The sequence below is a fragment of the Diadema antillarum genome, unplaced genomic scaffold, assembly GCF_040938485.1.
Source record: "Diadema antillarum isolate AM-2024a unplaced genomic scaffold, OU_Dant_1.0 scf00000099, whole genome shotgun sequence".
Classification (NCBI taxonomy): Eukaryota; Metazoa; Echinodermata; class Echinoidea; order Diadematoida; family Diadematidae; genus Diadema; species Diadema antillarum.
The window spans coordinates 5,232,562-5,304,650 of record NW_027270988.1 but is presented as its reverse complement, the minus strand read 5'-3'; the positions used below and the strand labels follow the sequence as shown (position 1 = coordinate 5,304,650).

Sequence of the window (72,089 nt, the reverse complement as noted above, 5' to 3'; positions counted from 1 at the left end):
TGGATACACTGAAAATGTCAACTGCTCTGTGGTACCAAAGGTCTTGATATTCTGTAACAATTAACACTGATGGACAGATGAATATACAAGATGACAATGAAAACTGAGTACAAGAACTTATTGTGACAGCAAAGAGGTTCAAAATAGAATAGCATAAAGATATTCCCTCTTTAGCACAAGCCATAAAAATATCTTACAAATATGAAATAAGGATTCTGAATTCACTACAAATAGCACTCATAAACTGTGCATCTTTCAAAACCATCATTTACATTTTTCCTTGACTACGTATATAGCTGCACTATTATGCTATTGACACATGAAAATATACTTTAATAGGCACAAAGATTTCAGATTTATGAAAAAGAAAAGTTAGTTGACAATAAAAGGGAATTGAGAAGAGCTTAGCTAACGAAATTTCATGAAAAACATAGCCAAGTTTTCCCCTGTAATCTATCCAAGAGTATTTGTAGACTCTATAGCTGCACTTCACTTTCAAACACAATAGCAAAATGCCTTAAAATCATTCAGCACCAATTCACAAATAGACATACTTTATGACTAATGAGGGAGCATTGTGCCAACACTAAAAACAAGCCCTCCCTCTTTGCCTCAATCTTGAGACAGAGGTAAAAAGATAATAAAAGCTTGCATACAACCCTTTTTGAACTGGCAGAAACTTGTCATCGAATCATCAGATTACTGACATTATCAAAATACCCCTTGTGAGTATCTATCCTCTCTAGGATTTAGAGATTTCTGGCCACTTATGATCCATCAGATCACTTCATGTTGAACTTACAGACATCCTTAAGGGAAAACACTGAACAAAACGGCAGTGATACAATTTTAGGTTATAAAATAAATGAGCTCACTCTACTATCGCCAACAAAAGTCATGCAAATCATTAAACTAATGCTCATCTGTCATCTTTACAAGAAAAACAGCACAGACTAAATGGGCCTTTGTATCTCGATGTATTTGTTTGCTAAAAAGTGTATATATTATTCTGTTCATTCAGACACAATTTATAAATGTGACAGAATGACAATTGGGAAAGAAACCGAACAATTATTTTACCCCATCCATCTTAAAGAAACAAGACATTCCATTGGTGATAAGTTGTTAATGATCTTGATCTTGAGGTAGTCACTTTTAAATCTGTGTAAGAAAATGATCACACTCCAAGGATTTAACTACCCATATGAGGAAATCTGCATTATTTCATAGCTATTTTTCTTTTCCATCCCCACATACATACAAGCTCAAGCTCTCTCTCTCTCTCTCTCTCTCTCTTTCTCTCTCTCTCTCTCACTCACTCTCTATTTTTCTTTGTCTTACTAACTGAAACATGTCGCGATGATGGGGAATCCTGAAAACCATGACTGCTGGCATGTAAACTTTCTTGAGGAAACTTGCAGCACATAATGTTTTGTTTTATTTTTCCAGTTGCTATCGTCAAAGCACCAACAACATGTACTACTCCTATTTCTTTCAGACATTTGGGCTATTTTGAAAAGTTATTTGTAAGAAAAGGGTCAATAACTCCAGTCGATAAAAGAAACATGAAATCATTAAATCATTAAAGTAAAAATTACAAGTGTGGAGTAGTCAAGCCACTAGTCCAACCAGAACTATACAGGTCTGGGAGTATTACAAGAAAACACAGTGACTATGTCTGTATTACAAGTTTTCTTTAAAAAAACACTAAATGAAATTAATACTGTAGAACTGAATAAGATACAGGCATGGACCCTATGTGGTAGGGTCCATCTTTACTTTCACTTCACTGGAGAAAAGTAATGACATGATAGCTAGCCGATAAACAGTATTTGATCATGACACAATTTCATGCATATGAATTAGTCTAGCCCTATTCCATGATATGTGTGACAGAGTTCCTGCATGTAAAAGGTAACAAATGACATAAAGTGTATTACATTTTCCTGCATTTAATATAACCCTGTAGAGACCAATAATGTTCACTCTCAGTCACTGGCAATTCATACACCAATGGAGTCTTTCAGTACTTGTATTATTACCTGTACAGAAGCATAAAACTGGCTTATTCCAATTCTGCCTAAAACAGGGAAAGGAATTTTGAGCTCCTGGACGAGCATCTGGAAAAAAAAAAATGTTTAGAAAGTTTCATTTCATCAGCAATGATATCTTAAAGGAGATACGAAGAGAATGGTACTAACTACTGTCTGTCTGAAGTTAGCTACCAAATAATTCCAGCTTTCAAGAGGTAAGTGATCTACATACAGTGATCAGTTTTTATGAATTTCTACAGGCAATTTCAAGTAATGTAGGCAGTAATATAAATTCACTTTTCTAACCATATATTCTCTTTATGCTACACTATATACTCATCTTAAGTACTTCTGTGCTAATTGTTTGAGTTAGTAGAAAATTGAGCAAAGAAAATGGGATTCCATAGGGAATGTTTGAGTTGTGACATAAAATTATGTAATGATCATCTCCCATGTTCTGCAAAATATGACATAACTGCAATTTTGTTCTGCATTTCATGCACTGAGTCATAAATGCCTCACACTGTCAATCATTTCATGGTTGATGGCCAGTCCAACGCTGGTAATGTGTAATAGTTGGTTTGACTGTAGTCCTGGATGGTTTTCTTTAACTTGTTTGTCCTTTACACAGATTTTGAGAAGCAGGATGCATCAAGACGACTCAGAACACTGTCTCATGCTAATATCCATAATATCACCAGTCACTTTAGCTAGCATGTGTTTTTGTACGATGGCTGTTAAACCTGCCCAAGTACATTTAGAAGGAAGGTGGTGGCATTGTAGAATATTAAATGGGTTAGTCAAATACCGGTAAGTGATTGGCTAAACACAGTCACGTGATGGAGGCACATTCGTTATGTTCGCCCATGGTCAGAACATTTTTGTAATGTTCTCCCATGGAAAAACATTTTAACGTAACAAATGACAAACAATACCAAACGATTGAATGATCATATTTTTCACGCAATCGATCAGATAAGTTTGCCTATGATGATATTTGACTAACCCATATAATATAACAGATGATGACTTTTGTTGTCGGGAACATGTACCAAACGTTCCACCCTCAGGGTTTGAAATGCTATTTCAGGAGGCTATAACCTCCCTAATAGCATTTCAAACCCTTTGGGTGGAACATTTGGTACGCTCCCTTCCCTGCCAGTCATCATCTATATAATGCGTTTCATATACCCCCAATATATTCAAATCTGGATGCCATTCCAAGTATCAGCTTTGTTGTGAAAATACTGGTAAAAAAAGTACTGAAAGATAACTTTCTTACAGAGATTTGATAATGTAATGTTACACAGAAGAAACAAATGACAAGTATACACTATATACATGTCATTCACTTCCTACTAAATGCAGCAAAGGGACTATGGCACATGCTTGGGTTTTATTGCTTCTGCTTATTGTCACACCATAGCAGGAGAGCATGCAAGGAGCTGTTAGTCTTATTGCAAGGCTTCAAGCTTTTACAGTCACATCCCCATAAACCTTTCCCTTGTTCTGGACAGCAGCGTAACGGACCCCTGCAGTGGTCTTTGGTGTAACTTGCCTTTGTCGGTAGATGTAGAAGGCAACAAGAGCACCAATGATGACAAGAACCAGGAGAATGGGGACGACAATGGCAGCAGGATCTATACACAGCAAGACAAGGATAACATCAACACTGCATCAGTCAACAAATATACAAACTGAGGAGAGATTATAATTATACCCTTGTTTAGTCTTTCAAGCAGCTTGCTAGTTAGCTAATGTGCTATTGGTATACTATGAGTAACTTAAGACAAAGCTCCGTACTAATAGATATATCAATATCAAAAAAGTTTTCCTTTCCTTTATTTACAATGGTGAAGATAAAAAAGGAGATATAAACAGCCAACATCTCTTTCTACCACTTTTATTCTACAGATGTTATTACCCACATTAATATGGCAAAGTGCACAGCAAAATGCAACCATCAATACCGGTACTACAAATATCACAGTTCAAAGGAAGAAAATATATCAAGTGTGGCATCAATTAATAGCTGAGTCTTTCAAAAGGATAGACATAACCTTTATATAGAATCTCACTACATTTCCCAGAAAACAAAGGAGGACTAAAAGAGAAAAGAACTGTGTATATTTAATATTTCAGATGAAAAGAAACTAATGACACAGGATATAAGTTAAAAGGTGTTTACAGTTCTAGTTGAGATGAGGATTAAACTTTTAACGTTTTGCGAGATATTCAGAAAGCAGAGATGTCATTGTCAAAGAGCAATTCTAAGGGGTATCAAAAGTTTAATTGATGAAAGTAGGTTCTGAAATGGCTGAGATATCAAAAAACAAGGTGAAATAAAGAAATCCTTATAAAAGGCATGGCCTGTCACCTTTTTTTATTATTATTATCACTTTTGTGGATATCTCAGCCATTTGAAAACCAATTTTCATCAAATAAATGTTGAATCCTTCTTAAAGATAGATGCTCTTTCATATTTCAGAAGAGGTATGTCATCATCTCACTTAGGAATGTTAAAAACATGAATCCCCACCTCAACCAATACTGAACAGTCCCTTTAAGATGAGAAGGAGACATTTGAGATTACAGATTGTGGTATTTCATCTTCAAGCAGGGACCAATCTTGATATACCAGTAAGTTAAAGGCTAAGGACAAAATTACAAATGTTAGATTTCATATTCTGAGTCTGGGATTTGAGTGGTGTTTGTCTCCTACCAAAAAGCCAATAAATAATTCTGCATCTTTCTAGTGCATTTGCATTTGGACATTTTTGGCCTAGCAGAAGTTACAAAGCTGTGCATTACATAAATCAATGAAATATGTGGTCCTATACACTTGAGATACACACAAGTGTCGCAATTCCATGAGCATATCTAAACACTTTGCTTCACCAGATATCTGGCTGATGTTGACTCACGACTGGCAGAGTCTCCCCACAAGTCTCATGACAAAGTTTAGATGACCATGGTCACTGCTAGTGGACAGTTGAATATTGCTACAGTGTAAGTCAATGCACTTATAATTACCGCCCTGGAAGACTCATTACTGTGTGTGTACTTACTGACTCCAGCGCTGATTGACTTGGCTGTGCCTTGAGGCTTGGTCGTCATGGGTGTGGTCATGGAAGGTGTTGATGTTGGCTCAGGTTTGATGGGTGTAGTTTGTGGTTTGGGTGTGGTCATTGGTTTGGGTGTGGCATCATCTACAAAAGATAGCATCTTTCATCATTGTGCTGCTCTGCATCTGCTACATACATCAGATATTATTGCAATGCTACAGTGAAAAGTTCAATGATTTTTTTCCCCTGATGATGTATCAATGCAAAAGATTTTATGTATCCAAAAACAGGCAGGCTACCTCTGAAATAATCTTCACAACAAACTATCATGCCTTTGATTTAAATTTAGCTCATCATTTGAAAGCCAGTCAAACTATGTTTCAGGTTTGTAAGCTTTTGCAGTTTGAGTTCACAAGGTACCATTATAGTACACATAAGCAACAGAACGGGAGCTGAACTCTGGTCTTTGTAATATTTTCTGAATTCTTTTGATGGTTTACAATTCCTTTGGCATAACTACAGACAAAGAGTTGTGTTGGGGGAAAAAATCGTGTCATGTGCAGCAAGCTTTCTACAAGCATTGGTGAATTCTGGAGAATACAAAAGTTTCCCAGAGGTATACTGGATCGGATTTGAAAATCAAAGATTTTCAAATTGCCAAAATGGTCCAGTCAAATTATAAACAATAGACTTGGCAAATAAAAAGCATACATTTTGCAACCTATAAAACATGCATGATTTTCAAAGTTAGATTTTTCATGTTGTAACAACTTGTTTCCAGTAGAGAATAGAGAAAAAATAACTTACTATCTAAGATTGTGACAGTCGCTGAGCTCAAGGTACCCACAACAGCTTGGTTTCCTTCGCCTCTTTGTGTGATGCTTAGGGAAACGGTCAATGTCTCATCTGCTTCTATGTCATTGTCATCGATTTGCTGGATTTCAACAGTCGCGCGTGTTTGTCCCTCTAAGAGGAGCTGGGATGAGGCTGGAGGTATGAAGTCTACGTTGGCAACAGCACTGCCGTCAGACGATGTCAGATCTATTTCAGTCCCACCCCCCAAAAAAAGAAGAAATGTTTACTGTTCATGAAATATCTGTCTGTACTCTGAAAAACTTTTGTTTCACTCTTGGTCTGACATTTCAAGTACTGCACAGCTTTTGAGACCGTTTTGAAGCCACTCCGTTTTGAAAAAAAATTTGTCGATCGAGAAATCGCTCAAAAACATGATTTTGTGTACAAATCCAATGAAAATTGTGTTTTTGCAATTAATTCATATGAAAATATATATTTTCACTTTCAATGGCTGATAATGATTTATTTTTATCTGATTATGCTTTAAAAAGTTTCTACGACAAATTTTGACGAAAAACAACAAAAATAAAAAGTAAAAAACAAAGAAATACAGAAGAAATTCAATAAACAATAAAATACATAAGAAATAATTATGAAGCCGAATTTTTGCTTCAATATTACTGGTGAGGATATTGAAAAGAATATGTTCACCAAAAATTAGAAGTCTTGGAGCTTTATTTTTTAATTTAAAGAAAAACTAGAAATGTCGCTGTGGCGACTATGATATGCCTCCGCCATAATGCATGGTTCTCCGAATAGGTCTATAGCACAATGTCTTGACAATGTTTGATGACAGCTTCACATAACTGGCAAAATATTAAAATGACAGGTGTGTCACGAATGGATTGAGTGTTCACTATCCTTGAACTAGGTTTATTTGGATGAATGGCTATATAGAGTGTAGGTATTTGGGGATTTGAGGATTTGTACCCAACTTTTGACCCTTCTATAAGTTTAAAGAAGAAGTGAAATTTAGCACTTTCACTTGACCTTTGACCTTTAGGCAAGAAACTTCCGAGAGAATTTGAATTGTATTGGGTAATATATGCATACACTAAGGTTCAAGAAAAAATCCTGCGGGAATTGCATAGATAAGAGGGAAATAATGACATTTTGATGAGTTGACCTTGACCTTTCACCCAAACCTTTAACCCATGACCCCTAAATTCCCTATATGGTCACTGCCAGTCAGTACATACATATTCTAAGTTCCATGAAGATACCTTGAAATATTTGTGAGATAATGGAGAAAAAAATGAAATTTTAACATTTTCACTTGACCTTTGACCCTTGATCTTTGACCTCATGACCCAAATCTCTCTCTGGGGAATCTTTATTTGGTAGTTCATGTATACACCAAGTTTCAAGAAAATACCTTCAGGCATTGTATAGATATAGGGGAAATAGTGAAATTTTGAGCATTTGACCTTGACCTTTTGACCTTTGACCTTGAGCATGTGTGCTCAAAAGTTGATAGGTATAACTTCGCCCACTCATACATATACATGCCAAGTTTCATTAGGATAACTCTAATAGTTTTTTAGATACGCTGTCAACAAAATTGTAATTTTGTTGACAGCATATCTAAAAAACTTACGGACGGAAGGACGGACGGACGAACAACCCGCAAACATAATGCCTCCGGTGACACTTTGTGGCAGAGGCATAAAAGATTTAGCATAAATTAGCATAAATTAATTAATATAAAATACATGAATTAAAATTTGATAAATCTAACTATAACAGTCTTGTAGATTACATTGGCCTCTACCTCAGTGCAAATCTTCGCGAGGATCGCACGATCCACGACCGAGATCTGAAGGGAGGGGGGGGGGCCATAAAAGCCCCCCCCCCCCCAACCTCCAATGGTTTCAAGTTCTTCAAAAACCCGGTGGGATTAGGGGTAAAGGCAAAACAGCATTAAAGCCATGTCTTAGAGGCAAAACAGCATTACAGCCATGCCTTAGAGGCTTGATAGCATTACATTGCCACCTGACTTTGCACATTATCAAGACTTCTTGGATGGACAAGGGAGCAGATATTTATGACTACAATGATCTATTGATGATAACATTGCTTATGGTGACAAAACACACAGTAATCATTGGCATGTTTCCAGCTGACACACACTCTCTCTCTTCTCAAAGGGTCATCAAGCCACAGAAATGATGTTTCTGGATGTGTACCTACCTGACAAACTTAAATCACAACAAACGGAAATTACAGAGTGTAAGAACTTTGCTAATAACCTCCACCAAGGAAGGAGGAGGTTAAGTGATCATCGGCGTTGGTTTGTCTGTTTGCAAAACTACTTAAAAAGTTGTAAACAGCTTTGAAAAAAAGAACTTGCAGGGAAAGTTGATAATGACACAAGAAAGAGATGATTCAATTTTGGTAGTGGTCCAGGAATTCCCATGGATTTTTGAAGGATTTTTTATGGTTTTGCAGACAGGGACAATGAATTTAATTAGGAGTTCAAGCTGTACATATTTGAGGTTTGCATACGCGCTCTAAAGCGCATGCTCTGCTCAGGTGAGGCGCCATGTAATTGGAAGGTGACGACATACACAAAGGGTTTCTATATTGGGAAACTAGGGTAATTTTCAGCACTTATGTACAATAGAAAATCATGTGTGTACAATAATGGGTGGAAATGAGCTGCATACATGGCAGAGGTCTGTGTTCTACAAGTGCTATTCTAATTATGGTATACCAGATGTTTGATCTGAAGAACTCCTCAATAAGCAGAGCTCTAACCTTCTTTCCTTGAAAGATAGGAATATAACTGGAATACAGTCAGACAGATGGCAGGTACATGATTATGTGAATGAACTGTAGGCATTAGCTAGTCATTGTATAGGACATGTACTTTCAGGTAATGCAGAGACTCCAACTCTCCCGTTTTCGCGGGAGATCTCCAGCTGAAAACCCTTTTTTGCAAATTCTCCCATTCTCCCGCTTGAAATTTGATTTCTCCCGCCCTGGCTCTGTGTCTCCCGGTGGAAAGGATTTCTTACTTATTGCTATCGTATGTTGAAAAAATAAGCCTTAGATAGCACCGGAGAGCATCTAGAACCCTAGGAACTTCGCACTTCGCACACATCAACTTGGAGTCTCCCGTTTGCTAGGGGTTTCGGGCGGGAGAATCTCCAGATCAGAAGGTGCTTGGGGTTGGAGTCTCTGGTAATGGGAGATGATGTGAAAGAGAGCATCAAAATTGAACAATCATTACACTAAATGTTAAATGGCCATCTTATAATAATGGGAATGATTACTTTTTAAGATGTTATCAATGTGTCAAAACTTATATCAGAACCTTCTCCTTTCCTATTAAGCTTTTTACTTCAGTCATACTTCCCATCCAATTCTCTTTATTACAGCTCACTTTTCTTCTGAAATTTTCAATCTGCATGCTCCCAACTTTAACTAGAAATATCACTGAAGGTGATTAATACCCCCGCCCCGTGACGACAGTCTTACCCAAGGAATGATCTTTCCTTGATCTTCTGCCATTTAAATGCCGTTACCATGGCAACGCAGCTTCCGACACGTCCAAAAAATATGTCTTGCACATCTTCCCACCAAGACTATTGTGTCTGCCACATTTCATAAGCTTTTGTCAAAAACTGAGGAAGTAGTTCAATCCACAAGATCTTTCCTTGATCTTCCGCCATTAATATGCCATTACCATGGCAACGCAGCTTCCGACATGTCCAAAAAATATGTCTTGCACATCTTCCCACCAAGACCAATGTGTGTGCCACATTTCATGAGCTTCAGTCGAATACAGAGGAAGTAGTTCAATCCGCAAGATCTTTCCTTGATCTTCTGCCATTTATATGCCGTTACCATGGCAACGCAGCTTCCGACACGTCCGAAAAATATGTCTTCCACATCTTCCCACCAAGATCAAGGTGTGTGCCACATTTCATAAGCTTTGGCCAAAAAACTGAGGAAGTAGTTAAATCCGCAAGATCTTTCCTTGATCTTCTGCCATTAATATGCCGTTACCATGGCAACGTACTTTCGGGTACTGTAAAAAAATGCGTCTTGCACATCTACAACCAAAGGCACACATCTGTACCAAGTTTCATGGAAAATGGGCAAAAACTGAGGAAGTAGTTTGCAACACAAAATTTTCCATCATTTTGGCTCATAATATGTGAGCTGTTACCATGGCAACATACTTTTTGTCACTGTCAAGAAATGTGTCATGCTGACCTATATCCTAAGACAAACATTCAATATGAATTCCATGAGAATTGGAAGAACACTGATGAAGCAGTTTTGCCATGAAGCATTTTGCCCTATATTTTACCAATAACATGCCGTTACCATGGCAACGCACTTTTTGCCACTGCGGAAATATGTGTCTTGCACATTAACATATTCAGATGAACATCTGTATCTAATTTCACAAAAATTGATCAAAAACTGTGGGAGGAGTTCGCGACGCAAGATTTGTACCCATTTTTGCCCATAATATGCCGTTACCATGGCAACGTACTTTTGGGTACTGTCAAAAAATACGTCTTGCACATCTACAACCCAAGGCACACATCTGTGCCAAGTTTTATGGGAATCGGTTGAAAACTGAGGAAGTAGTTCGCGACGCAAGATTTGCAACGGACCGACCGCCCGACCGCCCGACCGACCGCCTGACCGACCGCCCGACCGACCGCCCGACCGTCCGCTGATTCCTATATACCCCCTTCAAACTTCGTTTGGCGGGGGTATAAAGATGATTGGATTACACAAGAACTGATAATTTTCTGAGAAATTAACCCACAAATGGAAATAATCACCTGATAATCAAATTGGCCACTATACTGCAAAAGACATTCAAATACACTTACCATACCGAATTTGATTTGATGTCATTCCTGTCCTCACTATAACCACAGCTGCAACCCCATCACCTTCTGAGGCTGAGAAATCAGCCTCTTCAAAGGACACAGTGGCTGTGCCATCAACAGTCTGTGCAGCTGGAAGGAGACAAGAAGTCACATGTAAGAGAACAAGGTTAGCTACCATAGTTTTGAAATCATTAGGTGGTCACCATTTGCATTTACCTATGTTTAAAACCCTTTCCCCCAATCTTTCTTGTTACAAACAAGTTACAAGTTACAAACTTTGCTCTGTAGACTACACATTCAAATTCAAGCATTGTAGTTTTCCCATGGCATAAAACATTTCACCACACAAAGCAAATATACAGTAGCACTAGGTAATGCTCTTCGTGTGACCTTGTGAATATAGTCATTTCTTTAGACGAATTAGGTGATCTCTCATCTAATGTGGCATAATGGATATGATTCCCGACTCCCGATCGGAGGGCCCCACTTCGAATCCCACCCAGTGCTTACTTCCTTGGACAAGATGTTTTTACCCACTATGTCCCTCTCGACCCAGGTGTATGGGTACCTGGCAACGTCCGCTAGGGTAACAATAATAGCAGGGCCCTCTGGTAGAACAGTGGCAACACTAAGAGGCTACCCTGGGTGAATAAGACATTTTATCATTATCATTATTATTATTATTATCATTATCATTATTATCATTATTATCATTATTATCATTATTCTTATTATCATTATTGTTATCATTATCATTATTATCATTGTTATTATCATTATTATCATTGTTATTATCATTATCATTATTATTATTATCATTATTATTGTTGTTATTATTATCATTACTGTTATTATTATTACTATTATTATAATTATCATTATTATTATTATTATTATTATTATTATTATTATTATTATTATTATTATTATTATTATTATTATTATTATTAAGTTATTGAATTATAGATGAATTTCAAGTAAGACATGACTTAAAAGATGTTTCAAGCAATATTAATACTAGTGTTTGATTAGGTCAGCTCATTGAAACTTTAACATGATAAGAGTGGAGCACACCGGTTATACACAAAGAGTTCGTTAACCTCTGACTCCTAAACTCACTGAAACTGCCTCATGTGTTAATAAAGACAACAGAAGCAGGCTTGGAAATCTGATTATCATGCCTAACTTACCTAACTGCAAATTTGAAAGTGAAAACAGAAATTCACAAACAAGGAAAAACACAGAAAATGGGTTCCATGCTCAGTATATGTAAATTCTGTGACTCAAGGGATAAGGTTACTCCCTAATTATCACAAACCTTGCACATGCTTCATTACATGAACACTAAAGCTTTTACATGAACACTAAAGCATGGAACAAAGGACTAACATTTCACCTTCATAGACATGAGGATTGCGTAAATGCAGAAATATTAGTAAAACACATCAGTGTAAGTTTGAGGAAAATCGGACAAATTCTGATGAAAAGTTATAAATTTTTGAAGTGTCTGCTCGTCACTGCTAGATGAGAAGACTACTACAGCTTGTAATGTCACATGAGTAGAACAATATAATGAAAATATAAAGAAAACTAACATATTTTCACTTTTTTTTCACATGATAAAAGAACATTTGACTAGCCTCAATCAGAAGGCGGGGGAATGATAGTACCCTAGCATACGTCAGTGACAAGTCGAGGAAATGTGCACTTTTTTCAAAAAATAAAATTTTGTGAAATGTTCTATGCCCTTTCCTTACATCGATATGCATGTAACATTATTCAGTGTACAAGTCTTCTCATCCAGCAGGGACTGTGCTGATATTTAGAAAATGTATAACTCTTGAACGGATTGTCTTCATTTTCCCCAAACTTTCACTGATGTGTTCAACTGATATTGCTGCATTCACTAAATCCACAGGTATATGATGGCAGACTTGTCCTTTAAGAGAGGCTGTAGGGATGTACATACACACATAGCTTGAAATAGTGCCTCCAGACACACAGTCTCCCGTCAAGGAGGAGGAGACTGTCAAGGTATCCATCCATGTCCTCAGCCAATGAATACCGCTGTCACACGCAATGGAGTTGTCATCAAGATAGCTGTTAGAATGAGAGTTTGATTAACACATCCATGAGAATTATACAATTGACTCTCATAATCTTTCAAATTCGTGAAATTCATAATCATATCATAATTGACCTTATTGCCAACATTTTCTTGAGAGATTTTCAAATACTGTACTGACAAATTTGATTGAATTCATATTAGATAATTTTCTTTTTTTTTACTGCCTCAAGTCAAGATAGATTCATTTTCATACTTTCAATTTGCTTTAGAAATTGTGATAGGTGTATAGGAAATCATTTAACAGTATTATTCTCATTACCACATCATATAAAAAACAAACACATAATCAGTCATGGGTAATAACTAAACTGTGACAACCATGGATCCATCTGTCAGAGTACATAAAGCTTTATGGTAACAACATGATAGTTCTGAGAAACATTGGAATCAATTCAAATTACTTACATATTCTGCAGACTCTGGACCAGGTTAAAGCTAGTTTGTTGGAGAGTTGTAAGGCTGTTTGCTTGGAGATTTCTGTCATTAAAGAAGGTTGTGAATAATCAGTAAGTTCTAATAAAGTTATGATAGCTATATATATGACAAGTCCCTGAAAACTTCTGTTGTCTTCTTGAATGTCAAGATATTATTCATTTATAAAGATATGTTCTGAAGAATCTGAAAATGCCTTTCAAGTTATGATTGTTTGATAATCTGACATTTGATGCATGTGACCATGCATCACAAAACCACCCAAAAGTCGCACCCCTTGAAAGTCAGGACTCAAAGATGAAATGGGTCAACCAAGTCAATTTTTAGTTTTCCATATTTTCTAAAAGAGCAATTCTTCTTCTCCATTATTCTTGAGCTTGGGATCATAAAGTGCATGGGAAAATGAATTTTCAGCAGTTTTTCTACCACTTTTTTTTTTTTTTTTTTTGGTAAAGTAGTGCGGTCAGGTATATGTTTTAGAGGACCCCTTTTCATTTCTTGAAAATCCTGTACAGACTCTTCACTTTCAACTGTAATAACTTTCGAAAGAATGATGGTACTGCTTTGAGACTTGAAATTAATCATGGACAGAATGTGTTGATAGAACATTCTCAGTTTTGGCATAATCTGATAATCCCTTTATTGTTGTTGCTACCGTGGTTTACATCTTGTTTTGTCCCATTCATTGCACAGGTAGTACGGCTTAGTAAAGATTAAGCGCTTGAATAGACACTGTACTTCAGAGCCTCTTTTCTCAGTTCACACTTTTCCAGAGTGTGTGCTTTCTTTCCAATATTTAGATACATGGAGGCTACGGAAGTCCATTTGAATTGAGTTACATTTTAAAGTTTAGAGTCTGGCATGCTCTTTCAGTATCTGCCCTTAACGAAAATTCCATGTCCAGCGACTTTTAGTTGGTTTTGTGGTGCAGGGTCACATATACAGTACATCACCAAACAAACATGTAAACTGTGATTACATTGGTTACATGCACATGGAGGTAATTCCAACAACAAATGATGCATCACGTGTTACCCCGGGGTACCGTCATACCCCGGGGTACCACGTTGTGTAGCGCCACCTCACGTCCACTTGAGGACAGCCACAGAGAAATGCATGCACTGTGTGTGCATGTACGTGTACATAGTCATTGAATTCCCATGCCACTGCATGTTATACAGATCGCTCCAACCCCAAGCACCTTCTGATCTGGAGATTCTCCCGCCTGAAACCCCTAGCAAACGGGAGACTCCAACTTGAAGTGCGCAAAGCGCACATCACGAGCGCGAATCCCTTGCAGTCTAGGGTTCTAGCATGCTCTCTCGCGCTATCTAATTAAGGCTAATTTTTCAACATACGATGAAATTAAGTAAAAAATCATTTCAAGCGGGAGAAATTAACTCTCAAGCGGGAAAACAGGAGATTCTGCAAAAATGGGCTTTCGGCGGGAGACTCCCGTCGAAAGCGGGAGAGTTGGAGTCTCATGGTTATACTATATGCATGCATGGCAGCATGTGAGCATGCGTACAACCTAGGTGTGCTTCAGTGCGGTGCAGTGCCAGCTAATGGCTAGCGCACGCTAGCTCCAGCTCAAAAATAATTTCCTCTTTTTTTGGCAACCCAAGATACAACCTTTTTAAAAAAATAAATAATTCATCAAAATGGCTGATTTTTCTTTGGTACCCCGGGATACCATTTATGTCATCAAATAGAGCATCATGAATGGGCCCTGTGAGCAATGCTAGATTATGTAATGCAGAATAAGGTCCTTTTTGGATAAAAGAATGCTAAAGATGGAATACAAATATTGACAAGGCTGTGCAGGTATCTGGAATGGTCTGGTTGCAAAGGCTATAATCTAACAAAAGATTTGTATGTGCAGACACACGCACATGCATGCACAAACGTGTATTTTATTGATATCATACACTAATTAAAACAGCCACATATTTCAGAGCCTATTGAAAGGTTAATGGCTGTGCCTCTTAATCCATAACCTTGACAGGAGGCAAGGACAGTTATGGAATATAAGACTAGGCACTAAATAAAATATTGGATTTCACAGTGGCAGTAGGCATCGAACATATTTCACTTGATTAGGGAGCACCTACTGGAGGGCACCCCCGCTGGGAGGAAAGGTACCCCTCAGCCAGTGGGGGAAGTTCCACCTTGTTAAAGGGATAGTATAATTTTGGTTGAGAAGGGGATTCAGGATTTATTTTTTTGTGAGATAATTAGTGTATCAGAGTTGTGTAATTCATATTGATATAATAAATAATGACAAAACTGATGTGATCCTGATTGGTTCCCGACACCAACACTCTGTGTTTGAGATGGAGCACATTTCCCTGAATGGCCAGAATCTGTCGCTCTTGGAATCAGTTCGTGACCTTGGAGTGATCCTAGACAACAGATTGAATATGAATGACCACATCACAAGTGCCTGTAAGAGTGCCAACTACCATCTGAGGAACATTGCAAGAATTCGCAGATTCTTGTCTGAATCTGATGCAGTCAAGGTTATTCACGCCCTAGTATCGTCACGCATTGACTATTGTAATGCAGTATTAGCTGGTCTGCCTAACTCTTCTATCTGTCGCCTCCAAAGAGTACAGAACAGTGCCGCCCGTGTTCTAGCTCGTGTGAGGAAGAATGTTCACATCACCCCAATACTAAGACAATACCACTGGCTTCCAGTCAAGAAGAGGATTGAGTACAAGATTCTTACCCTTGTTTTCAAGGCATTACATTGCATGACTCCAAAGTATCTTCAGGACTTGGTCACAGTAAAGCAGTCAGCTTACAGCCTACGTTCTTCGTCTTCGACGGTGCTACATGTTCCCAAAACTCGGACAACCTACGGGGATCACGCCTTCCTCCATTTGGCTCCTTCATTTTGGAATAAACTTCCGGATAATGTTCGTAACATGCACAGCCTAGTTACTTTTCAACGACATGTCAAGGCATACCTTTTTGCTCAATCATATGATTAGGGTTCTTTTTTGTGTGTGTTTTTTTCTTCTTCTGTTAGGCATTGTCATTGTATTGTATTGTTTTGTATGGTATTGCACTGTATTGTAATGTACTATTTATTTGTACCTTTTCTATTTTCTTAAGAGAGAGCAGAAAGCGCTTTGAGTAGTTTGTAACTGGACATAGCGCTTTATAAGAAATTACTTATATATATATATATATATATATATATCATCAAAACTGTTAGGTGATGTTCGTTATTCCCAAACTTACCTACAGGTTTTTAATCCAAAAATGAAAAATGGTTCATTAAGCAGAACATTTCTGGAATTATTCTGAAGGTTTGGAATTCCTAAAATGAAAAAAGCTTCATTATTCTGAATGTTGTTGATCGAAAAACGTAATAAGGTTTTTTAATCTGTAAACATAAAGACAGAGTGTACAGCCTACTAACAAACCTCAGCAATTACAATTTTTTTTTCATTTTTTTTTTCATTTTTGGATGAGCAAACTTCAGGATCAACAACCTGTAACCAAAGTGTTCACTTTTCTGCATTCCATGGCCAGGGGCGGATCCAGGAATTCCGTAAAGGGGAGGCACCTTTGCAAAATTAAATGGGGGGCACACGCACCCCCCTGGCCCCATTTGTTTTCTTTTTATTTCTTTTGTTTTAACCAAAAGTAAAGAGGGGGTGCGCGCCCGGTGTGCCCCCCTCTGGATCCGCCACTCATGGCTGAACAGTGTGTGGATGCAGTTCTGACTGAAAGTTTTATGAGCTTAGTGAGCCTTGCAGGGGACCACTCCACGGAGTGGAGTACTGTGTCAATGTAATATGTATGTAATGCAAGAGTGAAAAATGATATTAAGTGATGATATCGAATGGAGGCACATTGTATTTGTCTGTAATCTGAATCCTACGAAGGGTTGGAATTTGATTCCTATACTGTTAAAAAATTCATGGTATTGAGTCAAGCTTCGCTAACAAGTTGAAGTACATCAGTCTATAAAATGATTTTTTTTAAAGGACAAGTTCACCTTCATAAACATAAGGATTGGGAAAATGCAACAATGTTAGTAGAACACATCAGTGAAAGTTTGAGGAAAATTGGACAATCGATGCAGAAGTTATGAATTTTTTAAATTTTTGTGTTGGAACCGCTGGATGAGGAGACTACTACAGCTTGTGAGTCATATACGTACAACAGTATAAAGAAAATGTAAAAGAAAATTCAACATATTTTCACTTTTTTCGCATAATAAAAGAGCATTTGACTTGCCTCTTTCTAAAGGCAGGGGGAATAATATTACCCATAACATTTGTCGGTAACAAGTCAGGGGAATGTGTACTTTTTTCAAAAGATGGAATTTTGTGAAATTCTCTTTATATTTTCCTTATATTGTTGTACGCATGTGACATCTAAGTTTTTCATACACTGCAGTAGTCTTCTCATCCAGCGGGTACTGCATCAAAACTTCAAAAATTCATAACTTTTGAACGGATTGTCTGATTTTCCTCAAACTTTCAATGATGTGTTCTACTAATATTGCTACATTCTCTCAATCCTTATCTTTATGAAGGTGAACTTGTCCTTTAAGTATCAAAAATTATCAAATTTATGAATAAAAAAGATACTACTCAAAAGTCACATAGGCCTAATCCTATCGTTTACTTTAAATATTTTCATTGCACGTCACTAATAAATGTAGGTAAATCCTGGACAATATTCAGGTCTCTTTACCCTCTCATCAAGTTCCCTTTTAGGGAAGTCAGTCACAGTTCAGTGTTCCATCATCAATGCATCATTACATAGCAATACTATTCCACGCAAGTGCATACATGTACAAGTAGAATCTGGGGCAGTAGCTCTCTTTGCCATTAATTCCCTAATATTACTCACACTGTTGTCAGACTGGCCAAGACATCAAACGCACCAGGTGAGACTGTGGTTATCTGATTCCTGGCCAGAATTCTAGAGAAGAAATCAAAACAAATATTGTACAATACCCACTGATATATGAGCATATAAAGATATTCATCACTAATCAGTGTCAAACACATCAAGATTCTCACACACTGTGTGCTGTCAGACACCCGACTTGGCACAATGACCTTTGACCTTCACTACACAGAAAGTGCATAAATGACTGCAAATCATTATGAAAGGGTTTATCTATTGCCAAATACCAAATACAAGATGAACAATTCATCCCCTCACATTCACATCCTGGGATGTAAACCAAACAGATCATTTTTGCACAAATGACTAAGCATAGGATTTGAAATATAAGTTGTAAACATGACATCAGTTTCGATGGTATAAAGGAAATTTGTCACAGATTTGATAAAAGTGTTTTACTCTGATGAGATATAGGACAATAATACTTCATAAGAAAGATATTTCCATGTCAGTTCTAATTGTATAATGTGGCTTTTATACAGATTGTTCCACTGACATGGGCAAGTAATGTGATAAGCATCCTGTACTGTACACCTATATGAATATGTATAGAATGAGAAGATTGCATCATGTTTGATATTTGTGAGGGTTTTCTTTTTTTTCACATATCTTATAATCAAAGAGCTTCCCAAACTACCAACAATCCTCATAGAGAAATAAACCCTGCTTTTTGTTTTGTGGGCATGATTCATATCCCCTTCCACAATTTAGACTTTTATCAATGAACCGTTACACATGAGCCCTCCTCATTGTGACATCACTCACATGGACTGGATGGTGGCCAGCAGTTTGAAGGCTTCTGTTGGCACGGAAACCAAGTTGTTGTCTGAGAGGTCGCTGTATAGAGAGAGAAAAAACAAGAGTTGGCAGAGGTTGAGAAAAACATGACATGCTATTATTTGATGGTATTAGTATTCAGAGAACTGCAAGAGTAATCCTACACCATGGTGAAGTACAAACCAGTCAAACAGAACAGTAGAAGTGTCATCATACTCAAAATGAAGACTAGAAAGGAATTTAAAGTTTCACATGTTTTAAACATTGGTGGCAAACACATAATGCTCATTAGATGACGTAACAGTGTCATCAACTCACAAATTTCCCATTAGTTTATACACAATTCTTAAATGTATTCATTACAATTGTATTTTTGGTCAATAAAGTTGCAAGTACAATTAACATTATCATACCTGAAAATTGTCAGTAGGTTATTAATATACAACAAAACCTTGATGCAAACACACAAACTATACTTTTATATTAAAAAAAAACTGATAGTTTTCCAATATTTTTGTGTAGGCCAGTTGTGAGGCATTATCATTACAATGTATCTTAATACCCTCATCTAAACTGATTATGTAGTTCCACTGATATCCCTGTTTATAAAAACATGAAACTGTACAAATTCTGATGAAACCTGTTACACTGTCTATTGTCTTTGTCTGACTTTAATCTACATGTACAGAGTGGTATTTGTTAGGACCAACTTGCACATTGTGTTAATATGCATTCAAAGTCTGTGTTAATGTACTCAGTACTCAATTACTTAATAGGATCTTCCAAAGAGTTATTCCCTCCACTCCCATATAGAGGGGGGGGGGGGAGAGATTATGAATGATAGCACCAAAAATTTAATGGAATGAAATCTTTATTGAAAATTCCTATTGGCTGAGTCTTTGCTGGTTGTGTGATTTAGATGTACAGTATGTTACACAGAGAGAAAGAGAAGCTTGTACACAGATGAACAACATTCATAATGCCAATCACTACTTCATCAGTCTGAGAGGCTGAATTCATGCCAAATTAGCCATTTTGGGGTCAATGACCTCTAGATTCCAAGACAATGTCCAGGATGACACAATCATCCATCAATGGTAAGCTTCCTTAAACCAGTGAGTCCACCTCCCTGCTCAAATCGTTACACCAGAGGTAGATACATAATTTCCAACTTAATACAGAAAGGGAAATTCCCAGACTTTTCTTGCACAAGGGATAATTTCTTACTAACCTCATATTCCTCGCAATTCCATTATGTGTTCTACCAACAAACTGGGTTGAGAGAAATTTAATCTCCTCTGAGACTGGAGGCAACAAGGCTTGTAAATCAAATTATAGTTGATATATATATATTTCATTGATGACAGACAGTAGAGTGCAGGAAAGAACAAATTGCTCTATTCCCTATTGATTAGGCATCTGTTGAGGGATGTAACTAAAACTTTAACCCGTTAAATGCTAGTCCTGAGTATACTCAAGCAGGTGTCTATGGGAATGTGTTATAGCATAATCAGCTCATCCTCAATGGGTTAACAGAAGTTTTGATGGACCAAGGAGGTATGGGTGATAACTCCTTGGGTAGACTTTCCTGGTATGCTATCAGCAATCTGCATGGTTTGTAAACACTATCTATTTAATAGTGCCATCAACAACAACAAAAAAACTAATCAAACAAAATGTCTGTTCTTTTGTTTCTGTGTTTTGTTTAATTGCTCTAATCCTATCAATGAAAGCTCCTGACCTAGCCCACAGCATGCATTACATGACTCCTGGGAATTCAATGATACCAATGGGTGATGGAAGGAAGACATCCCTTGATGATGAAACCAATATTTCTAAAATTTTGACATGTCCGAAAGCATTTTTTATTATTCAGATACTAAGATAAACTTGTACTTTGCTCTTTAATAATGTTAAGAGGATCATAAATTGCTGTGAGGAAGCTTGAAATGGGCTGTATTGTATTATTTGGTGAGAAACTCTTCAGCCTTCATGAGTACCTGTAGAAGTAGAAGTGTGTGTATGTGTGTGTGTGTGTGTGTGTGTGTGTGTGTGTGTGTGTGTGTGTTGTCATGTATCACATGCAAGATTCCACATGACAGCATAAATCCTCTGCTAGTACACATACACACGCACTCACCATCTTAGCTGACATAAATGGAAAAGTTTTATAATGTAGGCCTTACACTATAATGTAATACTGGAAGAGTCAGAAGTCAGAAATGTGACCAAAAGTCAAAGTTCAACTGTTCAAGTGCCAACCATGGCAGTTACTGTCCCAACAGTAGCTGTCTTCCAGGAGGCTGCCCTTCCCGCCATCAGAGGGCTGAAACCTCCTGTGGGCTCCTTGTTGCTGTAAATCTTACAGAATTTTTAGTGTGCACATCACTATTCTTATTGTAAATATACTACCACTGCACCATCACAAACTGTCACAGCACATCACGTCCCAGTTTAGGTAGGTGAGAGCTGCTTCAGGGACTCATCAAGGTTCAAGGTTCAAGGTTCAAGGTGGTTGCAGGTCAGAGGGAGGTTACTTTAGCAGGTGAGCTCTGACACAAAGGTAAAGTACACCAGTAGCATGATGTGCCGGCTGTAAAAATTACACTTTGTAAATAGCGTTCATTCTTGCTTCAATGAGAAGCAGGCAGTAGGGCCTACTTTTATATCATATCATTGCTTGGGGGACAAAACTTTGTATCTCATATTTTGGTGAGAATCATTTTTTTTTTTTTTTTTTTTTTTTTTGGGGGGGGGGGATTACTGTCCAAATTCTGGCCATCTCACCCCAAAAATCAAGTCACCATGGTATGTCAAAGGAAAGACAATCTCATCCTATAGTGCTTTGGTGGCCATGGTTTGTTATTGTTGTTTGTTTGTTTGTTTTGGGAGTTGTTTTTGTTTTGTTTTGTTTTTGTTTGTTTAATTGTTGTTGTTGTTTTTTTGCTCTCCTGAACATTTAAATTTTTTTAGATACAAGGATTTGTTATGATACACTGTTAACAGAGAACATCTTTAAACAACATACTTCCCCAACAGCCCACCAGTAGAAAAGCAAAACCTAGCAGCAAAGCATACTAATAAAGAGCAACCAAACTGCATAGACTGCACAATGACCATGCAGTCACTCACTCTTCCATTGAAATATCTGAGCAATTGTCACGGTAGGATGACTGGCTGTTTTTTCTTTCTCACTGTATCCACTAGTAACTGAACAATACAAAATCAATAGAATTAAAGTCTAGTCAAGTCACAATCAGAGGTTTTATTCATATCCCCATGGGGTGAAAAGTTTGCATTTTTTTTCCCTCAACAATCAATCACCTATTCACATGCCATTATTCTGAACATGCGAGGCATGAAGGCACTGAACTTCATGTCACCTGCAACTTGTCCTTTAAGGACATTGCACTTAATGTTAAAGTTTTATCCTTAAATGATTACAGTGCACTCCCATTATAATGAACAAGGTTATAATGGGATTCGTGCAGTTACAACAACATGAAAATTTAAGCTACAATAGCTACTCTATGTTTTTGATTGTTTATTTGTTTGGTTTAGCGAAATTTCGATATGACAACAGAAAATTGCTGGTTCCGAGGACTTCATTATAATGGGAGTCCACTGTAAAAAGGGCAAAATGAAACCAAAAGAGAAGTAAAAATATTGTCAGGATGTGACAGGGTAGGAAATCTCTGAATGATGAAGTTTGTTTTAACAAAACAGTAATTCTTATTCAAATGAAGTAATCATGTCAATGTACACATGAATCTTCATTTATTTTCTTGTAAGTCTCTTTGTTTAGAATAACTTCGCTCCACTACATTATGAGATTGAAGAGTTAGAATGATATGACAATGATGACTTTTAGGGAGGGGTTGTTAAATCTTCGTTTTTGAGTTTTACGATCAAATTTTGGTATAATGTAGATCAGCAGTTATGAGGCAGTAATATCATCAGCTCATCTGCCTTTCACTTATGGTTGCAAATATACACAATTACAAGCTTTTAACATTATTTCTCTATCTCATATTTTGATAAACTTCACAGTTCTGTGCATTTGATATCACTCTATACAAAAGCTCACATGATTGAATTTTCACTTACTTTGTACATGACCCATGTCAACATTGTGGAAGTCATTGTAATGCCTACAGTGACAATGTAGGCCTATACTGGGACTTTGTGCTTATAGATATTGTTTACCACTGGGAGCAGTGATTCAAAAAAAATGTTTGAGTTATCACATTTGATGCATGTGAGTAGGTCAGTTTTATCACAAAACACCCTACCATATGAACGTTTTGCAAGATAGCCTAAAATTCAAGGAGATATTACTATTTTCTAAATAAGCTATAACTGTAGATGGTTTAGTCTCGAAAAAAAAAAAACTTCATTACAACTATTCACATTTGGATTATACTGATTATCATTTTACATTGGTTGTTTCTATTTTTAACCATCACATTTTAGAACTATTTCAAGGCAATAAAGCTGGTTTTTTGTTTCATCTGCAAATGGTAAATAACGGCTTAACATGGTAAAGTTCTTTCTAACTGTGGTTCCAGTTTTTACTCTTTTCATTAAAGTCAACTTGTACATATGACATGCCTTTTTAAGTTTTAAAGGCAGCAGTCACTGTGCATGATTTGTTTTAATTGACAAAATAATCTCACATCAAGCAGCCTTCATCTGGTATGAAAACAAGGAAATTTCATGAGATATCTTTATATCAAACCAGTTTTAAAAAAAAAATCAAATTCTTTATCTTCACCAACATTAGCCACTGATACACGCCTCATCTTGAAATGTCTGGAAAAGGGTTATATTTTCATCAGAAATTTACATGTCGTATTGCCCTTCATTATATTGACATTGAAACATTCAGGTCATATTGAAAATGCTACATGTAGAGAGTAAGTGTGTGGTGTGTCCCTTGAATAGTTTATTCTACAAAAGGGTTACAGGTACATGTACTTGCAATTTTCACTGTTATTCAGTTTATTCTAGTTTAGCAAATTATAGGTTGAACAAAGCTATTCCATGAATACCCCATACCACAATGTCAAGGAGTTTTGCTTGAAAAAGAATCCAAGCCGTTACAAGTTGACCACCATATTAAGAATGGTGTGTATTCTAATTTGCAAATGTGTCTAAACTGACACATTAACTAAAACATACATGTAAAAAAGTTCTCATACAAGGTAGTAATATAAAATCAGATCGGCATGGATGCCTCTGCAACCACTGACTGCTATGCTCTGATGATGACAGAATCGTGAAGAAGATATATTCTAACTTGGGGTAATAATATCAAAAGGACACACTGTTTTATAGTCATTTCCTGTTTACTTCTCTACTTGTTGAAAGTTGTCTGTCAGTTTCTCAAGCAAGACAAAAGAATTGTGGATCCTTAAAGGACAAGTTCACCTTCATAGGCATGTGGATTGAGTGAATGCAGCAATATTAATAGAACCCATCAGTAAGAGTTTGAGGAAAATCGGACAATCCGTCTAAAAGTTATGAATTTTTGAAGTTTCTGCTTAGTCACTGCTGGATGTGCAGACTACTACAGCTTGTGATGTCACATGTGTACAACGATATAAAGAAAATATAAGGAAAATTCAAGATATTTTCACTTTTCTCGTATAATAAAAGAACACTCGACTTCCCTCTTTTAAAAGGCAAGGAGGAATAATATTACCCTTAACATACGTCAGTGATGAGTCCAGGAAATGTGCACTTTTTTTCAAAAAGTAAAATTTTGTGAAATTCTCTTTTGATTTTCCTTATATCGTTGTACGCATATGACATCATACACTGTAGTAGTCTTCTCATCCAGCAGTGACTGTGCAGATACTTTAAAAATTCATAACTTTTGGACGGATTGTCCGATTTCCCCCAAACTTTCACTGATGTGTTCTAATATCATTGCAGCATTCACTCAATCCACATGTATATGAGGGTGAACTTGTCCTTTTAAAAAAAATTCCCATGAAAACACACACACTGCCATGAGAGATTACATTATTATGTAAGATGGGAAACTCAATTAAATATAAAGGTACAAAATTAAATCAATTCATCTGGACTTACTGTTTAATTCCGAGAACGGTTTCACGTCCGATCTTGGACACTTCATCAGCTCGTCTGATTTGATGGCGAGAAGGCGTCATTGCCAATCAGCGCAGATGCACTACTGACGTTATTATCCAAAGTCAGTCGCTGAGGAATTCTCCGAATGACAGACGAGCTGATGAAGCATCCAGGACCGGATGTGAAACCGTTCTCGGAATTAAACAGTAAGTCTAGATGAACTGATTTAATTTTGTACCTTGATCGTTACCTGGATGAATCAGAACTTACACCATTTCAATAAAAAATACAGTGTTTAAGTTTTGTCTTTCTTCTTCCAAACATTTTATCTATTACCTCAGACTCACTTCATATAAGTGACTGTAATATTATGTTTAAAATACTTCTATGTGTTGTATAGAGACTCCAAACCCATGTATCTCTCAAAACAGGAGATTCTCCTGCTTGAACCCCTTAGCAAACTGGAGACTCTGCCAGGGCCATACGTAGATGCTTTGTATTTATATGACATAAGTTGTTGTCCAAGTTCAAATCTCACCATGTTTCCACCACTTCACATTGTCATGTGTTTTTTATTTTCCTGCTTTGATTAGTGATATTCTGTCTGGTATTCTTTTGATATGATTAAAAGATAAAAGTAATACTAATCACTTTTAAGAGCTCACTTTTTCCTCTATATACAAGTTCTTTGCCATCTTGAGCTGGATTGGGAGTTGCTTTGAAGAAAGCATGCTCATGAAATAAGCCAAAGTAAAACGAGGATTGACAAATTAATTGCAGAAGATGACAACCAGCATTATCATCTTTTGGCATTTTCTTCAATAAATTTTTTGGGTTTTCAACTGGGAATGACATTAGACTGCCTGTGACTGAAGATCTCAAGAACTGCACAGATCATATTGTACAGCTGTATTCCTTTGGCTATGAGAATAGACGTGACTGCAATAGTTTGTCATAGGTCCTTGTAAGATAATTTAAAGGTAGAAAATCAGAAACCTTCGGTATGAATGTGAAATTCATGACAAAATGCACCAAAAATTCAAATTTGCCTCCTTGAATTTTATAAATCAAATAAAAACTTGTTATTTTGCTACAGACCCATATGAGTTCATCATTCTATCTTAACAGGATAATGAGAATTCATTTCTTCAGTTGTGCCTTTGATGCAGGCAAACTGCAGCACAACTGATGGAAACTGAAAGATAAAAGTCAAAATGAATATCGTCTGTAGACTATTCAATTGGAATAAATCCCTACACAGACCTCTGTTTATTTGGACAAATTTCCTATAATCTACTCACATCATTTCATTTCATTTTCATTTCATTTATTGTTTCTGCGGGGTACAAAAAATCAAAGAAATCATTGTGACAGAGACCAGATATAATATATGATAAGAGGAAAAAAAATCAAAGTATACCATACAGGAGGATCCCTTGTAAGCCGAGCTTAATATTGGGGCCTCATCAAGTTTACTTAACAGCATACAACAAACTATTTCACACACACACATACACACCAACAAGCATACTAGGTAATGTACATCATGTACACAGGTGAGGCTAAGAAAGATAAGAAAGAAAAAAGAAGATAGGGATAGCAATAATGGAGGATGGTGAGAAAGAACAGGAGAGAAAGAAGTAGAAAGAAAAAGAAAGACTCCTCATTCATTGTGCAATTGATAATGCTACACTGTACAAATACAAAAATTTTTGTATGTCTGTACATAAAGAGCATCATGAAGAATATTTTGTCAAGGATTCATTCATATAATCATAGTCAAACCCTCGCCTTTCAAATGCAACTATTGCTACATCTGATATGTAACATAAGATTAATCTGATTCACATCATGTGGTTCTTCTGAATCCTGTCAAGAAACAAAAAATTTAGTAACATTTAAAGACAGTATAGGAAGCTGTGCTTCTATGGCTGTGGTATATCATTGCTCCATGTATTTGTGTTATTGTGACTCATATTAGTTTTCTACAACAGCAGGAACAACTTCGAATTTCAAATCTCTCATTTTTTGTCCACTTTTAATGAAAATTTATCAATTATGTGCGCTTTTTCTTTGAACGGAATATTTCATTAAATTCAAAATGAGGTCAGGTTTCCCTTTAAGCACATGGAAGACTTGAGAACATATCTCATTCATCTTATTTGTCCTATTCTTTCTCCTAAGAAGGAATTCCAGGTATGTTCAGACTCTGATACAGGTCAATGAATTAGCTATTCTAATCTTATTTGTCTGGACGTTTTTATCTACAGAATAAGACACTGAGGAGTGTTCTCTCATGCGTGACTTTTGTGTAGTCTCACATTCTAGACCTTTGATGCCCACGGAGAACTCAAAGAATACACTTGCAAGAAAAATGTGTCTCGCTATAAGTAATCATACCTCCTTGCTACTTTGTAAGCCTGTTTTCTCTTTCTTGGGGTGGGAGGGTGCTACTACATAGTACAATATTAAATTTTTCACCATTAAAGGGACTGTAGAGTACTGGTTGAGGTGGGCATTCATGTTTTGAACATTCTTAAGTGAGATAATGAGAAACCTCTTATGAAATATGAAAGAGCATGTAATTTTAAGAAGGATTCAACGTTTATTTGATGAAAATTGGTTTTCAAATGGCTGAGATATCCAAAAAAGTGAAAATAATAAAAGGCGACAGGCCACAACTTTATTACGGTCTCTTTGTTTCAACTTGTTTTTGGATATCTCAGCCATTTCAAAACCGATTTTCGTCAAATAAACTGTTGATACCCTTCAGAATTGCATGCTCTTTGACATCTCATAGAGTGGTTTCTGAAAATCTTGCAAAACGTTAAAACCTCACCTCGACCAGAACTGTACACACCCTTTAACACAGAGGCTTTTGAAAACTTCTGTAAAAATGAAATACAGACTTATGATAAGAATAGACTAACAGAATATGAACAAAAGATGCTTTTCTATTTATAGAATCAAACCACAGAAATGTAGTGTCTGTGATTTAATGGTTTAAAGGGTGTGTTCAGTTCTGGTCGAGGTGAAGATTTAGCTTTTAACGTTTTGTCAGATATTCAGAAACCACTCTATGAGATATCAAAGAGCATGCGGTTCTAAGGGGTATCAAAAGTTTATTCGGTGAAAATCGGTTTTGAAATGGCTGAGATATCCCAAAACAAGGTGAAACAAAGAGATACTAATAAAGTTGGGGCATGTGGCCTTTTATTATTAGCACTTTTTTGGATATCTCGGCCATTTGAAAACCAATTTTGATCAAATAAACATTGAATCCTTCTTAAAATTACATGCTCTTTCATATTTCATTAGAGGCTTTTCATTAACTCACTTAAGAATGTTCAAAACATGAATCCCTATCTCAACCAGTACTGTACAGTCCCTTTAAAGTATATAATCTACTATGAAGACTGCATTATACTATATTTGTTTGCTTTGCCACATACAGGAATCAATCTCCCATTTCTTCATAAGTGTATGTTTTGAGTTTGATGATTTTCTTTAACAATCATTGGCAAAGTCAAGACAAAATTGTGACTTTACAGGAATGGCTCTTTCCTTTTTATAACAGCTTGAAAGTCATAGAGACTAAAGTCACCGTGGTATGTGTTATGTAAATGTATAGTTAAATACAGGGCCGTATCATGGATAGAAATTACAGACATTTCCTAGCACACCAGGAAGGAGAGAAGTAGAAAGATGACACAGCTGTCTCATCATGAGGGTTGTTCTGCAGTGCCCATTTGATGTCATGTAAGACATTCAAACTCTCTTGAATGACTGCAAAACACTTGTGAGAGGAACTTCACATTTCAGTCTTACTTTGCTCTTAGTTTTGGGTGCATTTGCAAAATATATCAAAACAATGCAAAATATATCAAAACATTAGTGGTAAATGTGCAATTTGTATTCAACCTACATCAGAGGGTTGCAGTTTATAACAGGTTTATTTGGTGTCATGATATCAAGCTATTAGAAGAGAAACTTCTCAAATCATATTATTTTTTACCACTCCCTTTCCCAGACCCAGCTCCCCCCCTCCCCCCCCCCCCCCCCCCGAAAGCAAAAACAGTCTCATAGCAAGACACATTTCTTTTGTCAGTTATCTTAGTTCAGTTCTACGTAAGTATCACACTGATCATCACAGGTCTACCAAATTCACTAGATTGACAAATTGACAACACATCTGAGAAAATTAAAGTTTCTGTTCTTCCCTCAACATGGCAAACTTTTATATTCTTTCTGATTTTTATCAAAATGTTTGTACATCAATCAACTCCTAAATAGTATGTATTGTCTTTATACAGTATATATATATATTTTTTTTTTTGTGTGTGTGTGTGTTTAGATATCTATATATTCATATACCGGTAATGGTTTATATAGGCCTATATGTTGACAAGTTTTGTACAAGTTTGTGTTTGTTGACTTTCACTTTCTTTTTGTATGTAGCCACATCTTTGTACACCAGCTTAGGGCTCACTGCTTGTTCAGCCCTCCCCTCCCCCCCCCCCCCCCCCTTTCACTCATGCTGTCACTATTTCACTCTTTTCCTATTCTTTATCCTTCTGTTGTTATGTTGTTTGATGTTGCCTTGCTATTCATCTCCATCCTTCACAGGTCGCCACCTATGATCCTTGGAAATTATCACTGGCCCACCTCCATATGCCTTTTGTTGTTCACCCCCTTGCTAACCCACCCCTCTTATTTTCTCAGTTCTGTGTCCCTATAGCCCTCCCCTGACTGTGCCTTTTGTGTGTAGTCCTTATGTCATTACCTTCCCTACTTGTCATTCTGCTGCTAGCTGACAAAGCTTCTGCTATAAAAGATCAAAAGCTCAGGCCCATTTTGACTCCACTTTCTGATCTTGGGCTGATTTAATGAACTGAACCATTCATGTCCAATTTACTAGTAGCTCTGGTATAGGATACACAGTAAGATTCAGAGTTGCCAGTTATAATCATTATGAAGACAAGATTAACACACTTCTGATAGCAAAATTACCTTAGGACTCAGAGAACTCCTATCAATTTGGGAATCTATATCATCCTAGAAATGTTACAGAAACAACAGTTAAACCAAACACTCAAAGTTTTCATCTCATAAGTGGGATTACCTGGTTGATGAATACAAGCTACTAGTAGTACTCTCTATGAGCCTATGTTTATATTTAGCACAGACTACTGTAACCATGACTACACTGGACATCAAAGCAGACATGAAGCCAATATGCAGCAATCATCCTGTGATACTTTGGTAATCAGGCAAAATGTGATGAACTGCATCTATTGTTGCACACCAAAGTGGTTTTGAGATATACATGTACTGTAGCTTATTTTACAGCTTATCTTTGTTATTACAGCAGATGTTTTCAGATATATAAAGTCAGCCTCATGAGTAGTTTTTCTCAATGTGATTTTATGGTCTCATAAAAAAATAAATATTCTACAATGATGTATAAACACTCCTGTTAGAGAAGGAGGAAAATGTGCAGTTTTTACTGGCTTCTGGCTACTCGGGAAACATGTAAACTGTGAATGAACGGGCAAAGTTTCTACTGCATGAGCTCAAACAGCCCCATAGGGTGTGCTAGGTTTTTGTCAATAAATGGTGTTTCCCATCATTCCAAAAGGTTCCCCTTCATGTGTCACTTGTCAGTTGTGTGGACCTATCAAGAGTTACCATGACAGGTGGCTGTGTAGAAGTTTGGTTCCTGTTGATACATACAGCCCCTTCATACTGAGACTCAGGGTGCAAGCAACCATTCCCTTCCCTTTGGTGGAATGTAGCCAAGCCACTGTCAAATGACATTTTGTGAATCACTCTTATTGCTCAACCTACAGTTGGTGCAAGTTACAACAGGTAGCAAATTGTTGTAGGTAAAAGCTATAATCAATGAACAGCATATTTGTAAAATATCAAGTGGAAAGTTAATAGACAAATAATTTGAAGCATTATACTATGATGATCAACTTCACTGAGATCTACATGTATGGGACTTTAAACACCAGGTCACCTCATGAAATCACTCCTCATCTGACCACTAATAATGTAACATAATCTCCAATTTATAGGCCTATGGCTATAGTTCAAACTTCAGGAATATGTTAGTGCATCATATATTGATGCTAACTGGCCTCATCATTACTCTGTTTAACAAATCCTTAAGTATGAATTAAGTTTGAGATATGAAGGATATGATTATGGTATGACATTCTCCAATGTAATCCCTTGAACTTTGACCTGCTAATCCCTTTCAGCAGCTCCTGGTGGAACTATCCAGGGATGGTGAAATTGTGTGCATCTGTGAGAGGTGGCATGGTGAAAAAACTTGTGTAAATCTCAGTAATGTAGACCTACATCAAAAAGTGAGGGAGCACAGTGCAACATTATGACTCATTGCTTCGAGCTTGTGTGACCCAGCAAGAGGCTGCATCACTTGGATGAGTGGAAGAGCAGCCAGCCTAGCTGTGAATGTTGATAGGTTGGTATAATCTCAACCACAGGGCCTGGCAAGATGGTTCACGATTCTGGTGGTAGCTTGAGGGATTGAAGAGGGAAAATTTGTACACTTGAGCTATATGGTCATGCCTGGCTTCCATAATAATTTTTTTTTCTTTTCATTTTGTCAGTCAGTGGGTATAAAAGTACATGAATTGTATAAAAGAAAAAAAAAAGAACATGGATACACCTTAGGTAAGCAGACACATTTTAATTCAGGCCCTACATGTACATGTATATTAACTCATTTATTACTACTGTAGTATTTTATACATGAAAAGACATTGAAAATGGACGTGTCACAATTTAAAGGAGGAAATGTGAGGGGTTTCATAATACATAGGTTACTACAGTTGTAGTTACAAATGATATACGCATTGCTTATAATGAATAGGTGCTAACATCCCATTAATACCTCTTTGTACACAGCATCCATACGATGCTAAACTATATAACTATACACATGCAGCCCAGCAGTGCTTCGCACGGCGTCTGGTCGGGCTAATTAGGTGCATAAATTTGTGTCCATGTACCAAGTGTCCACTGAAAACAATGTCTAGCTGCTAGCTGCGAGCGGCAAATATAGCAGTACTCATAAAATGTACATATATTTCTAACCATACAAATAATACAGCAGGCCGTATCCCAGGATGATTAGCAATGACGGAAAAATATCCTTGAAGTGAACTCGAAGGACGGGTGTATGAGATGATTGGATTGTCGATATGATCGACTCGCTCACGCCCATTACAATTTCAAGCCTGCGAGTTTCGGATGCGGCAAAGACGTGTACTTACATTACGTCGTAGTCTGTGGACGTTGCGATTGATGAAAGAGACAATGGTATTTCCCTCAAGCCAACTCCAGAGCAGTTGAAAACACGATTTTCACAGCGACACCCTGAAGGTGTATTGGCCGGACATGCTTGCGATGATGCTCTCTGCAAAACGAGCAAGAACGAGAGAACGAGCAACATTCTCGCCAACATTTTGGTTGGATATCCTTCGCACACTACGACTGCAAGGCGTAGTAAAACGCGGCTGGTTTTGGCTGTCGGTCGCGATCGCTATTGTTAAATTCAACGACCAGCTCCCTTATTGAGGGCGACGAATGCACGAATGGTTTCAGATGCTTTCAAACACAATAACGACGGTATGCAATCAAGACAATAGAAAGGCGGACGAAACCGAGCAGGCGACTTCACTCAGTCGCATCGAGATACCGTTTCCAAGAATACAGCGTGCTCTGGAATACGGGTGAAGTGTGCGCAACCCGCAGCGACTCGGATAGGCGTGAGGCCCGAGTGGTTGAGAGGGCAGTATGCACGCCACAGCTCATTGGCTCAAAGTTGTTACCCCTCACGTCGTTTCCGCTGCAATCATAACTTCACTGTCAAGCGCGCAATACTAAGTACTTTACAAAATAATGGTGGGTTGGTAGGCAACGAGTACCGAGTGATTTCGTATCTGCTGGACAATTATTATCCCGCGAGGGCGATTACCCGTCCCCCCCCCCCCCACCGGGGGGGGGGGGGGGGGGGATACAGGAATTCCGTAAAGGGGGAGGCATTTTTACCAAATTAAAGGGGCGCACGCGGCCCCCTTTTTTTCTATTGGTTTCTATTGTTTTAACAGAAATAAACAGGGGCGCCCCCTCTGGATCCGCCACTGGGCTAAATACTGGTTAGTGATTAACTATTCACAGCCCAGTCGCTGTAAAAACGACTGAGCTGTGTATAGTTAGTGATAAGGTTAGAATACAGATTATGTTTAGGGCTAGGTTAAAGGGCGTGTACAGAAGTGGGGGAGGTGGCGTTTTGGATTTTAACTACTTCGTCAGCTGGAAACAAAATAGCTATGCATATTGATGTGAAATTATGAATCTAAAGCACAGGGGCCGTTTGTTTGAAGAAAATTGGGTCAGAAATGGCCAAAATATGAATAAACGAACGAACGGAAAAAAGACGACATGCCCCAACTTTATCCGAATTTATTCGAATTTGGTTTGAAAAAAAAGTTGTTTAGCTCCCTCAACGGTGATGATAATGAAACGGTTACAAGTTTACATCGCGTTGCGATCGTACTCAATCGTATCGCAGAAGTACAGAATCATTGTATACAGCATGCACACTACTACACACTACTAGTAATCCGTCGTCGATGGAGGTTCGCCAGGGAAGTGCCGTGTCTCGAATGACGGGGACTTCGCAGGGCTGCTGCTGACTGAGTAAGTAAATGCTACCCGCATTTCCAACAAGTTACCAACAAGTTACGAGTTACCAGTTTGTTCTATGTCTAGAATACATCCATCTGGACTACGAGAGGGCGTGTAATTGTAAACATAGGACCTACCGTTACTGCGTTAGTTTATTCGTTTAGCGTTTCACTCAAACTGTTGTGTTACTGTTGTGTTAGCATGATTAGGTTAGGGAAACAAACTGCGACCGACAGCCCCCACATGCATAGCGTACTTGAGTATGCGTATATTTAGGAATAGGTTTAGGTTCAGGATTTAGGATTAGAGTTATTGTCAGGGGAAGGGTCTGGGGTTATTGCTCAGGGGGTAATTTGCCGAGACCCAGTAATTTACCTCATTTGTTTTTGTTGTTGTTTTTCTAGTAATGCTACGCAACGCAGTTTTTCTCCCCTCACTCAGCACAATGCACGTGATCACGACGTCAGTCGTAACAGCACTACACAATTTCTTCCCACGGCTTCTTCCAGCATTCTACTACGGGACTCCATACCTCCCTTCAGCCATTGTAACAGAGTAAAGGAAAACACAGCTGTATTATTCTTATATCTCATTGATTTAATTCAATAAGATTTGTGCGATGAATACATAACTATGAGAACATTTATCTTTATCAGATGTGTTTTGTCTTAATAGGACTACAGGGACTGCCTGTTTGATCACATTTCTTGTCTTTTCTTTTTCTGACGTTATTTCATCCCCATCGAGATTCAAACTGTCAAGATTGGTTACCGTGTAGGGGTGTGGAGCCGGGATTTGTAGAAACGTCTCGCCAGGATTTGTAAAATCGTGGGGAAATGTAAAAATCGAATTAGATTCACAAATAAATACACTTACTTTCATAGACGCGAACAAACATAAAACAAGACTAGACCACAAAGCAACTGGTGAAGAAAAGCCTGTAAGGTACAAAACGGAATGGACAAGACTAACAAACAGAAGACAAAATAGCAAACGAAAAACGCACAACAGAGACAGCGATCTTCGGCAGAAGCATGTCAAGAGAAATAGTTGTGGAGAGAAAAAAAAGGTGACATAGTAACGCCTGAAAAGAGAAAAACAAGGAAATAGAGGGACGTATGAACAGGAGTAGCAGACGGAAATTCAACTCTTTGACGCTTTGGGCAATAGCATAGATGACAACAAACATCCAAAAGATTACAATTTATTCTTCAAAGAGGAGAAAAAGTGAGAAAGTCAGTATGTGAGAAAGAAGACCAAATGGCTAAGTCAGTGCTGCAGAGTCATACGATTGCAATAGAAAGGACTTTAATCTCCTCTTGAAAGAATATATGGATGGGGCATATTTTATATCATAATTCAAAGAATTCCAATAATTTGGGCCTATATAAATAAGTGTGTTTTTAGCAAGGGTCGTTCGTAAAAGGGGTAAATGAAATTCATTGGGATGTTCATGAAATTATTGATTTTTGAGGAACATAGAATCAAAAATAGACGGAAGCAAATTGTTGCTATACTTGTACATAAATTGCCCTAAATTATACAAAAACAGATCTTTAATCTTCAGAGCTTGTTAGAGGCCAACAACGCATTTGTATGAGATCGTACCGGGGAATGACAGATAACGCGGAGAGCTTTCTTTTGCTAGAGGGACACTCTTTCAAGTAGGCACTGATGCGTGTTGCCCCAAACTAAAACTCCATAATTCAAATGAGGCACTATCAACGACGAATATAACATAGGAGATGATTTTTGTGGAATATAAAATTTCAGTCTGTTTATGACACCTATATTACGCGATACTATGTTACAAACATTATCAACATGTGATTTCCAGGAAAGTTTATCATCTACAATGACCCCCAAGAATTTAATATTTGATACTCTTTGTAAATGAGAATCATCTAAAACTATATATTCGTGTTTAAACTATCAACAGTATTACTAAAAATCATATATTTCGTTTTTTTAGCATTGAGTGATAACTTATTAGCTCTGACCCAGTTTATCACTTTATTCAATTCAATACTGATTTTGTGAACGAGAAAATGAAAATATCATTATGGGCAAAAAATACATTTGTATCATCTGCAAAATGAATAAAAGAGAGATCATCAGATACGCGACAGAAATCATTTGTACAAATAATGAACAATAACGGCCCTAATAGACTTCCCTGTGGGACGCCACATTTAACTTCTCTGATAACTGAATCATTATTTCTTATTGTAACAAATTGTTTTCTGTCAACTAAATAACTCTTGAATCACTCCAAGGCCTTCCCACGTATTCCATAATGCGATAACTTTTAAAGTAAAATGTCATGATTGATGGTGTCGAAGGCCTTGGAGAAGTCCAAGAAAATACTAACTAATGAGAGTGATTATCTATTGCATGAACTACTCTATCAACGAAATGTGCATGAGCATGCGAAGTACTATGTTTCTCACGAAAACCAAACTGAGAATTCGTAAAAACTTCATGTACCTTCAAAAAAATGATCATTCTTTTGTAAATAAGTTTTTCTAAAACCTTGAACAGTGAGGATTATAATGAAATTGGGCGATAATTACAAGTTTATCGCCTTTCTCAAATACTGTGATTACTTTAGCCATTTCATATGCCATTTCATCGGGAAACACACTGTTAAGGATTGACAAATTGAATATATGAACAAGTGGATCAGCAATCGAGGAAAGAACACCCTTACGTATAAAATTATATACATCATCATAACCAGAACTTCGTTTGTTCTTAAAAGAGGAAACTATATCAATAATTTCAAATCTATTAGTTGGTGTAAAAAAAAAAAAAAATGGAATCAGAGTTGCGCTGGCCTAAAAAATCAGTAAAATGAGTTTCTCTTGCAGGAATATTTTGAGCATAATTTTCACCTATTTTTGAAAAATAAGAATCAACGCAAAGACAAGTCCACCTTCATACATGTGGATTGAGTGAATGCAGCAATTAGAAGACATCAGTGAAAGTTTGGGGAAAATCAGACAATCCGTTCAAAAGTTATGGACTTTTTAAAGTATCTGCGTAGTCACTGCTGGATGAGAAGACTACTAGAGTGTATGATGTCATATGCGTACAACCGTATAAAGAAAATAAAAAGAGAATTTCACAAAACTTTACTTTTGAATTAAGTGCACATCTCTTCGACTTGTTACTGACATATGTTAAGGGTAATATCATTTCCCCTGCCTTATGAAAGAGAGAAGTCAAGTGTTCTTTTGTTAACGAGAAAAGTGAGAATATGTTGAATTTTCTTTATTCTTTCTTTATATCGCTGTACTCATGTGACATCAGAAGCTGTAGTAGTCTTCTCATCCAGCCTTGTGTGAGCAGAAACTTCAAAAATTCATAACTTTTGAACGGATTGTCCGATTTTCCTCAAACTCTCAATGATGTGCTCTGCTAATATTGCTGCATTCACTCAATCCACATGCCTATGAAGGTGAATTTGTCCTTTAAAGATATTTGCAATATGAAGAGAATCATTTAATCAATTCATCGTTCACTTTAATTTTTTCAATGTCAGAGTTTTTACTCGGAACATTCATGGCCTGTTTTAAAACTTTCCAAGTATTTTTCATATCAAAGTTATATCTCGAGAATTGCTTGAAATAATATCTTTTCTTTTCAGAACGTAATATCATTGTCAAAGTATTATTGTATAATGTATATCTATTCTTCGATCGCTCATTTTTTTCCAACTTATGTTTATAATACAGACGATTTTTCCTATTAACTGAACGAAGGATTGATCTTGAAATCCAAGGTAACCTGGGTGTTTTTTTTTTTTTTTTGTAATCTGTCCTATTTTTGTGTGTGTGTGGAATTACATCATGTAAATGATGATTGACAATTTCCATAAAAATATGAAAAGGTACAATAGAAGGCTCTGTAGTAGAAGGCTCTGGATTGCTCGATACAACCGCGCCATCTACGTCAAAGTTCCACACAGTAATAGAGGGCTCACACGGGTAAATAATTCCCCATAGAGACGTGTGTTAACGTGTGTAAAAATTCTGATTTCAAAAAAATCTGTAAAATAGCTGCAAGAAATGAAGTGTTTCATCTTCACTAACCTGAATAAGTGAGCTATACCCTGCTATCCATCAAATTTCCAAGGCAGGTTCTTCGGCTCAAACTCTGTCCAAGGGTCCGCAAAGCCAGACTACGAGTTCTTGTCGCTCAAAAAAAAAAATACTTATTTTCCGTACACGTACCCAATGAAATATAGTACCTTCAAATTAAATTAGAAAAAGCTTTCATCTTCAAACCAAAATGCAGTTTGTAGAGAAATTCATACTCAATATCTGTAGCTATTCAGTTTTGTGCCAAACTGCACGTGATTTTTAATTAATTTCTTTCTTCATTTATTTTGGTAATTTTTGGTACCACTGGTACGAATTTGTGAAGGGGTCTGGGACATTCCATTTTATTTACAGGTGTGAGCCCTAGAACGCTCTGGATCACAGAACTCTACTGTGTAAGAGTTCTGTGCTCTGGATTACAACTGCGCCATCTACGTCAAAGTTCCACACAGTATAGAACACAAAATGACGAAACCGAGTATACCGTATGTCCCAAAGAAAGAAAAGAATTACAACGGGACCCTCCGTAAGGATATCTTTAAAAATAGTTAATCAATCCAATTACAAATTCAGGGTGTGAAACTACAATTCATTGCCCACATTTTACAGAAAACTCCATTCGATTTGCATCAGTGGTCAAAGAGAAATGAGGAATTTTTTAGAGGATGTCAAGAATCTCTTCCCTCCAAGTTCTGTCTACTGTTTTCACACACAAAAGCATCGAAGTGCTAAACTTGGAAGAATTAGACTCACCACATGCTTTACAACATTCCACATCCTCTGTGACCGCTTAATCAAATTGAACGGTGTTTTCTGTAAAATAGAGCTAAGATGTTTTATCTTAAGACCCTGAAGTAGCATTTAGACAGTTTAATCATATTGGGTGTTATCAAGGCGAAAATTTGACTGTAATTTTTTGTAGGACATACTGTATAGGGGCCTGCTGGGTAAAGAGTTTGATATCGCAATCTATCTTAACCCTCCCTCACCTACCCCGCTTCCCTCCCCCCCCCCTCTCTCTCTCTCTCTCTCTCTCTCCCTCTCTCTCTCTCTTCTCATCTTACTATTCACCTACCTTCCACTTTTTCCCTCCAATCTATTTATTCTCCTCCGTCGGTTGTTCTATTTCTTCTTCTTTTCTTTCTCGCTATCTTCCATACTTATTCCTTTCTATCCTGCACGGGTACTTTCTAATACCAAGCCCAATCTCTCTAAGTCTCGCTTTCTATATATATATATATATATATATATATATATATATCTTTCTCACTTTCACGGACTCCGTCTGATACCCAAACCCTTTCTCTAACTCTTGCTGTCTATTGATGTATACATTTAATGAGTCTACCTTTCTATCTTCCTATACCTTTCGCCTTACTGGCTTATACCAGAGACGCAAACCCCAAGCACCTTCTGATCTGGAGATTCTCCCCCTGAAACCCCCAGCAAACGAGAGATTTCAACTTGATGTGCACGAAGCGCACATCACGAGCGCGAAGCGTGAATTTCCTTGCTGCCCGGGTCCAGGGTCCGCTGGGCCCTGGAAGCTCTAGGGTTCTAGATGCTCTCTCATGCTATCTATAGAGGCTTACTTTTCAACATACGGTGGTAATAAGTCAGAAAGAATTTCAAGCGGGAGACACATAGTCAGGGCGGGAGAAATTACCTTTCAAGCGGGAGAACGGGAGATTTTACAAAAATGGGCTGCGGGAGATCACCGAAAGCGGGAGAGTTGGAGTCTCTGTTATACCGATTAGACAGACAGCCTATAGTATCGAACAAACATAATAATAGAACTTTATCGGATACAAGGAATTTGGAAAATTCTTTAATTTCCACGCAATTTTTGTCCAGCCAGCGAACTGTTACCGAATTTCGGTTCTTTCAATGAAAGCTAAAACGTGAAATTATTCATATAAAGCATGGCATCAAGCAATATAGGAGTTGTACAACCATACTTCATTACTAAGTCAACGACCAAAAAGCGTAATTTCGATAAAGCCCACGATACAAACCAAGAGAATTGTGAGAAGTAACTGTAATGTTTAATTAACTCCAATTGTCACTTGTTGACAGTGTATTTGCAACGTTTAATATTTTTACTTTCAAAAAGAGCGCCCAGGGTCAAATCCCGCTAAGTGGTTAGATTCTTGTTAAAGATATTTTCCACTGTACAATATTCCTTTCGACTAAGGTGTATAATGGGTATCTGGCGATGCTAAGGAAGAAGCAATAGCATGGGTCCTGTCAATAGCGCTGAAGCAATACTGAAGAAGAGCCCCTTGATGGAGACACCACATGATTAGGCCTACTATTCCTGGCTTGTGAGGGTGTATAGACAGACATAGCTTTTGAAGGGAGGATACTACGTGATAGACTATGTGCATGATGTATGTATGAGTGTGCGTGTCAGCGTTTGGTTGTTTATTTAGGATTTTGAAAGAAATCTTAATGAAATTTCGGTAAGTATATTACATCCTCCTCATTAAATCATGTTATAATGTAATAACTCAGTATAGTGCTGAGGAGTAGTTGGTTTTGATAGATGATGAAGTGTCGATCAAAATATGTATCTGTAGCCATTGGTGGAAGAGTTGTAAAATTGAAATTATCCTCAATTGTGATTAAGGCCGATATTACTGTTTACTGAGTATTTGGGGTTTTTTGGGTTTTTTAGTGAGAAACTTTGAATATAATCAATTATAAAATGGGTTCAAGAATGTAGCCAATTGGAAGCGCTGAAATGAGTCACGTGTGCGTGCATTATTTTCTTCAGGTAAGCACTAAGAAGAGTCTCTCTTCCACCTCCCTGGCCTGACGTACGTCACAATGTTTTACACTAGCAGTGCGCACTCAATCAGTTGTTACAAGTGCGTCACGCGCTACTATACGCGCTGCCAATCCTGTAAACAACTTCTAGTTCGGGCCGCGGGCTGCCACAACAGCCGGCGGCCTTTCTTGTGCATAACAGTACGTGGCGTACGTATACTCTTATGCGTACGTACAGTACTTATCAGTGTGCGGGATTTCCGAGTGCGACGTGCGTAAATGTTTGGGTATGGGACGAACATCTTCGGACATCTTGACTTTTGAGCGAGTGCTACATGTAGCTGACTGGTATTGACCCACAAAGGTACGTGAATAATGCTGTTAGTTTTCGACCCATTTTATAAAACTAATGATGCACAGGATTATTTCGTGGCGTTAGTGAAGGTGCGGCTCACTCTCGAGTATTGACAACGGTTGCAAACATGCACTCGGCTGCGCCTCGTGCATGTCGCACCATTGTCAATACTCTCGAGCGCGCCGCACCTTCACTAACACACTCTATCCTGTGCATCATTAGTATACTATCGCATTGAAGTTACATGCCCGTGTAGTTGCGTGTACAAAGTCTTAAAAGAACAATGAAAAAAAATCAAAGATCTATATTACTCAGCAAAATAAACGCTGCCGAAAATTCAGAGCTTCGTTTGCAAAAAATTAAAAAAAAAAATGTCAGCAGACATTGCGGGCAGCCATTTTCATTCGAAGCCTTGTCCAACTTAATTCTTTTTCTCTTCAGGATGAAACGATTACTCTGAAATTCTTCAATCCTTTAAACGCTGGCTTCGATTCTTGGATGTCGCTCTCAAGTCGCTCTCTCAGACAAGTTTCTCTCTTTAGAGAACAGCGTGAGGTTAATTTATATGATCATCAAACATAAAATTAGCCAAGCTCCTCGCTTTGACGGAAACGGCTATTGGCTATTAAAAACATTATTTACCATTTGCACATGAAACAAAAATCCAGCTTTAGTACTTAAAAAAGAGTTCTAAAATGTGCGTTAGGGATAGAACAACAAAAAAGTAAAAAATTGCAGTATCAGTGAAGTTAATTTTATGTATTGTTATATATACAAAATGTGAACAATAATTATGATAAAATTGTTTCTAGAATAAACCGTCTAGTAGATACAATTACGGTTTATTGAGAAAAAAAGGTAATGCATCTCCTTATATTCTAGGTTTCATTGCGAATTTTTTATATGGTAGATGTTTTGTGATACAAGTGACCTACACATACTCTATGTATCAAATGTGATGGCTCTAACATTGAAAAGAAAATCACTCCTCCCAATGGTAAACAACACATTTAGAAGGCTTGGTTAACACAAGGAGGTATTAGACTCGCCTTGTGCTATTACCCAGACCGGAAATTATGCCAACATGTAAATTGTGATTACAGCCGATATTACAGTTCATTGTTTGTTTGTTTTTTTGTTTGTTTTGAAAAGTGAGAAACTTTGAATTCCATAATATTTTCAATGTTTTGCTTGAGTTCAACACTTTTCACAATTATCCATTTAATCAAGCACAATGAAGTCGTAAAATGACATTTCATTCCAGGAAAATTGGTACATCCGACAATTATTGGTATAATCACGTTGCGATCGTAGATTAAATATTGTCAGATGTTTACCGAGTGAGCCGGCATTGATATCAAGGCGATGGCTACAGTGTGGACAGTACAGACACAGTTAGATTCATAGTGAGATCTAAGCAATAAAACAGAAATCATGCGATCACAGAGAAACTTGTTCGGTGTTTATTTCAAGGATTTTCAAGGCGGAGAGATAGATTTGCAAAAAAGCAAAAAGCAAAAAAAAAACACAAAAAACAAGATTACAACAAAGAAAGTAGTTGTGAACGTCTTTGTTGTTAGGCCCTATATGAAATCTCGACAGACAACACGAGCCATGGTATTTCTGGTTGTTACTATACCCACTACCAGGTATCATTTGTCACATTACCATGGTGTTAGGGAGGTGACCACCTCCCTGTTGGTATACCACGATAAGCTCCCTTATGCTAGTGGGCTATCTCCACCCGAACAATTGTTCTCGTCAAACGAGATTTCGCACATAAAGGGCATAGCGAGCCGCCTGTTGTCACACTCGATGTCGTTCCACTCCTGGAGAGCATCGCTTTCGCTGTCTTTGCGCCACATGATCGCACAATCCTCGATACCGGCGTAGTCGTTGGGCTCCCCTTCCATCCACTTGGTGTAAATGGATGAAGACCCGTCGGACCAGAGCCAGGGACCGTTCCTAGTCCTCTGTCGCAGTCCCAGCCAGAATCCATCGAAGACATGCCCAGGCTGTAAGACGGAGGTGAATAGACACTAACCAGTTGCTAACTGAATGAGCACTTTTAACTTGCCCTTTATACACATGGGCAATGTACAGGTCACAATAAAACTGAGCTGCAATTTGTTAAAACATTCAGTAGAAATCATTCGTAACAATATCATGTGCTGATACATCATCATCCACTGTGGGTAAGCCAAACTATAATGATAATATAGGTTTTCCCGTCCATTTTCGCTTTTTAAAAAATAAATTTCAAAGATTTGTTTTTAATTCAAATTCGTCCCGAGAAGCACACGACACTCAAATCCTAACTTCAATTTCGTTAATTGACTTTAGGTTATTTGTTTTCGTCAACCATTTTCAAAGACATCGCTTTCGAAATCGTCAATTGTCATTGAAATTCGTCCCCGCGGCCCATCGACTGGGGAATGTACATGATGTAAGCATCAATTTCGTCTATGTTTGCACTATTTCATGAACTTTTCAAGCAAATTAGTCAGACAGTATCGGTGGTACACTCATGTTCAGACGTACTTGACACGATGTCCTGCATGGCAGGTGATTGAACGATAAACGGTAGTTAGAGAACATAAAAAAATAAAGACAATCTTTCATTATGCACAATTTACAAAAAAAAAAAATCTATTTAAATTCGTCCGTCACACTCGCTGCACACAGCAAAAGAAATTTTGTCTTTTAGCGATCATTTTCTATAGATTTTCCTTCAAATTTATCTCGTATCTTTTCTGTTGTGATTTCTTGGTAACTTCATATTTCCTGCAACCGTTCACTTTTTCCACATTATGAAGTAACATACACACACGTTTACCCCACCCCACCCCAAAACACAGACACAAATAAGCACACACACACGCACACACACAAACACACACACAAATACATCCAAATCAGAATGCACAAGGAGACAAACATAATGTCCTGTCACACAAACGAAACGGTGATCCAAGATTTCCAGACACATAGCAAATGGTTAAAGACAAGTTTGCATTATGCAGAGTTTAAGCCCTTTTTAGGGTTTAGCATGAAAATAAAAAAGGGAACAGGCATTTCGTTTTGTTTTTCCCGTTTAAAAAAAAATATATCATAATTGTTGTTTTCGTTTGTATGACAGTATCATGTTTGTTTCCGTGTGTACTCTGATTATAGTGTGTTTGCATATGTACATGCGTGTGTGTGTCTGTGTGTATGTGGGTCTTTGTTTTGTTTATTAGGATGGTGGATTACATGTGTGCGTATGTTACTCATAATTGTGGAAAAAGTGGACGGTGCTGAAAAAATGAAATAACCAAGAAATCACAGTAGAAAAGATACAGGATGAACTTGAATGAAAATTTGGCAAAAATGATCGCTCAAAGATGAAATTGCTTTTGCTGTTAAGTGTGCAGCGAGTGTGACTGACGAATTTGAATAATTGTAAATGACGAAAATGTGTGACAAATTACTAAATTGAAAAGACTCTATTCGAAAATGATCTACATAAGATGAATTTGAAACTGATAGGATTGGCAAATTCCAGATTTTTCGGGACGAAATTAACTACAAATCTATCAAATTGAATGAAAAAAGTTTGAAAATGAACGGGAAAACCTATACTTCGAAAATAGATTATTTTAAGTGTTTTGTGTCAAACCCCTCAGCTGTTACTCTGTTCAGTATTTACTATGTAGTGCTCAGCTACAAAGCCCAGTCAAAACAACATAACTTGTCTTGATATATTACAGTCCTTGCAGATTGGATTCAGAATGTCTCGTTATAATTATGTCTTTAGAATTGTACAAAGGGCTGCTCATGAAATAATTTTTGGACAGAATTAATCAGCTTTGAAGAAGGATCCTTTTATTTTACAATACTCAGTATATACTTCCTATTCGCAGACACCAGAGAAATGCTGACTTGAGCAACTCCCCTTTGACTTCGTTAAAGGTCTTGTTTAATATTGTTTTGTAATTATCATTATATCATCTATATTGTGGGACAATACATCAAAGGTGGACAGATAAGTGACTATAGGTAATTCAATAATTGTTATCTTAACTCATCCGGCAGAGTGGTCAAGAAAGGGCTTGCCAGGTTATTTCAAGTACAAGTTTGTAATATGCAAAATGTAACTTTGCAATTTGACAATCACACTCGCGGGACAATTCAGACCCGCATCATCGAGTGGAGGCCAAACTTTGCCTCCGGAGAGTCGAGACACTCATCTTTATTTACCTGCCAGTCAGGCGGAGTGAAGGTCAGGGATTCATGATACATCTGATACACGAACGTGTTTTCATCTTCGCTCGAGATCGACACCAAGTGTGACACCCCACCAGCCGCACTGCCATGCTGCTGACACTGCTCCTCCCCCTCACTCCACAGCAGCCGGTCACAGAAGTAGTGGTAGCAATGACCCTGGAACTCACTCCAAGAAGGTGGACAGGAACGTCTGTTCACTGGGACAGTTCCATGAGCTAAGCCGAAGTAGAGGGCAAGGAAGAGGGCTGCCCATCCAATGACCTTCATCTGCGATGAAATATCGTAAAGAGAATATTTATAGTTTTCGAAACTGCTTGTCCGGATATGAAGAAGCCAAAGGAGTGAAGTATGAAAAAACAAACAAACAAACAAACAAACAAAACTTTAGTCGGATCTCTCCAAACTCACACGAGGCATTAAGATGCTGAGTTTCGATTTATTCTATACGTGGTCACCAAAGTAAGCGATTCAATGCAGATATAGATTCCAACTTCATTCATCCTGTTAAAATGCAACTCCACGCTTTTTTTCAAGTTGACCAAAATGAATAGGGGAGAAAATAAGTCTAACAAAATCATAAAGGATTTATGAGAAGGGGACGAAAAATAAAGAAACTTTTGAAGCTCAACCATAAATCACAATCGCACCACATAATAAATTTCGTCGCGAACACGCATTTGATGATATAATTTCTTAACTGCTCTCCCAGTCGTCCGAATATACAATTAAAAAAAAGAAGAAGAAATGTTGCGAATGATAGTATTGTGCTGTCATCAACAAATAGAATCATCCCCGTATGTAAGTCACGATTCTCGGGTTATTAAACATTCTCCGCCCAAAAGGAACATTGTCTAGTTCTACATGATTATTATGTTTACAAGGCTGGACATTATTTGCGGCTGCCAAGGGCCACCAAAGATTGTGTTGGGCCGCCACCATAAGAAATTACATATTTTTGTGGACCGATATCGGACCACCCAAAAATCTATGTGTATGTTTATCGTTTTTACTCGAGGCCCTGATAACTGCATGCATTTAAGTTAGCCGCCGTGTCTCCGGTTGCAGATTGAATCTGAAGTCTTCACGACGGATATCAGTTTATTTTTACGGCCACATTCGGCCAAAGCATTTTCCCCGCCAAATTTAACTGCTGAATTTGATCTCTATTCAATTACGTAGGTAGGTAGGCCCTCCATACCCATATTTTGATTACAATTATTTAAACATATGCATATGACCAGCACAGAAAATATACTTATTCATCAATTCAATTAATATTGAATTCGTATACGTAAAACTTTGCAAACTTAGTCAAAGTAAACTTACGGTGACTTGTCTTACCTCTTCTTCTCTTCAAGCTGAGACGGTTTCTCAAAAATTCTTCAATCCTTTAAATGCTGGCTTTAATTCTTGGCTGTTAGGCTGTCTCGATGTCGATCTCAGGTCGCTCTCTCAGACAAGATTCTCTCGAGAAAGAACAGCGCGAGGTTAAATAAGAAATCTTCGTTTTAGCAGAAGCAGCTATATTGGCTAAAAGGTGTGGTTAACAGCAAAATGTCCTGGTAGCTAGACCATCGGCATAATTGAAGAACGAAGGTCATCTTCAGTCATCTAACTCTGATATCTGATACAGGGAGACAATTCTCGTATCTTTATGAGATGTATTTACTTCGATTTGATTTATGCTGGAAACGCCCTCAATCATGGTCAAGCTAGATACGGCATAACCACTTCAGAAACAGTACAGGTTAAAAAAAAAAATGATTCGTTCCCTACGGACTTTTCTAGAATCCCACAGAGTTTGCACATGACTCCCAAGACGAAGACATGGGTAAACATGTGAAAGGGCATGCCACACGAGTCAGGCTGCCAATGAGCTCTGCACAAGGTGAATAAGACCTATGAGTCCGACAATAGGTAATTAAACAAGGCCCACAAGTCCGACACTGGGCAAAAACGGCCCACGAGACCGACATTACATCACAGGGCTTTACCATTTGCAGATGAAACAAAAACCCAGCTTTGCTGCTTCAAAATAGTTCTAGAATGTGAGTTAGGCATGTTAGGGATAGAAACAAACAATTTAAAATGTTAATCAGTATAACCAATGTTAAATATTGTTAAATATACAAAATGTGAACAATAGTAAAAAAAAATGTGAATAAACCGTCCACAGTTACGGTTTATTGAGAAAAAATAGTGATATCTCCTTATATTTTAGGCTTTACTGCGATTTTTTTTACCTGTTGGATGTTTTGTGATACAACTGACCTAAATAAATGCATCAAATGTGATAACACAAACATTTTTTTTTCAATCACTGCTCCCAATGGTAAACAGTGCCTTTGATGTGTCGGTCTCGTGGGCCTATTTTGACCATTGCCGAACTCGTGGGCCTTGTTACCTCGTGTCAAGCTCATTGGCTGTTTGACTAGTGGACCTTTTTTTCAATGTTGAGCTCATTGGCCGTATGACTCGTGGGTATCGGGCTCATGGGATGACCCCGGGAAAGGTGGCTAGAAGAGAAATGAGAGAAGTGCGTACGATCGCAGCACCGCATGGCAGCACCAACACTTGATCAAAGACTAGTCGGCTAGTCGGCTTAATGCACTGAAACAATGCTCTAAGAGAATACAAGTACCCAGTGGAACAGAATTGAATTGTACGGATTGTTACCAGGATGGAAATACTAAGTATGGCCATGAGCAACTAAAGGTTGCTTGTAATATTGATTGGTTGTCTCCAAAAATTAACATTGAAAGTACAATATTCCTCGCCACGTTTTATTTGACTGTAATGCATATAGTGTCAAATAAGACAAAAGGAACAATAAAGTAAAGACTTGTCAAAGTCTCGCGCTTTCATCAAATAGTGATAACAACAGCAACCACTAACGGCAAATTAGAATAGCTGATGACCTCGTCATGTCTGTATGTCTGATATGGTTTCAACTGATTCTGTATTGTCACACATGTTTATTTTATGCACGCTATGAACAGTTCTACATTTCCACTGATTTCATAGGGGTGATGAAGCTGTTGAAGGAGATCGTTCAAACACATCAAGCCTTTCTCAAGCTGTACCCTATATGTTTCCTTACTATATCACAAGTTTCAGCCTTTTAGGCATTATTCTATACGATACAAAATAATATTGTATACCTGTGATCACAGGATTTGTATTTTGATTCATGTACAGTTTGTATTTATAACGGTGATAAATAATCAAATCAAATCAAATCAAATCAAATGAGGCGATGATATCACGGCCTCATTATACTCCTATTCACATTACTGTAATCAGGCCTACAGTATATCCTGTGTATCAAACTGTTCTAGAGTTTCAGAAACTCAAACAAGGATGACAATTATTGTCAGTCGAGAGTAAGAGTCATAATCATCAGTTTAACTTCTTTCGAAGCACTACATGATATCAATATCAAGCGAAGAGACACTCAAGTTATATCGTATTCCTTCGTTCTCCTGGCTGTAGGTGTAACCTAACTTTGCAACTAACAATTGCGGGCAATTGCTGTTGTAGTATAACGGCATGATGCTGTTATATTCTAGCTGGAGACCCTTCGCACGCAATCTTTGCTCAATTGAAAAGCAGCAATTGAATTTGGGCGGATCACAAGGATCATCCTTCAAATTGCCTTAACTCACCTAGAAAACAAAAGCAAGGAATATGTTATTTGATCCAAGTGCGTGTCGACATGGGAAGATGAGAAAGAGATTACATTACCTACCGTGTTTATAAGTTATATTAACTTGCTGTAATGAGCATGCATACTTAACCTTCTTGAGAACCTTTCGAAAGATAAGATTCATATACTGAGGAGAATAATGTATACGTCACAAAGTATTCCATAGAAGTTCTGGAGTTGTTTGTCGAATACAGTGGGTGACACGTCTTTACGTACAGTATGTAAGTATTAATGTCACGCACTTTCTTGTTCATTCTCATATCTTCTTCGATTTGTGCCAGATGTTTTGAGCTAAGATTTTTATCTAAACTTTAGATCTCTTGCAGTGACTCTCTGCTACATACACATTGATTCAAGGACGACTAATATATAAGGACTTGTCATTTTACATTCTGAAGTGCCTTTAATGAAGAATAAAATTAATCATACAGATTAACTCTTCTCAAATAAATGCAGACATCCAGAGTCATTTTGTGTGATATTGAATTTTTACATTTTGCACGATACAGTGGTATCAACAATGACCAAGAAAAAATACAATATACGTCAAGGCGATCTGTCACTGTCTGTCATGGTACAAATCAGTTTAAACACTGGAATTGTCATTTGTCTCTGTCATAGCATGGACACATGGACCTGTCATGTTTGTAGCAGGTCCATGGCCATAGAAAGTGAAATTATAACAGGAGTGGCACTCAAGGTTCCCAAAGGTGTTAATGCCATGTACATTTGGTCACATTTGTGAAATTGTGAAGAGTGTGGAAAAATCATACATTCCAAACACTGGCAATTTTGATTTGCAAACTTGGCAATTAAAGCTGATACTCGTGTGAAGCTATCATGATGCTATTTGTCAAGGAGGTGTTCTACCAAGTGATCACCTGTAATCAGCTTATTTCATCGATGCGAAGATTAAATGCATGAAATGAAATACTCCACATATCATTTTCATATTTCCAATCTAAGACCCATTTTCTTCGGTCTGTGCGGAAGTGCAATGTATAAAGCTAGCTATAGGAACATATCAGTTTACAAGCATTACAGTATTATGCAGTAGTAATAAAACAAGTAATAGCTTAATAGTGGTAATAATACAACATGATTTTGCATATGGAAGAGGTATCGAGTCTGATCGAGGAGAGTTTGAATGTCCCTTGTATGTGTAGTATACAGGCCTTACCTCAAAGAATATAGCAACGTGTTCTGGAATTGGCTAACATTATGCAACGTCATGGTCAGGAATTCGATGGAGCCTATGAGCTATAAAGTCTCAAGAAAGTTTTTCTTAAAGTTTTACTGAAAGAACATTCAACAACAACAACAACAAATCCCATCAGCATGCATTGCGACATTACGGGAAAACGACAAATGTCAGGACTGTTCTATAGGGGAAGAACACACAACACACAATTGCAGGTTTCTTACAAGTAAGACTTCACAGTACTGTAAATGCTGACAATCTGCTTACAGAATTTTAAGAGCTTTAAGAACTTTCAAAACACAGATTTCTGAGTATCAAAGGTACAAACTTCTGTTCAAGTAAAGAAGAAAAGCAGACATTTCTTAAGGGCGTAATTTCCGCTCGTGCAATCTGATTAATGAATGCATTTATTTAGTTTTGATAGTCTTTAAATACATGTCCACCAAGCGGGTTTTCTCAAATTCACTAGTACGACTGTAATTCTACAATAGCAATACGCCAGTATACTTCATTTGTACAGAAGGGAAAAGGTGTCATAATATGACGTCATCATGAAACATCAATGAACACATACAACTGATTAATAATCTTAATTTTCTTCACGGCGATAAAAGGAAGAGTTAATATGTAAAAACAAATACATGATTTTGGCGTCACATTGCTGAACCGCTGACGGATTTAGTTTATGTTATTCCTTTAATGTCTTTATAAGAATCAGATTTTTCGATATCGTTTAAAAGACATGTCGTCAAAGAACATCAATCCTGTTTCAACTACCATAATTGCCCAAAAAGTTTATCTTATCGGTGTAAATTTGTTTACAATATAGTTGTACTAGGATGGAGCAGCCCAAAAGGCAATTCACCCCGTCCTTCTCTCTCTTCTTCATTCTATAATACCTCGAGAATCAGGCTAGAAATAACATTGCTCGTTCAAATATTCCTAGGATAATTTTACCCAAAGAATTAAATGAAATTGCAAAAAAAAAAAATCAATTATAGTGAGTCATGCTTCACAAGTTTTACTGGCTTATTTCACCTCCTGTTCAAAACAGAAATCATCACTGGATTCCTTGTTTTCTAGTACTTTCCAACTTTGATCGTGTCTCGTATTTAGTTTTTTTTTTATGCTAAATCATCATCATTATCGTTACGAGCCCTCTACTAAAGAATAATGATTAGGATAATAATGATAATAAATCGTCTCTATCGTCATCATCATCATCGACTGCGCGTGAGGGTGGAGTTTGGCGGCTTGACTTTGACTAATCATTTTCAGCACTTTAAGCATTCTAAATGGTGTTCCAGATTAAAACAACTTCAATAAAGGAATGGATCCAAAGACGTGGACCATAGCATTTATCCACATCAGATTATTCTCTACCCTTTCATGAAGCGACATTACTTATAGAGGCCTTTCTTTCTTCTCATCGCAGTAACGGCAATCACGGCCACAAGCAGTACAAAGACGACCGTCATCAAGGCAACGGTTGTCGAGGACTCCTCCAAGAACCTCCCGCTGGTGAACGGCCTGCCAATGATATCTACTGTAGGAAGAGAAAATGTGATACGAATGATTGATGTCAGGGGTATGATGAGGACGAACGCATTTCGATCTGAATGTTTAATATAGTAATGCGGGGCATTTTTGACAGTGAAAGAAGGAAATATCCTTGCAAGACTCACCAAAGCGTCATTTTTTTGTCTGTTCGTTCTCTCTCTAGACCATTTAAACTCTCAAGGGAGAATGGTTGACAACGCACAACCTCCGGAGGTTCGTCATTGAGGGTGCTGCGATTTGAAGTAATGTTGGTCCTGCTTTTCTGTGCATCACTCTTTTAATCGCTACATTTGTTTGTTTTTGTTACAATTGCAAAGTGTGCATTGTATTCTCGTTATATAGTCATCCTGCATATATTTTGTATTATTCTTGATGACTTGTCTTTCATTCAAATTGTTTAACAGTTGAATTAACAAATGCATCACTTTTTATGATGAATTTGCTTTTATTTGATGAAAATAAAGTATAACCGAATTGAATGGAATGGGATATCAGAAAACACTACGGCGCTCGAGAGGACACTGTGGGAATGTTTTTGCATGGATAAAACAAAATAAAGTATTCACTGAAAACTTACCTGTGTGGTATGATTTCCTGACAAGAAATATGAATAAAAATGAGCAAAGAGAACGAGCAAATCAAATGGTGTTCGTCCCAGAAATCCCGTATAAACCTGACTTGAATCACAAACCTCACATTAACCCAAAGGATAGGCCTATAAAGTTGATTTCTATCCTTCGGGTTTATCTCAGGTTTATGGGATTTATGGGACGTTTCTGGGACGAAAACAGGACTATTGCTTTCCACAGCTCAGTCGGTAAGAGCACCGACCTATCAATCCCGAGGCGTCGGGTTCGAATCGCAATGGAATTTCATTTTATTTGTTCTGTTTGGTATGAATTACGAATTATAAATCTACTAGAATAGATAGCATTTCAATTAATTGCGAGTTCTTCGTTTATTCTATATAGATGACGATTGTGTTTATTGCTTTAGGAAATCACAACATAATGCATCATGTAGATTATTGTTTTCTGTTTCTGTTGTTGTTTTTTAGATCAGATAGTTTTAATCTAAGTTCGTGGCTTTGAGTAATCATTGACGCATTATGAATATTTCTGGTTTTGTTTTTCCGTACCTTCCGTACCATCCGTACCTTCCGGACAGTGGCTAGCCGTGGTGGTCGTTGTCGAGCCGTGGTCATTGATGCCAGTGCACGTGGCATTGATGCAAACAGCTGGGCGTGGTGACAATGTGATAGAGGGATAACACGGCGACGAGCTGGTCACGTTCTCAGATTCGATTACGTATGTGTGTATTGGAGGGCGAGGTTGATACCGATCAGGCATGTAACACGAGACGGTGATCGAAACCTGGTCATCTTTCCAGTGCTCCTCGAACTCGATCTCAAGCATGTCCACTGTAATGTGGACAAAAAACAGGTAACAGACGCTACCTAACATCCCGGCTAATAGTGCATGTCAAGTGGTTGCCATTTTTGCACAGGGGCGGGGATGAATACACGTACAAATTTGTATTCAGAATGAAAACTTTGGACCCTCCCAATATTTCTAAGACGCAGAAACAGAAAAAGAAATACATTGTATTTCAAATCCTGTGCCTCATACCACAGACATGTAAGCCATGGTAGGAGGATTGTCCTGAAGGTCTTTATGTTGCTTATTTTCACGAGAACAAAAAGTCATCAAAGAACGGAGCTTTCACAGAGTTCTTGCTGTTTTTATCAACTTTGTTGTTGTTGTAGAATTCTTTGTATAAATATTTGCATAGGTGCAATGCCGTTTTTTGGCTCATGTGTTGAGAATATAGGCAACGAGTCAATAATCAAGTCACTAGAACTAGTCCTTACAGTCGTGATTGCTTGATTGTTCGTTTTCATACTCCCGACAATTCTCGTACAGACTCTAAGTCTATCGATAGCAAAATGAAATGTGTTCCAGTGATAAATCACTTGTTATCACTTCTCTGTCATCATCATCACCATCATTACCACTTTCAGATTTAGTATTATTCTAGATTTCTCACTTTAACGACAATAAAACATCGCAATGTCTTACCTACAGCCTTTCATTTTTTTTCAATGCGAAACGTAACCAAATTCAACATATAGTTTTGATAATTGTGTTAATTGATTCTGTCATCTGTCAAAATGGGCTAAGATGGTCCCATTCAACCGATAAGATAATATATTATGTCTTACTAGTATATCAACATTAAAACATTGGACAGTCCAATACCTCTAGGGCAGTACAAAGTGGACGAGGTCTCAACACCGTGACCGTTGTCACTCGAGCAGACAATGGTCACACACTTCTCTGGTACAGGGGCGAGGAGGTACCGCGGAGACGTAGAGTTGGACACAATGACATCATCTACTCTGATGGTAAACGTGTTACCAGGGGGATGAAACTGCGCCCCGTCGATGTCTACCTCACACTCGATGACGACCCCAGCCCGCCAATCCTGTCGGTTTTTCTCTGACAGCCGGACAGAGATGATTCCTGTAGGACGATCTGGAGATTGCGACACACAGGTAGTGTTATTCAAAATGCCTTATATTTTCCCAACTAATGATCAAAGAAAAAACTGTGCATATTCGTACCATTGCAACTAAAACCGGAAACAGTTTAAAAGCGTTGTAAATATATGCACAACTACACATAATTCTATCAACAAGCTTAACAAATGTCAAAAATGGATGATACTAATATGTCTAAGATAGTTTGTTTTCTTTTCTTTTATCATTCACGAACTCAGAGTATATTTTATGCCTTTGCATGTAACAGGAAGAAATAAAGCCAAAGCGAGGACTTCTATCCAATTCTACTCAGTGAGCAAATGATAAAAAGACAATCTGATATCATTACAAAAAAAAAACCGTGGTAGGTATCTGTAACACAGAAATATAGGACATATCAATACACTGGCTTGATTCTCAAGTGATTTTTATTCATGACCATTAGAAGTACAATCATTTTATTTCCAAGTTTAACTTCACTTTTTATATGAATGTCATCACTACAAAATGCCCTTTGATAACATATTCTAAAGGGATGGTATAGGTTTGGTTGAGATGGGGATTCAGCTTTAAACTTTTTACGAGATGATTATGAAACCACTTATAAGATATCAAAGAGCATACAATTCTGTAAGAGGTTTCGAAGAGCCTTCGAAAGAGAAATGTGAGTTCTAGGACTTTTTCTATTGAATCATACATGTAGGGCAGTATGTCCTCTCCGCTTCTGCAGAACCGCTCCCGTTGACGGCTGTACACGTCACATTGATACATTCCGCAGGACGAGATATAGTCACTGAAGACGAGTTCGACGATGACAGCGTGATATTGTTTGACTCGATGACGAACGTGTGAATAGCGGGACGTAGAGACTCTGTTTCATCCACATGGCAGGTCACGGTAAGGTCAGCTGTGCCGTTATCTCGCCTTTGCTCGTTGAAGATAACCGTTAAAGCGCTCTCCCCCGGAGAGTCTATCAAAGATAGAGGAATATGCGTACATACAAACCAAATATGAATGTCTCGACTATCTAATTATCACTTGCAAGCACAAGTCAAGTTCATTATGCAGTCGTGTTAATAGGGTTAAATGTGGTTGATGTTTTGAATTCAAATGGCCTCTACTTGACACTTACCCTCTGGGCAAAAGATTCTTTCCGATGTCACCCTACCCAACCCGTTGCCCGCTGTACAGATCACATTCACACATCTGTCTGGGCGTGGCTCCAGCGTCGCCATCGGAGACGATGATGACGACACCCTTCCGTTTTCGGTTTCGATGACGAATTCATTGAGTGGAGGAAAGGGTTGATCGTCGTCGTCCACCTGACACGTGACGATGACAGATCCTCGCTCGCCCTCCGCTGGACGATCTTGGAAGTGGATGGATATAATGCTACCCTGAGGCGGGCCTGTCGAACACAAAACATGCACACAAAGTGAAATGAAATGATCTCTATTCATTTGGAATCCATTTCGTCTTTGCACGTTTTTCAAATGTTTGTTTATTTGCATTGCAAGACTGATAATTGTAACTTATACCGCAACTCACAGACGCCTTTTTCGTTTCCTCTAAAATGTTGACTGACCTATCTTGTTCAACCATTAGGCATTAATCCATGATCGGGGGGGGGGGGGAGGATACATTGAAAGATCCCCCGATCCAGCTCCTTCATAAAGCACAAACAATGATATTTGCCGTTATGAATTTCACTTTTAATCTTAATGAAAGCCTTTTTAATGTTGTTTTTACATTGTAATAACAGGAATTAATGTTGTTTTCACATTGTAATAACAGGAATTGATGCAGGGTTCTTATCTGGACAAATATATGATGCAATCATACAGATTTTAACAATTCATATCCTTGTCTGATATCTCTCAAACGTTCGCCTGACTTTTTCCCCTCACTGGAGTATCTTTCTGCACTAGCTGACTTTAATAGTACATTATTGCGTCTACACGTATTCATACATTAACTTACTCTCAACTTGAATAGCAACAGTGGTAATATTGTTGTTGGTCAGACACTGTAGAACCTTGGACTCTGATGTGGGTGTGAAGGTAAGCTGGCTGCGGATATCATATACTTTGTATTTGTAATCCGTGTACACTGAGGTTCGTCCGTTGAAATTGTATGCTACAGAAAAATGAAGACGAATTAGAAATATCAGTTAACTTCAGCTATTTCATTTTTGTGTTCTAAACTGCATGACAAACAATGGTACTCATTTGGGGCAACTTCACAGTTTGGATCGTAGACTGTTGTCTGAAATCTAAATCTAAACCTTGTCACATTTTGCTGAAATACTTGACCCTATGAGCAGATTGTTTTCAATAAACAATGCTAACACTATGCATAATTGTATGGTTGAACTGGAGAACATTACAAATATTTTGTGATAGCATGAAAATTACATGGTCAATTACCTGATATCTTAACTCTTACCTGTATCATGTGTATCTCGAAATCTATAAGAAAATTTCAAAATCTCAATGTTTTCATTTCTTCCGTAGACTATTGCCCTGGCGTCCTGGTGTGGTTGTATGATTCATAGTGTTTGAATGCCTAATCCCCGCGCGTGTGACTGCATCTAACCGTCATTGCCGATTTCCTTGAATCTGTGTTTGTTGAATGGCCTGTACACTATGTGTTAAAGGCATTGTTAACCATTTGCAGATGAAACAAAAACCCAGCTTTAGTGCTTCAAAATAGCTCTAAAACGTGTCAAATGTGAGTCAGGGGTAGAAACAACCAGTGTAAATAAAGCTAATCAGTACAATCTATGCTATGTTTTGTTAAATATACAAAATGTGAACAATAGTTATGATAAAATTGTTTCCAGACTAAACCGGCTACAGTTATAGTTTATTGAAAAATCTCCTGACGGTTTAGGCTTTATTGCAACATTTTTATATGTTCTGTGATACAACTGACCTACACATATGCATCAAATGTGACAACTCAACATATTTTAAATCACTGCTCCCAATGGTAAACTGTACCTTTAAGTTTTAGAAATTCCTTTGGACAGTCATTAAAATGCGTATGGTCCTGTCAATTAGAAATAATACGCCAATCAGAAAGTGGATTTTCTGTGACTTTATCCGGCTTTCATGATTAGCGTTGACGAGTCGCATTTATGTCGTATCTCTTCTTTAATATCTTGCACTCATGAATGTAATATAGTATTTGATTTACATTAACGATCCTTTCGATCATGGCTGAAACCAGTTGCGAAGACACTAAGGCGTAAAAAAAAAGTATTACCAACTGGTATGTACTTACGACCCCTGCCCACACATCTGACACCTGCGTCTTCGCCGTGGTCGCAGTCTTCGCACCCCCATGCACGATGGTCACAGTCTCCTAGGTAGCTCTCATCCCCGCGGCAATGCACGTCATCGAGCAAGATGCTCCCTGCCCCTTGGCCAAAGTGTGCGCTGCTGAAGGCCTCAGAAGCCGTCTCGAATCCTAGCTGTCTACATGCAACTTTGGCGTCGTTTATGTCCCAGATATCGTCACACACTGTTCCCCAAGCACCGTTACAGTATATCTCAACCCGACCCTCAGCCGATGTGACTCCATCGACGAGCCTTACTGTGTCTCCGTCGACGAGCCTTACTGTGGAAGGCGAAAATGAGACATTGTTGCAATTTTATGGTGGACTTTGCAGAATCAATGTTTGGATTCAATTGAATACATTTTTAATTGATTTTCATCAGACACGACAAAATAATTATATCACGGGAACTCATTAGCAGACACACTAAACTCACAAACAGCTTTTTCCTAGTAACCACTCAAAATTATTTACTGCCTAAATACACAGTCACATTGAATTGATAATCTGATTGAATTGATTATTATTTTCAAATATTTCATTTGTATTAGATTTTTATTCAATCATATGTGAATTGCGTTTCATTATCATTATTCATTAATGATTTTTGTTAAATGAGATTTCTTTAAAATCATGATAAGCATCCATTTTTTTTTATAACTAAGTATTATTGTGCGTTCCATGCACATTCACACACAGCACGATGCACCTTGCATGACTTCAGGCACAATATTTTCCACTCCATTTTCGTGTCCCCTCTTTTCGGTACCCCGTTCTCAGGTCACCATCATTTCAAGTATATACTTACTATGTTTGGTGTGATGCATTTTTCCTTTCATGGATATTCCTTATATTTGACATTAATTAGTCATCTTTTCCATGTTTGAAACATGTTTAATACCCATTATCAAAACGCATTTGCAAAGGTCTTACGGATCGTCTGATTCGACTTGTTGCGTTTATCATCTATACCGTATGTCCAAAAAAATAAAAGAAATACAACGGAACCCTCTTCAATGATAACTTTAAAAATAGTGAATCAATCCAAGTACAATGTCAGGGTATGAAAATATAACTTATTACCCACTTCTTGCAGAAAACCCCATCCCATTTCTTCAATGGTCAAAGAGAAATGAGGATTTTTGTAGAGCATGTCAGGAATCCCTTCCCTCCAAGTTCTGCCCATTGTGTTCACACATCAATATGCAGTTCCAAGAGCATCCAAGTGCTGAACTTTGAAGAATCACATCCACGACATGCTTCACAACGACTCACATTTCTCTGTGACCACTTAACCAAATTGAATTGGGTTTTCTGCAAATTAAAGGTAAGATGTTATATTTTTAGACCCTGAAATAGCATTCAGACAGTTTAATCATATTGGAAGTTATCAATGCAAAAATCCGATTGTATTTTTTGGGGGACATACTGTATATCGTGAGTTGAGAGGGAGGTCTTGTCACTGCGCAGCCCCATTGCGCAGTTTGACCCGATGAGCGGAGATGGATGGCAGTGGTTAGCGACCGTTATATAGTATCTCTATATAGGTGTGGGCATGCAGGTCCGAACTAAAACCGCGTTTCAAAACGATTTTGCGTTTATCATCTCCACATAAACGTGTTTCTTTTCTTTTCGGCATTTCAGAAATGTGTTTCTACTTTCTAACCCAATAATCAAACGAATTTTTAGTTTATCAACAGCCCAAAAAATCCCTGAAAGTTGTTTAGAAACCATTCCAGTGAATTCTGCGCATAGAGAAGCCCCATGTTCTACGCCAGTAATATAAGTTGATAAACGCACCCATTGTTGATAATAAGTTTGAAAGTTCTGTTTACTTCTTATATTGATGTTGTCAGATCTTTTGCAAAATCATTATCAATTATGTTATTTCCTATTGAAATGTTGATAATGCATTAACAAAATAAGCAAATAAACAAATAATATTATATTTACTGTTTACGGAATCGGAAATGCATACACTATGTTCTGCGAACCCGATATAATATAGTAAAACAATCTGTTTGAAAGTCAGATTATTAAAATTGTCGTTAGGAAGGCATTAACCAGTGTACTTCAAAGAGCCAAAGACGGTGACCTTGAACACACTGTTGGAAGACATTTGTTTGATCTAAAAACAAAACACTTCCTCAGCTCGGTCTGTACTCACGTTGTCCGCCGTTACAGGAATTGTCGCAGTGTTCAAGGCTGTTGTAGTCAATAGACCTAGACATGTCGCCCACTTTTAATATTTCTCTGCCGTTTTGCAGCCAAGGTAGAGAGCATATTGTTCATAAGATTTGCACATTTTCATAATTATGAATGCCGCTTTACCAGGCACATGATATTTGTATGGAAAGGTGTCGTCCTGTCTAATGTTTTCGTCTAACTTAAAGTCGCTGATTTTAGCAATCTCGTATTATGTCCTCAAATTATACATTGTTTCCTGATTGCGATTTTTCTTCCGCTGTTGCATGCTTAAAACTCCTATTTCATATAACAGTGAATTGATTACTGACTGTCTAAATGCGATATAGTGATGAGGCATGTGCCCTTAAGAAGAATAAACCATCTAATCATCTCTTACTTCGATCTATTACGATAGGGTTTGAAGTTTAATTCATTTTACTACGATATAAAATTGGGGGAAGAAAGAGGACACTAATATGATCCCTTCCGTGTCTGCTTTACCAACTTTATCCTGTTGTAATGATTAATATACTACATACGATGAATTATTCGCAGCGAAACAAAATTCAGCATTAGATTTTCCAAGAGTGTTGTATTTCGGAAAATTTTTCGTCGGACACGCTATCGTAAAGTAGGGCGTCCGACGTGCGCAACTATCATGCTGTCTTTGACTGACGTCAAAATCTTAAGACCCTCATTTTTTATTCCTTCTCTAGATTAGCCATTTTGAGAGTGCTTTACAACTGTTGTGGTTATTTATTTTGGTGGGAGTTCGAAAAGTAATTTCATGTTAGTGAAACACGTAATGCAGTCGACGGTAAATCGACAGACGTGGATTTTTGTAAGACATCCAAAAATTAAGTCATAGTCCACATCCGTCTAACAAATATCTGTATGAACAGACCCACTAAAATGCCACGCACTTCCTTAAACTTATTTATACAATGATACATCGAATAAACAAATGAGACTCTAGGGACTGTTATGGACGATGTAGACTGTAAAGGACGATGATATAGGTCAGTTCATATATCTTCTTTTTTATTCTAAACATCTCAGATTTGCATTATTATTACGTTGTTGAATCTGGTTTACATTTTTTTTCTCCACAGCAAATCACTGTTATCATAATTTCTGTCATTGTGAATATCATTCTTTCTGCTATAACTCATCGCCACACAACTAAAAGTAAAACATAACACATGATCCTGTTCCTTTATTATTCATTTTGCTCTTTCAAGGACATTTTTCTCAAACACACATAAGTTATGCCAGACTTCCCTCCTCTCCCATTTCCTTATTTTTGTTTCTTTTTGCATATATAGCTGAGAGTCATGCTATCATATTTCGATATTTCGTTTGTTGACATCAGGCGTGTTCAGACTTGTGAATTAAACAGTTTCTTCCCGAAATGGATTTGGACGAAAAAAGGAACCAAAACATACAATCTAACATGATTTTCTATGCAAACAGCCAACCTAAACAGGCAATAGATTACCTTTGGGATTTGTTTTAGGCCATTACTACATTACGAAACATGACTCGTTGATGAGAACAGTGATGTATGTTTTTAGCAGTTTTCTCTATTATCCCTTAGGGCGTCCGTTGACAGATGCAAGTTGTCGTCCATTTGTGTCAGTCAAATACTCAATCTCAATTTGAGTTTTTGTTTTCTTCTATTACGTGAAATCACCTTTCGTGTAAAAGTACATTTCCACAACTTGTTGGCATATTTATTCCCCTAGTGTACATCGGGGTTTTGAAGATATCACTTGATTTTCAAAAGGAATATAATGGGAACTAAAGAGATTGTCGTCTAAGTAGGTGAAAGGTCAAAGTTGTCTTTGATGAATAAAGCGTGATTCATCAAAGTTGTCTTTGATGAATAAAACGTGATTTTGTGGAATAGAAAAAATTACGTATCTGTTATTTTTCGTTAAATCGTTTATCTAGTTTGTATGTGATTGTCAGAGTTTCGTCAATTCCTGTTTTTTCGTATTTATAGGGCCTAAATATTGTACTTTAATCCCTTGCAACAGTCACATACAATCCCGTTCCTTTCTTTCAGCTTTCTGAGCTAGTTCTTAGTTGTCATGGAAATACGAAGGGCACTGTGTGGGAGAGAGACAAAAAAAAAGAAACTAACAATAAAATCATAAAGAAATTTAAGCTACATAATATGTGCAGACACCACGAACCTATAAAGCAACACATCGTTAAGGAAGTGTGAGTTTGATTTCTGTCACCGTTAGTGTCTGCCTGTGGTAACCATTTTAATGTGTTATTATGCTCTGAAATTTTAACGATGGTTAAAAAATGCTATTTGATTGCTTGTAAGTAGGACGTTTATGGTTTGTTGGTGGAGCTTGAATGAATATTCAAAAGAAAACAGTGTCATGAAAAATATTACTAACTACAATTTAGCACGTGTATCGTTGGGAAGAAAATAGACAGACTTTATGCAAGTTTTTACCGATACAATATCATATTCAAAGAGAAATTCTACTTATTCTGTCAAGTTTTGGTGACTTTTGACAGATACAATTGAGCTTTTCACGTGTCAAGCGAATTTCGTTATATGATATCATTTCATGAATCGTATCTAGTAAATGAGGTAATATTCGGTTTTTTGTTCTATCGTCATTGATATTCCTTGAGTTTGTTGGATGCCATCCAAGTACCATGATAGTGCTGCTGAGGCGTACACGTTTTGAGTGGAGCATGTCGCCCTAGCTTCTCGGTTGGCTCGCAGCTCGTTGGTATTTACTGTCAGGTTGACTGTGGCGTCAGCTGTGGAAGAGAAGTAATATTTCGTTATCATCATCTAAGTTGGTGGTCCTTCTTCACTTCGAATACACAAATAGGTTGTCTAAAGAGAAGACATACATACAACAGCAAGGGAGTATATACACCGTGTATAAAAACAGAAATAAATCACGTGTGCGTATATTCAAAGTCAGATCTTATATCATCATGCATGGATTTCACTCACCTTCGATAAACACATTCGATATCAGGAATGCAAGAAAGTAGAAGCATCTTCTATCCATGATGGGAACCGCCTCACCTGTGAGTTACGATTACATCAAAGGAAATAAGTATTATACAACAGTTCATGGAATGTATGTCTAATTTAAAAGGTGACTAAAAATCTTTATAGACCGATATATGATTTAGACAGGAGACTATTTGGATGTGGATACTGTAGATCTCATGAACAGCTAACCATTCTTTTAGGATTAAACTGTGCATTGACTAATTCACCTATAAATGCAGTGTGTTTCCACTGTGGTTACTTATGGAGTAGCGTGTCGCCATCCCCAATCTTTCATTACGCTTAAAACGGTTGAAATCGAATGGCGATCGTTTCTCCTAGCCTTATGGTGTCCTCTAAATTTACGTCAATTTTTAAAATGCTAAAATTACACATGAACAAAAAAAAAGGAAGAAATGAATTCCTATCGCTGGAAAAAGGAAAATACAGAGTGGACAAAATTAAACATGTCTACAAACCAGAGAAAGTGAGAAGAGGAGAAATGCTGTCCTGAGATGTAAGTAGTGTATGCCCGGCGAACAATCAAATAAAAACTGCGTGCTCATTGTGTTTGAAGCAACTTGATACGGTTAACGCGGAGGCAGATTACTGAAAAACCGCTTTACCTCACACGGCTGACGTACGTATCATTGCGCAGGTTGCTACGATACTGTATTCAGACATTAGACCTTTCCCCGATGATTGCCTCTTATATTCGTTAACGTACACTTTGTTCAGCGCAGTGTGATCTGAACACAGGATCAGAGACAGAAATGTTTTGTCAAGACTGGACATCCTAAAAATGAAGACTGTGTGAAGAACTGTAAATGTTTTCTGAGTTTTCCCTACTTTGGAGTAAAAAATGTGCTGTATGTATTTCAGTAAGAAAGTAGATGAGGTAAAAAAGAAAAAGAAAATGAAAAAATACACATGATTTGGCAAAGTGACATAACAATCCTAACTTTAATAAACCACGACGTGTCGCCAATTTTAGGATCATCAAATATGATCAAATAGGGCTCAAGTAGAAAAAGAATCTTCTATTCTATGTCATGCAATAAAAGCAATGCGTATAGTAAGACGTGATTACAAGATACAGCATCAAAGTACAGAATGTGGAATCTGGTTACGAGCACAAATCAATGCTGCATGTTGTGCGTAAAGTTTAATGTTTATGAACCTCATCTAAAATGTTTGTCTGACAGATTGTGATGTATTACAAACACGGCTAGAAACCACAGCGTACATAGCAAAACCATTTCCGTTGGCAGTTTCTGTAAAATTTGTTTTGATACCGTTTTGATACGTTTTGATACCGTATGTAAAGCCTGTATACAGGAAAAATATTATTTTGAAAAGTTTTATGAAAATTTTCTTAACTTATGTCATTTGAAAAGTTTCTTGAAGTTTATAGTTTACAGGCTATATTCTTTCCCACTACGTCTTGGGGAAAATTAGTCATGGGTGGAATTGGCGTATTGTGAGTACATTGTATTGTGTGTCACTATTATCCTGTAACCGTAGTCTAAGGAATTTCACTTGCCTTTGACTAGGATCACTTTTGCCAAATCCATATTTTCTTTGTCTGGCCCTAAATTCTCTTGGTAGCAGGAAAAAAAAAACTTCTACTCTACTAAGAAATTTCTAAAGATGTAAAACTCTCATGCAACCAATAAGTTATTATTTTGTAAGCTTTAACTTTTAATATCTTTTTATTAAAATTGTTTATTTTCTTTATGAATGCGATCTCCTCCCTATACAACTTCGTGTACCTTTGATGAGCCCATGTTTCTCGTGCCTCACGTGTCCTGGTTCTGAACCACCATCTCCTCTCCCTTCTCCCCGTTTCCTGTCCACTTCAGTCTCTTCCTCCTCCATTCCTTCCGCACGTATTTACTTTATTTTTCTTTTACAAGAAAGCTGCATCGTATCTGTTGGTGGAGACGAGGTTTTGTTTGTTTGTGTGTGTGTATGTTTGTACTATTCTGTCTCTCTTTTCTTTTTCTTTTTTTTTCCTTAGGCTATCTGCTCACTTTGTTAATTTTCCAATTAGATATTTTTTGAGGAGACTGCAAACTGCAAACCCTGCTTTTTAGCAGTCCCCTTCATTTCCAACAACTTTGTTTCGGAAGTTGCCATAAATTCACAACATTATATTTGTATCTCAGTTCACAGTTTCTTTGTTTTTATCACATTGCTGTACTGATTTCGTGCCATTATGTGTATTCAAATATTTAATTGTATTTACATTTTCTTGGAGATGAAGTAAGTATTTTGAACTTAAATTTAAGTAAATATTATTACTTTGATAATTACAATGTATCATTAGTAGTATCGTTGTTATCATTGTTATTATTATTATCAGTATCATTATTCTATTCTCATTCTGTAATTATTCGTTCAGATGACAATTGACAACACATTTCGTCTTGCGTGCTTTGGTGTCCTCTTTTTATTATTGTCTTTTATTTCTCCTTTTTTTTTCACGAGAGTTTCTGTCTTTAAGAACCGGAAATAAGCTCTTTAACGCGCGTGGGGGATTTATATCCTACTAAAAAATAGTTCCGGTCAAAACTAAACTTACACCAGTCACGAGACCCAATACGATACATCGCATCGTGTTACAGATAGGATGTGATTCCAAAGCTAATGACTCACGTAATGTTTACATTCTCAACAGTCAACCTGACACCGAGGTATATCATTAATTGTCTGTCATCATGCATAAAGTTGACTTTTATTTTATTACCAACAATACCAAGAATTACAAGAACAAATACTAGTATTCACGTTTATAAGATCAACAACAAGAAATATAAGATCAACAATATATAGGAAATAGTTATTGTAAAGTAATATATTATTTTGGTAAATTGTAATTTTGTTGTGTTATGATTTGTTTGTAAAGCGCATTGAAATTCTTTTAAAGTATGAAATGCGCTATACACTGTATAAGAATTTGCTATTATTATTGTTTATCATAAACAATGAAATGAGATACATAATGAGAATAAGCGGGATGTATGTGAATGAATGATATGAACAATAATTGAAAGTTATTCAACAATTCCTACGAATTTATTTGGAAATGAATTAGAATATTAACGCCATTTTCGATTGAACTATCAGAAACACAATATCTAAATCGAGGGTTGATGTATAAAAAAATGAGTGATCAACCCCGTTCCGAATGTACTTTTTCTTGATCTACTTTTTATCTTGTAGATCAGTTGATATACGACACCAAAGTTTCACTCCAACGAAATAAAATGAAAACTGACTTGTAAGCATTTCAGGATAATAACATTTGAAAGCAGTGTAAAATTGTTTTAGTAACTTGTTAACCCTAGTCTTTTACAAAGGTCACCAATATTTCATTACAGTCCATATATTGTACAACGTTAACAAATTTAACATCGAGAGCAGTGCCCGCAACTCTATCATTATCACTTACTTGATTCAACAAGCCACGTTAGCACACCAATACAATACATGTAACCTATATTACTAAGTACCTCTTAGTCAGGAGTACAGTCATTGACAGGTCAACGTATTCCTATTGATAAGGCAAAGAAATATATACTATGTTGTACAGGGGGTGGAAATAGGTGAATCGTTTGCTCAAAATATTCCGGCCACAGAACAAAATTTTACTGAATTTTTAGGTCAATGTAACCCTAATTCCATTTCTTCTATTCCAACGAATAGGTATGAAATTAGTGATATTGTTTCTTCTGTTCAAAACAAGCGCAGTTCCGGTTATGATGGTATTGATAATTGTATTCTTAAAGGAGTTATATTTTCAATTGCAGACCCTTTGACTCATATCTTTAATTTATCAATTTCTCACGGTATATTTCCTGACAAAATGAAATTGGCGAAAGTAGTACCTATATATATAAGAAGGGCGACAAAGTGGATGTCAGTAATATCACCCAATTTCTTTACTATCTTCATTGTCTAAAGTATTAGAAAAAATTATTCATATTAGAATTGTTAAATTTTTTAATTTGCATATATTTGCATAGCTTGGGGCAATACTCATCAGACCCTTTTGAATAGAGTGTTATTTTTGCAGAAAAAGGCCCCCGTATTACTTGTCATTCTCCTACACGTTCACATACAAATTTACTGTTTGCCTCTAAAAAGTTACTAAAAATAAATGAGTTGTTTTTATTCAATTTAGGTCAATTTATGTACATGTTTAACAACAGTTTACTTCCATCTATTTTTGATTCAATGTTCCTTAAAAACCAATCATTTCACTCTTATTCCACTCGACGTTCAAATGAATTTCATTTACCTCTTTTCCGAACAATTTTAGCGAAAAACTCATTTACACTGGTCCAAACTATTGGAATTCTCTGAAACACGACATAAAAACAGCTCCTTCTTTGTATTCATTTAAACGGAAATTGAATTTTTTTTCTTTTGCAACTTTACAATAACAACTGTCATGAATCGGATTAGTTTTATAAGTTATTGATTTTGATACCTTTTTGTAAAATCCGCATAGTTTGCGTACACATTGTCGCTCGTACTGGCTGACCACCGCCAAGCTCGTGAATAAAGTTTTCGTATAAGTTAGTCACGCAGTTGACGGGTTTTTCTTCGAGATCTGCACTCTAGATGCTTTAGATAATGAGGGAGTTCTCTCCGTCTTGTCTTGTTTTTGTTTCTATCGTCCAACCCCCCTGTATCATTATCTACGTTGTGCTAGTCTTGCTTCCTGTCGTAGCCTGTCTTTTGCGCTTAACTATCCCCGTCGATGTCCCAGTGTCGTTTTATATCTGTTAATATGTCAATGCTGTCATTTTGTGTTTTTTCCTTTTCTGTCTGACTCTTTGTGGGCTTCCATTTCCATTTCTATTTTGTCAATTTTTTAAAAACATTTTCTTTCTCTCTATTTTTTTCTTTTTTCTGCTGTTACAATTATTTTCGCTGTTGTTGCTTCAGGCATTTTTGTTGCTGTTCCGATGCCGATTGTTACCATTTTTTCACTGATTCTTTCTTTCCCGAGGGGCCCACACTCTACAAGCTTTGTCATTTCAGTGGGTCCCCCCTTTTTTCGCCTTGTGTACGTTGATATTCACCTTATTTCAATTTACTTCAGGCATTATAATGTATCTTTACTGTACAGTATACAAGTACTGTTTTACTCTGTTAAACTCACTTTGTTTTCTTGATACGATTTCTATCACTGAAGAAAGACTGATGTATGTTATGTTATTTTTTATTGTCGAAAAACGGAATGAACTCGTTTTCATTTCTTCCACTCCTTTCTCTGTTTTTTGCTTTTTTAGTTTGATATAACGTACTGTGGATTTCAAACTTTAATAGGACCCTATTTATGCTATAGATACATGAGATGAAAGGACTGGCCATTTGCGTTTGCAACATATGGTTTAACATTGTGGTTGTGCCTCTGCCAAACAAACAGGAGGTTACAGATTCTGTGCCTCTGCCAAACAAACAGGAGGTTACAGATTCAAGTCCATCTGATGCCTTTCCCTTTCCCGGTTTGTGGTCGTAATTACTTGGGGCCCAACACAGCTCTTTCTCACAGCCATATCTTACCTCATATTTCTCTAAAGAAGAATTTGCAGATTTATGTATGACAAGTTTTCGATTGGTAGCATGACAAAACTATCATGAAATATTATTTCACGTCTTTGAGCTGAACTCTGACTTGTCTAATAAATATTGTCTTCTCTAAAGAAGACAATTTATTGGACCCCAAACAGGGAAAGAGAAAGGCAGATGGACTTGAATCTGTAACCTACTGTTCCGTAAGCAGAGACACAACCGCATAATCGTATTTATTAGCGAAAAGCTGTTATAGATAAAGACAAAAATTGATCTTTCTTAGAGTGTAGCAAGGGGACGTCCTACGTCAGTATGTTGTTACATGTGAGGTATACAGCCTGGAGAAACAGAGTAGGCGAGATGTAGACAAATAAAGGAAGATGATATTGATAAGAAACTGAACGAACATTGTGTTGATATGAAGAGTTTGTTCCCAAAAACCGGTAAATCCATTTTTGAAGATTTTGAAGTACGGTCTCTGTCATAAAGTACAAAATATTACCTTTTAAATGATATATTGGTCACTACATACAAAGGTACATTTCTGAAGTTATGGTCAAAAGAATAAAAAAAATTCTTATTCTCTTTATTTTTCTTGACCTTAAATCGCAAATATCTCCATTTGGCAAATATGGACTTATCGACTTCATATGATTGTTGTAATCAAGTCTTTATCGGTAAACATTATGTACATTAAATATATGTATATATATATATATATATATATATATATATACGTATATATATATATATATATATATATATATATATATTATATATCATACAGTATATAATATATAAGTTTATATATACGTATCATATGCATACCCGTGCTTTGTCGTCTTGTCCGCTACCGACGGTTTCACGCTGGGGCGATCTTCAGGGAGACTGACTTTTACTTTCACTTATACTCAGCGAATATATCCAACGGAGACAGGTGTATATTAATTTCATACATATATTGTATTTGTACATAATGATTTGATGCACATCAGAAAACAGAGCAATTCAGCTTCTGTTGGCTTTGTTTTGAAGTGGAACTTTATGTCAATCCGACCCTTGAGGCACACTGACATTTGCATTGGTGTGTGTTATTGCAGTGTTTGTCGATCTTCGTGTGTGTGTGTGTGTGATTGTGCGAGAAAAGGAGAGATATAGAGAGAGGGGGAGAGAGATCGCATTACATTCAGGCATGTACTCACATTTCCAATGCCATTCGCATTGCTCATATAAGGGAAGTCATGCTTGCATCAGATGCTTAGAGTATCTGTGTTTTCTAGTAGAAAACGAGACCTAAAACTGATAAATCTTGCTGTATAGAACATCAAAAAGTATGATATTTTTATGTATGACAAAATTAAACACTTGCATTAGTGTGTGTTATTGCAGTGATTGTCGATCCACCCCCCCTCCCCCACCCCACCCCCCCCCCCCACACACACACACACTTATATACGCCTGCCTCCAGTTTTGGGTTACCTAAAGTGTAAAAACAGTAATAAAGAAAAGAAAAGAAAGAAAGAAAAAAACCTCCAGTCAAGTTACTCATAAACCAGTATTAGCCGTTTGTGCTCAATTGCGGTCATGTGTTTACGTTTGTATGTGTGTGACAACCTGTGTCCAGCAGCTTCATGTATTTGTTTAAAATGGTCATTTTCTTCTTTTTTCTATTTTCAGTGGCCACTTACGTCGATCTTTTATACCATGGAGCTACTAATAGTAGCTCCATGTTTATACATTTGCATTGTGTTTTGTTGGCATGCTTGTCTAGTGTATGGATGGAATTTTCCAATTTTGTTGTAATCTTGCGTTTCAATATACAAAAAAGGACTCCAATATTCCTTAATGTTTCATAGTTACAAAACTTTTATTCTTACTTCTCATCTTGATTACGAATTGCATTACATTTCAAAAACAGACTTTTGCGAAGGAAAACTGTGGAATACTATTCATGCGATCTGACTATTGAGTGCATGGTGATCCTTCAAGTACGTGTCTTCACTTCATCAGTGTGATTGTGTTACGACACATCATCTCAGGTTGGTATATCTCATTTTCAAATTGTCACAGATTGTAAAAGAGTCAAACGTACCTGTTACCAACAAACATACATCATTAGAATAAAGCAACGAGACAGGTAATTAGGCTTTCTTTAAAATTTTGAAAGTTGAACGGGGCTACTGCTCGTTTAGATTTTAGGTTGTCTTTCACACAAATCCCAATCAACGATGATATGACATCTAAGAAATTGATTTAATCTTATTGATTTAAGCTCGGTAAGGTAAACTACCTTATAGTTAGGGGATTCGTTCCATTCATTTTCTCTTCTTCTCTTACACATCTTAGTAGTCTCGCCGTTTGTCTTTGACTTTAAAAATCTTATTACCATATCAAAAGAAATCCATTTACACAGCGGTAATACAAGACTAAACACTAAAATCCTTTACGGGTGGAGCTTGCCGACCTTCCTTCGACAAATATCTACTTCACTACAGATGAGTCTAAGTGATGTTCCATATAAACAACAACAAATGAATGGAGCCACATGTATTGTGTTGAAACACATTTTTTTCGTCATCTCTTCCTGCTTACGTTGCAATATTGATTTCAGAAGTTCTTCTTTCTTTTCATCACAAAGATTCCGATCACGGCTGCGAACAAAATAATGACGACCGTCATCAAGGCAGCTGTTGTCGAGGATTCCTCCAAGAACCTCCTGTTGGTGTACGGTCTGCCAATGATATCGACTGCAGCTAGAGAAGATGTGATACGAATGATTGATGTCAGGAATACGATGATGATGAATTAATATTGCAGTATCTATTGACTGTATATCAGAGTAAAGTAATATGACTTAAGAAATGTCAGCAGGGTTCCACATTAGCAGTGGCCCAATGGTCCGGGGCCACTCAAAATTGGTGTCAGGCCACTTTTATTTCTTTTTTTTCACATAATTCATGTTTTGATGGCCCGATCTTTTGATTTTATTTCGGGCCCGAACAAGCCACCGGCAAAAAAAGAAAACAAAAACAGAACAAAAAAACGTTAGTGTCGAGGCCTTTATAATATGTTTTATGACTAGCAGACTAGCGTAAGTGACTCTTTATAGAAAAAGAGAAAAGAAGACAGAGACGGCTCACATATCTTAAAGGATAAATCTATGTGAACGTTAAGCGTGCTTACTATATTGTATGAATGAAGAATTGTTGAAATGATTGTTAATTACCTGTGTAAAGAAGTACAAGAGAATGCGATAAAACGCGACGGAAGGAAAGTCTCATGACGCCAATGAATAGGCAGGGAAAAGTTTATCAGTATATAATCTAAGATTGCCATTTTGTATGCAAACTTACACAGATTTCGTGTGCCACGACAAATTTATACTCATGTCCCTAACTATGCTTGGAGAAATACTGAGTGGACATATCTGCGTGGATTAAACAAAATAAAGCAGTTATCCAAGCACTGACAAATATCGTAACAAAGTACCAACAGTCATGAAAAAGTTTACCCAGTTTTCATGAATCACGAATCTATTGAAACAGAGG

The 72,089-nt window shown here is 37.2% G+C and overlaps 1 protein-coding gene and 1 long non-coding RNA gene across 2 annotated transcripts; one reads left to right on the top strand and one right to left on the bottom strand.

Annotated features, from left to right (window-relative positions):
- Window positions 1–33,833: 33,833 nt before the first annotated feature.
- Window positions 33,834–55,544, top strand: LOC139718723 (uncharacterized). Its single transcript, XR_011710046.1, has 5 exons — window positions 33,834–33,907; window positions 52,019–52,097; window positions 53,023–53,297; window positions 54,106–54,409; window positions 55,098–55,544. It is a non-coding gene; the product is annotated as an uncharacterized lncRNA (long non-coding RNA).
- LOC139718722 (echinoidin-like) lies at window positions 41,908–46,940 on the bottom strand. The gene is made up of 3 exons (XM_071630185.1): window positions 46,730–46,940; window positions 45,362–45,655; window positions 41,908–43,137 (listed from the first exon to the last, which is right to left on the bottom strand). Exons 2-3 carry the CDS (start codon window positions 45,653–45,655, stop codon window positions 42,844–42,846), a joined length of 588 nt encoding a protein of 195 aa, XP_071486286.1. The 5' UTR covers window positions 46,730–46,940; the 3' UTR covers window positions 41,908–42,843.
- Window positions 55,545–72,089: the final 16,545 nt, after the last annotated feature.

What these genes read in the sequence shown, in the direction of transcription:
- LOC139718722 (XM_071630185.1), bottom strand. Translation starts at nt 45,655, where the DNA reads ATGAAGGTCATTGGATGGGCAGCCCTCTTCCTTGCCCTCTACTTCGGC. An exon ending in TCACTCCGCCTGACTGGCAG is followed by an intron (nt 43,138 to 45,361) that starts GTAAATAAAGAT and finishes TCCGTCTTACAG; the next exon opens with CCTGGGCATGTCTTCGATGG.